We start from the raw sequence: 72,089 nt of genomic DNA, 5'->3' as shown, positions 1-72,089 counted from the left end.
TCAACTAAGATACTAAATATTATATCTAAACTAGTAGCATCACAAAAAAAAAAGCTAAATCAACAAACATAGTTTTGAACTATCACAAAAAGTAAAATACATCATAATATTGGATCAGTCCATTTTTTCATACTCTTGGAGGTGTTTTAGCCATGAACTTGAGCTAGGACATGGTCACAGTCTTGACTGGACTTGGAAGCACCCTTGGCATAATTTCTATTAGTGTAGAAGTAGTATTGACCCCTTTTTAAAGCAGATTGTGATTGCTGGACATTGACAACTAGTTTTCTCTTTGGCTGTTAGGTTGTTCTTTTGTTACTACCCATTTGCTTGCTCATATCTTGTTGAGAGCATCTACCAAAAATAGCTTTGGTAGATAATTTTGAGTTTGTTCTGTCATCTCTCCGTGATATGTCTTTTGAAGTTAATCCAGCACTATTTTTTTCTGTGCATCATTGAAATAGTATTGAGTATAAAATGTAATGAGATAGTAAAAAAAGCTAATGATGTAAATAATAATTCACTATAGATGTTTACAATAGAGATTGGAGTGACATTGCACTTTTTTTACGCAAGTTCTTTTGTTATGATCGGTATCAAAATAATACAAATACTTTTGTTATTATTTTTCACGAGACAGACCAGATCTAGTAGGTGGGTCATCAACAGCTTATGTCGTATTCTTCTTATCCTCTCTATGAGTTTTTTTTATAAATTAGTAGCAATACATCATCACATTGAATTCTTTATTAAAAATTGGGTCTATTAATAGGAAAGACATGTTAGTAGTGTTGATACCTAAATTTTTTTGAATAGTTATATTTTTCTTTGTTTTTAGAAAAAAAATAAAAATAAAATCACAAAAAATACAAAAATAATTTTATATCCTTTCACATCAGTACTAAAAAAATAAAAAATAAATAAAAAAGTATAAAAAGTCACAAATAGCAGGCTAGTAGTAAGGCAAAGTTAGAGAGATATGATTCCTCAAAAAAAAAAAATTAGCAGCACCAAAATTTTGAAAAGTAAAGCTGCCATCAATTTCTCTATAAGTTGTCATTGAAAATATTGGACAAAATATGTGCGGGTGATAAAATTTTTTTCTTCAATTTGTATTGATGGAGAATTATATTTCTTATAAATATCACAAACAAATCAGTGCAAAAATGAGGATAAAAAAAAAAGAAAGAAGAGGAGATTAGAAAAAAAAAGGTAAAAAAAAATCTAGAAAAAGAGATTTGAACACTAAAGAGGGACAAAGAGAAAAAGAATTTGGGAAGAATGGATTTCAAAAAATAGAATAAAAGACAATAGAAAAGTGCAAAAAAGAGAATTGAAAGATTATCAACACAAAAATAATTTGCAGAAGAGATGTGAAAATTTTAGCACAAAAAAATTTTGTATATTACATATCTTATCCTTTCTAGTAAAACATTATTCTGTATTTCATGTATTTTAAGCAAAATATATGTAACTACTATTGCAATTATACATATATTTTTCATCTATATGGATATAATTTATGTTAATCCAGTTTTCTAAAAACACAATTAAAATTACAATAAACAAGCAGAAACTTATTTTTATTGTTGTCTTTCACAAGGCAAACTAGATCTAATAGGTTGGTGGTCATCAGCAACTTGTGTCTTATTCTTTTTTTTTTTTACCAAAGATATGAGACTCGAACCCGCAACCTCTTAATTGAGTATGGGGAGACTATGCCATTTGAGCTATTACTCATTGGCAACTTGTGTCTTATTCTTCTTAAGCCTTCCTATAAGTTTTTTATAAATTGATGGCAATACATTATTATATTGAATTCTTTTTTAAAGATCAGATTCATTATCAGGGAAGACAACATGTTAATAGTGTTGATATCTAAATTTGTTCAAATAATTATTTTTTTGTTTTAAAAAAAATAAAAAAATTACAAAAAAAAACACAAATAATTTTATATTCTTTCACATCAGTACAAAAAAATACAAAAATATAAAAAGTCACAAATAATAGACTAACAGCAAGGCAAAGTCAGAAATATAATCCTTCAGAAAAATTAACAGCACCAAAATTTTGAAAAGTAAAATTATTATCAACTTATCTACAATCTATCATTGAAAATACTGATATGTATTAATAATAATTTTTTTTCCTTCAATTTACATTGATGGAGAAACATATTTCTTATATATATATATATATATCACAAATAAATCAATGCAAGAGAGATGATAAAAAAAAAGAGGAGATTAAAAAAAGAGAAAGTAAAAAAAAATCTAAAAAAAGAGATTTGAGGATAAGAAATGGACAAAAAAAAAAGAATTTGAGAAAAATAGATTTCAAAAAGGAAGTAAAAAAAATAAAGAAGTGTAAAAACGATAATTAAAAGATTATCACCACCAAAGTTATGAATTTTTTAAATAAATATTTTAATTAATTTATTTACCGAAATAGGTAATTTATAATGTATTTACTAATTTATATCACATTAATTTATCTTATTTACAGTGTAAAATAGATATGTGTATTATTATAAAAAAAATAAATATTAAAATAATGTTATTTTTTTTTAAAATAAACTCATTGAATTAATATTCAAAAGAATACATAAAAAATATAGATCAAATTGAATTGATTTAAATTTAAAAGAAAATTAAGGTTTTACGAAAAAATTATGTGTAAAAATTGAAACATTAAGCAAGTGACAGAATACTAGGATTGAGAAGTTACATGTTCAGGTTACATGAGAGAATACCAGGATGAAAAGTTAAGTCTTCGGGTTTCATGATGAGAAGAAGTGCGATTATCTCTTCCACTTTTTTCTGTTTTGTCTGTCCCCAATCAACTTTACGCTTGTTTTAATTTCTTTTAATATAATAGCTGTTATTCTGATTTAATTACTGCGTTTCTTCTAATCATGGAATCTGAACAGGTACAACTTTATTTTTTTTTTTAAATTTAAATCAATCTAATTGGATCTAATTTTTTTATATTTTTTTTTACGTACTAATTCAAATGAGCTGGTTTTTAAGAAAATAATGTATTAATTTCAAATGGACAGTTTCAAATTATTAATTTTAAATACGTAGAGTAACAGTTTTAAGATATAATTTTTAAAAATTAGATTAATTTAAAAATAAAAATTAAATTGATATTATTTTAATCGTAATTCTTTTAATAATAATACACATATCTCGTTTACAATGTAAACGGGATAATTATGAATATATCTCGTTTACATCGAGATATATAAAATTTTAGAAAATATACATATGTCGTGTATAGTGTAAACGAGATCCGTTCATAATTATTTCGTCTATACTATAAACAAGATAAATCAATGTGATGTAAATTAGTAAATACGCTATAAATTATATATTTTAATAAATAAAATAATTAAATTATTTATTAAAAGAAATCCCCCAAAGTTATTTGTAGAGAGATCACAAAATTTTAGCAAAAAAATTTTTTATACTTAAAAGCATCTCAAAAATTAGTATATTTAATTCAACAACAACAACAACAAAGCCTTGTCCCACTAAGTGGGGTCGGCTACATGAATCAAACGACGCCATTGTGCTCTATCATGTATCATGTCTATAGAGAGACCGTTTACATGTAGATCTCGTTTGACCACCTCATGGATGGTCTTCTTAGATCTTCCTCTGCCTTTCGCCCTTTGTCCATCTCATCCATCTCAACATCTTCATCTTTGCCACACTCAACTTATGTTCGTGCTCCCCTTTAGCCACCCAACACTCCGTACCATACAGCATAGCCGGTCTTATAGCGGTGCGATAGAATTTACCATTAAGTTTTAAAGGCACTTTTTTGTCGCATATAAAACCAGATGCACTCCGCCATTTTGACCAACCTGCTTGGATCCTATGATTTACATCCTGTTCAATCTCTCCATTATCCTGTATGATGCACCCAAGATACTTAAAACTTTTAACTTTTCGTAGGATGTTTTCTCCAATCTTCACCTCTATATTGGGGTTTTCCCTTCTCAGACTGAACTTACATTCCATATATTCCGTCTTGCTACGGCTTATGCGCAGACCATACACTTCTAGAGCTTCTCTCCATAACTCCAACTTCTTATTTAGGTCTTCCCTTGACTCTCCCATAAGGACGATATCATCGGCAAAAAGCATGCACCATGGCACAGGCTCTTGGATGTGCTATATGAGTACTTCCAAGACTAATGTGAAAAGGTATGGACTTAAGGATGATCCCTGGTGTAATCATATATCAATAGGGAATTCCTCTGTCACACCACCTTGAGTCTTCACACTATTTGTGGCCCCATCATACATGTCTTTAATTGCCCGAATATATGCGATCCTTACTCTCCTCTTTTCTAAAACCTTCCATAAGACCTTCCTTGGTACCCTATTATACGCTTTTTCCAAATCAATAAACACCATATGTAGATCCCTTTTATTACTACGATATCTTTCTATCACCCTTTCTCATAACTTCATAGTATGACTCATAAGCTTAATCCCTCTATAGTTTCCGCAACTTTGTATATCCCCTTTATTCTTGTAGATAGGTACCAAGGTGCTCTTTCTCCACTCATCAGGCATCTTCTTTAACCTTAAAATCTCATTAAAAAGCATGGTTAACCAGTTGATGCCTTTAGTATATTTAATTCATTCCAATAAATTACTATTCTTTATCTTATTTATTTTATGTAAAGTATATGTAAATACTATTGTAATTATACATATATTTTTCATCTATATGAATATAATTTATGTTAATTCAATTTACTATAAACAAAATAAAAATTACAATAAACAAGCACAAACTTACTCTTATCATGTAAAGCTAGTATGTATTTGTAATTTATGAATATATGTCATATTTTAAAAGAGCTAGAGCATATCTGAATATATTTGTTGAAATTTTTGCGAAATACGGGAGAGTGAATATGATGAACGTTAGAGGTAGAGTAACATATTATCTTATTTTAATCATTCAACTAACCCATGACTTTTTTTTTCTTTTTTTTTTTTTCGTATTTTCCTCCTCCCTAAAGTAGTCTTCTTTTATTTTGTATTCTTTCTTTTTGAAAAATCTTTTACTTGTTTATTTTTGTAACATCAACATAATTTAAAATTCAAAAATATTATTTATTCTTTAAATTTTAGTTTTTAAATTTAATAATATATTATTTTAATATTTTTTATTTTCTCACTTTTCTAAAGATTGAATAAACCATTATTAAATAGTAAAAAAATCTAAGTCTAAGGTTTGAACTTCTGGTCCTTAAAAGAAGTGCTATGAACTGGCTATCACTAGGCTACTAAGCTCTTAAATATAAAGATGCAATTTGATATATATATATATATATATTCTTCATTAAGCGTTTCTTATTTCATCACTGCTAAACAAATGTAATATCCCATAATTTTTTTTATTTTTTAATTATTTAATTAATATTCTTATGAATAATATATTATCATAATTTAATATATTTTATAACTTTTCAAATAATCGATAATGGAAATTAAAAAAAGAGTGGAGTACCAATAAATTATTTCTTTCTAATACTTTTAAGGTTATATTCTAAGCTTAATTATGAGCATTGATTAAATTTAATTTTCATAACAAATAAAATGACAATAATATAAAATAAATAATTTTTTATAAAATTATTAAAATATAATGTATTACTTCTCGTCAATTGTGTGGATGAGATTTAGTTATCAAAAATAATAAAATAAATAAAACATGCATATCTATTCTATCTATTCTATTATATAAAAATTGGATGTCTGCACTTAATGATAAAATTGACGTGGCATACTTCGAAGAGTGTTTTTTAATTTAATTATTTTAACTCATTCAATACAATTTATTGCACTGACTTAATTTTATCAACTAATTTATTTGATTATATATTTAAATATTAATATAATTAATATAATTTATTATAATTTATATTACTTAATTAATTATACTACATTAATTATAATTCGTCATATTAGTCAATCAGTCTTTTCATTTATAAAGTCTAAAATAAAATAAATAAATTGTTATTTATTCTAATTAAATTTATTTATATACTACATATGAATTAACATTAATTTATAATACATTAATTTATAATAATACATTAATTTATAATCCAACTAATTGTGCCATTTTGACTTAAAAAAAAATGAAAACCCAACGGCTTAAGCCCGTAACCCGTAACCCAGTCCCACTCTCACACTTCGCGCTTCTCCTCTCTGGAACTGACTTGAAATTCTAATATTGAAAGAGGAACCCTAGCTCCCCAAATCGTGAGTCTGCAGCCACCCCAGTGTAGACTGAAAGAAAGCGTGCTGAGATAGAATTATCTACTATTGTAGTTAAAGCTATAGCAGAGGCTGAAGGTTAAGCGTATGAAGCAATTGATTGAGGATTATAAAAGGAGAATGCTTATAGTAATAGATGCAGGGTGAAAAAGATAAATGGCTTGTTACAATCAACACAATCTTTGGTCATATTGAAGGTACTGTTAACAAATTTTTTGGGAATTATATCAGGTTAAGAAACAAAAAATTGGTGCTATATATCAAATTTAATTCTCATACCCCTTTTATTCTGTACCTCTTGAAATGTCAGTATCTATGATATAGAATGATTTGACAACATACAAAAATAAAATAATTTCATACCTTTTCGAAACTTCTTGTGATTTACAGTATCTAATTAGTGTATGTAAATATGGTGATTTCCTCTTCAGCATATATTGTTTCTTATTTCGATTTTTCAAAATTAAACTCCAGTTTGCGATGTAAATGGAACACAATAAATGTTGGCCATTAATTTCTATCCTAATTTTGATATTTATTTTATTGATATGATTCAGATTCTTTAATCCTAAATAGTCCAAAAACTTTTCTTTTTTTTAGTTGGATTTTGATAGAAACGTAAAGATTCTTGCAATCCTTATCAATACTGGGGCTGAACAGTACTGTGACTGAACAGTACTGTGACTTTCTATAAGTATAGCATAAGTGATCACCATACTTACTCTTTATCTATACTGAAATTCATAATATTTGAATAATTTTGTAGTGGCAGGTAGCAATGGCAGCTAGGTGAGTTCATGTGCCATGTGGATTGTTTCACAATAATTTTTTTTTTATCTTTCACTAAATGTGAGGTCCTTGATTTTTAGGTATGATCTCATCAAGTGTATCAATGCTGGTCCAGCGCATAAGGTGTGAAAGCTCAAAGTACATGTCATTAGACTTTGGACCGTTTCTCACTTTACAAAATATGGGATGAAGGCACCTATTGAGATGGTTGTCCTTGATGAAGAGGTAAAATTTTCTCTTTGTATTTGAGATTTATTTTAGTACTGACTGAGCAATAAACCTTATTTATCTATGACTTTATAAATTTAATGCATTCAGGGAGATACAATTCAATGCACTGTAAAAGACATATTTGTTCCTATCTTCGAGGGCTTACTCGCTGAGGGCAATGTGTACGTGGTCACTAATTTTGGAGTTGTTTTGAATACCATCAAATTCAAGCCTACTAGACACGAATTTAGAATCAACTTCAAGAGGGACACGATTGTACGTCCAGTACAAGATTCTTCAGTTCCATTGAACGAATTCAATTTTGTTCCTTCAAAATAATTAATGCAGAGTCTAAAAAAGATGGTTATTTAGTTGGTAAGTACTTTGTTAGATTAATCTATAATGCATGTGTTGTTTAATTCTTTGAGGTCTAATTTTTTAATCCTATATATTGTTTTGCACCATTTGCTGTCTTTTTTATTATGAGCATATAGTGGACAGATATGGATTCAATTAATGGTTGTTGCTATTCTTCTCAAGTCTCAAGTATTATAGATTCATATAATTTTTGTGAAATTTATTTAAGTAAAATTTGCTTCTCTTTTTATCTTCTAACCAAATATACACCTCAAGAGCTTATAGAGTCTAACCCATGAGAAATTAATTATTACCCATAAAAAAGAGTTAGGCTTTATTTTGGGCTTTTGCCGTGAATATTAACTTTGTATCCTTTGAATTGATTGAAATTTTTTACATAATATAATATAATATATTGTGACAGAGCATGTCTTATTTTTAAAATTTGTTTCATTAAGAAATTATATCAAGGAAGAATTTTTTTATTATTCCCTTCCTGTAACAATTATTCCCTTGCTATAATTTTATATTAAGAAATAATATAATTTCTAACTCAGTTAAATATTGTTTCATTTAAATTTTGTTTAACAAAATTTTTTATATAATTTTATATATTATTCTTATAATGTCCTATAACAATTAAATAATACTTTAACAATTAATATGTCTTATTTTTATTTAAATTCTGTATTAAAAAATTTTATTAAGGAAATATAATTTTTTTAGGCAAAATAATTTATCTGATTGTATTACATAATATGTCTATATTTAAGGTATGTCATTTGATTAAAAATTAAAAATTGTTGTGCATGAGTGTATATTTTCAATTGATTATTTAATAATATATAATATAAAAATTAGTTTGCTTAAGACAACTATATTTAAATTATATATATATATATATATATATATATATATATATATATATATATATATATATATATATATATATATATATATATATATATCCCCTGTTAATTAGATTATTAATTTGTGAATTAAAAGTCACTGTTAATATATTTTTACTTACTTAAAAATTAAGTTTTTTTCTTTTTAAGTAAAAAATGATACCTCATAAATTAATTAATAAATAATTAGTATTGTAAGTTAATAGATATTTAAAATTTAACTTCAATATAAGTATTAAAATTTGAAAATTTGTATTCATAGGTCATTGTTGCGGGAGAAGTACATTGTAGATAAGTGACTTAACAACGATAATGTATCTTACTCCAATCACACAATCCAAGGTTGGAAGGTTAAGACGAATGATAATTTTGGCAAGAAAATGAAAAAGATTTGATGATAATGAGTCTGCTTTTTTTGTGCTTCTGGTAAGTATTCTTGTGAAACTTTTTTAATTTCTATTTTTTTTTGAGAAATACAGTTTAAACTATCATCATTGTTGAGAATATTAACGAAGTAGTTTATACTATATATAATTTTTTAAATATTTTAGTTTAGTGATTGAAAAACTGAAAATAATTATTCATCTTTATATTTTTTTAAATTCATATTTAATAAGCTATGAATTACATAAAAACTATGCAATTTTCAAATCTTCATGTACTATTTAGTTTAATTAATTATTTAATATTATTTAAGATATACTCTGTCATAATTTAAAATAATATACTATTTAATCTAAATTAATACATAAAACTCTATACTAATTGAAAAAATATAAAATTTGATATTTTTGTGCAGATCTATTTAACTCGATTTAAATAAATTGAAATTTTAAAATTATATGTAAATTTAGAATTTTATTTATTATTTAAATTGAATTATATTTATTTTTAAGTTATAACTGGGTATATTTTAAATAATATGATATAGATACTCATTAATTTAGTTTAATAATTTAAAAAATAATTCAATAAAACTAAACCAATACAAAAAAATTTTTTAACTACGAAAGTATACTACTAAAATTGTATAAAATCAAATACGAGATTAGTTACATGAATAATTATTATTTGTGTTTCATTTATTTTTCTTGACTTAACAGTGTCGAAGAACAACAATAATACAAATTTTGACGTACATAAAAAATGTGCATCATATTACTACAAGTCAAAGAACAGTGTGTCAAGAAACTGGTACCTCATCTAATATTCTCAGTTTACAATCCAGTGAAGATAAATGTGACATTTTTCTCACTGTAACTGACTCATATTTATCTAAATTTAATTTATATCAGTTTAATGACGAAAATTTTCTATATATTTCTCATTACTCATTCATAGGGAAGCAACTATCTATGTATGGTGTACACTGTGCCTCGCATGGAATTGGACAAGAAAAATACTCCTCCTAATTATGTAAGACCTTCTTCATCAGAGATAAGATCTAAATCTTTAACTCTACGGACGGATCCCTTATTGACAAGAACTCCACTGTCCGTGTTAACAAATAGTACGTATAATTAGTGATTGCCAAATGATTCATACACCAATATTTAACAAAAAGTATACTTCATCGGAAATTATTTATATAACATAGATTTATTACAATTCTAGCATACTCCGGTGTACAAGGACCTGCCAATAATCTAACGGAAGTCGTTCCACAAAATCAGCTTCCATCACACTGCGGTTCCCACAGATCGTGCCTAACAGAAAGGTAATTTAGAAAAGATGATCATTATTATTATATTCTTTTCTTTCTTATAGTGTCTAACGTTTAATTGAATAAAATTGAACTTTTTGTAAAGAAGTTCTACTATAATTGGGGTGCAAAAAAGACAATCTTCCTCTGTTGTTGCTTCGGTGACTATTAATTTGCCACAACTTTATGAAGATGTAAATTTATCGACTGTTAAGATGCACCCACCAAGCGGTGACACACAAAGTGGCCAAAATGTTGACCCTTTTGTTGATGATGAAGGTAATTTCTCATTATATCAAGAATTTAAGTTTGTAGTTTTCAAGAGATATGAATTATTAGTAATACATCAACATATATGTTGCATTTTATATGATTTCTATTTATTGTAGTTTTGAATGGTTATGATGATTCAATGTTGGATGTGGATATTGAAGATAATTTTATACCATCCTCAGAAACCTTAGACGGTATGCAAAAATTTTATCTGTATGTTTATTTGCATCTTTGTGTACATCATGGACTAAATTGCATCGGTATGACAACTGAGTATATAAAGAGAGTTCATTTGGCAGATGTCTGGGATATAGGAAATCCTATTTATCAATGTCAACACTGTAAGGCATAGATGTGGTCTGGAGAAAGGCTTGCTAAATCCAAACAGTCGCCCCAACCAAAGTTTTCATTATGTTGTATGGAAGAAAAGATCGAGATTCCTCTACTTTCTGTGTCTCCTGATGAGCTCATTTAGCTTCATAATGGAGGAGATCAAAGAAGTATTCATTTTCTAAAAAATATAAGGACATTTAATTCAATGTTTTGTTTTACATCAATGGCCGAAAAAATTGACCGTGGGGTGAACAATGGGACTGCTCCTCTAATTTTTAAGCTTGGGGGTCAAAACTACCATAGCATTGGTAGCTTACTTTCTCCTGATAGTTTGCGACTAACATTTGCCCAGCTATATATCTATGACACAGAAAATGAGATTGATAATCGAATAGGCACACTTCGGTAATTTTCATGTAACCAGTCAAACTTTTTAATTATTTCTTATCTGTGAGAGAAAATAACATAAATTTTATTTTTTTTCGCAGTTCCAATGAAGCTATAAATGAGTGGGATAGGGAAATTGTGGCAATATTAAGAAATATGCTAGACAAATATAATAGTTTGGCAAAGAGTTTTCGCTATGCAAGAGATAGGTACAAACAGAAAAATTGCACAAACATAAAGTTTAAGTTGATTAGTAAAAGGACTACAGATGGCAGGACATACAACTTACCATCTGCATCCGAGGTGGCTGCATTGATTGTTGGTGATGTCGAACAACTTAGCAAAGATAGAGATATTATTATAGAGAGTCAATCTAGAAAGCTCCAGCGGATTGATGTTTTTCATCCATCTTATTTAGCCTTGCAATATCCATTGTTGTTTCTGTATGGGGAGGATGGATTTCGTTTGGGTATTGCAACATCAGATTCTATCTCCGCTAGGCCTACAAAGAAAAACAAAACAATCACTTTGCGACAATTCTTTGCTTTTCGACTACAGAAAAGGACGAGTGAATCTCCATTAATTCTGAGATCAAAGAGATTATTCCAACAGTTTCTAGTAGATGCCTACACAATAGTGGAATCAGAGAGGTTAAAATTCTTTAGGTGTAAACAACCACAGTTGAGGGTTGATAAATACAAATGTTTGCATGAAAGTCTTATAAATGGGGATGTAGATGCTGCAAGGCTTGGCAAAAGAATCATTCTTCCCAGTACTTTTACCGGTGGACCTAGGTATACGATGAATAATTGTAAAGATGCATTTGTAATTTGCAGATATGCAGGATATCCTAGCTATTTTATTACCATAACCTGTAACCCTGAATGGGATGAGATAAGAAGAGAAGTGACTCCCATTGGATTGAAGGCAGAAGACCGTCTTGATATATTATGTCAAGTTTTCAAGATCAAGCTTGATGGTTTGATTGATGACCTAAAAGAGGGAAAAATATTTGGCAAAATTTTGGGATGTAAGTCTGTGTTTATGCAACGCTTTATTAAAATCTTATGTTGTAATGCTTTGCTCATTTGTCTTTTTCAATTTTCAGATGTTTGCACTGTAGAGTTTCAAAAGAGAGGGCTTCCGCATGCACATATCCTTTTATTCATGAGTAATGAGTTCAAGCCACAAACACCAGATGACATAGACAAATATATAACAACTGAGATTCCTAATGAAAATGAAAGGCCAAATCTATATGGAGCTGTTCAAAATTACATGGTACATGGTCCATGTGGTCCGTACAACAAGAATTTACCTTGCATGAAGAATGGATCTTGTTCAAAGTTCTATTCTAAAGAGTTTAGACAACGAACACTCATTGATGAGGCCAGATTTTCCAAATATAGGCGTACTGATAACGGTCAAACAATGAAGAAAAGGGAATGTGTACTAGACAATAAGTTCATTGTTTCGTATAATCCAGAATTGTTGCTCAAGTTCGGGTGCCACATAAATGTGGAATACACATGCCAAAAAAGTTCTATTAAGTATCTGTTTAAGTATGTACACAAGGATAATGACTGCGTAACAGCTACTCTATACAATGCTGGTGATCCATCAGAAGCCACACAAGTTGTTGACAAAATTAGGAATTACTATGATTGTAGGTACATTTTGACATGTGAGGCAGTCTGGCGTCTATTTGGATACGAAATCTAAGAGAAAGAACCATTTGTGATTAGACTTCCATTCCATTTAGAGGATGAGCAATCTGTGGTTTATGGTGAAACTTCTAATGTGAATGATATCGTCGAAAGAGCAATATCTCATAAGTCCATTTTTTGGGATGGATGGCGGTGAACATGTCATATCCCTATGCTCGAAGTTTGATTTATGCTGAGTTTCCAACCAAGTTTGTTTGGAAGGACGATTCTTCAAAGTGGTTTCCTCGAAAGAAAGGCTTCGCAATTGGAAGGTTGACTCATGTACCTGCAGGTAATGATGAGTTTATATTCATTTTTTTTATCTTACTTATTTAATGATTTAAATTTAAAATCTTAACAGCTTGTACCCCACGTCCATTTTATTTGATTTATCTACACTAGAAAATAAATGTTCAAATAACTTTCAACAGTTATAATCTGTAGATTACACAATTTTTTATTTTTCTATATTTTTTCAGAAAATTATTCTTATGCGGATGTGTAGCTACATAAAAATTAAAATAGCGTAGCTTAATCCATTTAACAACTTAAAACTCGGATTTTAACCAAGTTTTTTGCAGCAAATACCGAAGAATATTACCAACGACTTCTCTTGAATACTCAAAGAGGATGTATGAGTTTTCGAGATATAAGAACAGTAGGAGGAACAATTTATGCTACGTATAGAGATGCATGCTTCGCCCTTGGACTCTTGCAAGATGACAAAGAATTCATTGATGCAATTAAGGAAGCAAGCTCATGGGCCTCAGGATCATATGTTAGGAGGTTATTTGTCATTCTATTAACATCCAACAATATCTCAAGACTAGAACATGTCTGGGATAGATGTTGGCATGAAGTCTCAGATGATATTTTGTATCGACAGAGAGCTGTGATGAACATGAGGGGTGACTTTTTATTAATTACAATGATAAAAGTTCTTCCTTATTGATCATTTTTAGTTTGATTAAATTTTTACAGTATCGTATAATATGCAGAGTTAACAATGTCAGATGATGAGATTAAGCAGTTGTGCTTAATGGATATAGACAAGATCTTATATTCCTATGGTAAAACCTTGAAAGACTATCCTCCTATGCCTTTAGCAACTGAAGTTGATAGTTCTTTGTTAACCGAAAGGGATATTATAGAAGAGCTAAACTTTAACAGGGATGATTTAAAGAAAAATTCCTCAGACATGTTAGCCATCGCAACACCTGAGCAGAGATATGCATTCGATAAAATTGTTACAGCTGTGTATTGTGATGAAGGGGGTTTTTTCTTTGTGTATGGTCATGGGGGTACTGGAAAAATATTTCTCTGGAACCTTATGTCTGCTGAGATTCGCTCAAGGGGTGATATAGTGTTAAACGTTACTTCGAGTGGTATTGCATCTTTACTTCTTCCCAATGGAAGAACGGCACACTCAAGGTTCAAAATACCGCTGAATATAACTGAGGATTCTGTATGTAACATCAAACCTGGTTCCCCTCAAGCAATGCTGCTGTTGAAGACAAACTTATAATTTGGGATGAGGCTCCAATGGTTAGTAGGTACTGCTATGAAGTGCTTGATAAATGCTTGGGTGATATCATGAGGTGTTCTCCAACATATAGCAAAGATTTTCCCTTTGGAGGAAAAGTGGTTGTACTAGGTAGAGACTTTAAACAAATTTTTCCTGTCATTCCACGAGGATCGAGACAAGATATTGTTCATTCAACCGTGAATTCGTCTTACCTTTGGAAGTTTTGTCAGGTGCTTAAACTAACAAAAAACATGAGACTCTCTGTAGGGACGACTACTTCAGATCAAGATGAGACAGAGTAATTTGGTGAGTAGTTATTGAAAGTTGGTGATGGTCTAATAGGTGACAATATTGATGGTGAATCTGAGATATGTCTTCCAGGAGATATTGTTATTCCTTCTTTGGACCAGGCATTTGATGAGTTGGTTCATTTTTCTTATCCAAATATTTTGGAAAACATGTCCTCAAAGGATTTTTTCAAAGCAAGAAACTATACTGGCACCCACACTAGACATTGTTGAAGAGGTCAACAACCATCTAATGGCTATCATTCCTAGAGGGGAGAAATTATATCTTAATTCGGATTCCATTTGTATGGATGAAGAGAATATGGAGAGTCAACTAGATCTCTATGGTCCTGAATTATTGAATAGCATAAATTGCTCTGGTTTGCCTCCACATAAATTAATACTCAAGGTTGGTGTTCTGGTGATGTTACTGAGGAATATTGACCAATCCAGTGGTCTTTGTAATGGTACAAGGCTACAAGTTAGGAAGCTTGGAAATCATGTCATAGAATGTGAAGTCTTAACAGGTAACAATGTTGGTCATATTGCTTTGATTCCAAGAATGAATATGGTACCAACAAATGAAACCGTCCCAGTTAGATTCCAACGAAGACAGTTTTCCATAATAGTATCATTTGCCATGACAATTAATAAGTCTCTGGGACAAACTTTATCTCATGTTGGATTGTACTTGCCCAAACCAGTTTTTACACATGGCCAACTGATGAATCCATATTTGATGATGATTTTTGGTTAGAATTGGATGTATTTTCATCATATAAACTTGCACTTATTCCCTTGAATAACATGCTTTTGAACTTTCCTTCCAAATTGTGCTTGATTATAGAAATGTTCTCTTTTGTGCTTAATTTAATCTATTTTATTCCATCAGCCTTCCATTCGATGCCTTAATGTTGTTTGTGAGTGTTTTCAGGTGTATAAGGTAGGAATGGGTTGGAGAAAATAGAAGAAGAGCTTGCAAAGTGGAGGAAACTTGAAGAATCAAAGGAGGTGAGCTTAGAGACGCGTGCGTGCGCACAACTACCTGTGCGTGCGCACAGTCGCCCAATCAGAGCGCGTGGAGTGTTTCAAGCGCGTCGTGCGTCCAGCCAAGCATCGCCTATTGTGCGTGCGCATGGCCACTTGTGCGTACGCACAGGACTGGATTTCTTGCGAGGGGTGCGGACGCACGCATCTGTGCGTCCGCACAGGTGTCCGCACATGACTTCATTAAAATAGCACGTGCCTTGCGATTTGGGGGCTTTGGAGGCCTATTTCTGAAGTCTTCTAGCTCATATTGGAGGGGAAATGATCAATATAGGATAGCATATCATTTTAGTATAGTTTTAGGGGTAGCAGTAGGGAGCTTTAGTTAGTTTTTTTCCTCTAAGTTTTTCATCATCTCTATTAGGGTTTATATTACGGTTTTACATTCAAGTGCCATTTCCATTTTTGATCTTGGTTTTTGCTAGCTTTCATTGTAAGTATTCTCTTGTTATTACTCTTTATAGTTACATTGTCATTACTCTTTCTTTTAATTCAAGTCATATTTCAATTTTGCTTCTCTCTTGCAATTTTAATTTCTTGTTGATGAATTTGATGTTTGATGTTTGTTTCATGCTTCCTTGTGTTATTCTTGTTGATTGAGATCAATTGTTGCTTTTAGTTTCAAGCATTTTCTCATTTTCTCCATGTTTAAGGTTTTTGCCCACCAAGTGTTTGACAAAATGTCAAACATGGTTTTAGGCTAAATTTTTGGTTCTTAGCTTGGGTAAAGTGAGCAATTGGGTTTCTAGAGTTGGAATGTCCAACATTTAGTTTTAATTCTTGGATTGTTAATTGTTCTTGTTCCCACTAACACTAATTTGTTACTAAGCCAATTAGCAAGAAATTTAGGATTTGTGGGTTGGAAACACTTATTTAACTTACCTTCCGATGTGAGGGTTGATCAAGTGAGATTAATTCATCATAATTATCATAGTTGTGGTTCCAACAAGAAAAGGACCCTTAGCTCACTCCAAGCCAAGACTCTTTTTGATGCTTTTAATATTTCATACATTTTTATGTTGATCTCTTTTATACTTTACTTGCTTATATTATATAGTCGGTTCTTTAATTTCTTCATTAGTTCAATCATTATAATTTTGCATGTTCTTTTATTGCTTTATATTTTCATTTCTTCATTGACAACCCCTTGATCACTACAACCGGATTTGCACACTCGTTGTTCTAGAAGTACTCCTTGGGAGACGACTCGGGAGTTTGAATACTCTTGGTTATTTGATTTAAACTGTGACATCTTTGATTTAAACTTTGATTGTGAGAACTCATTGTTGGTTTGGGCTATGCTACTAACGAAGTGATTCTTATTTTGATTGATTCTAAACCGGTAATAATTCTCATCGTCACCAACTATATGTGGCACTTTCAAAAGTTAAGAGTAAGAGAAGTTTAAAAGTTTTACTTATGAATCACGTAGGAATGATTGCAAATTCAACCATCAATATTGTTTATAGAGAAGTTTTTGAAAAAATAGTATTCTAATGTAAATATTTTAATTTTATTTTAAATTCTGTATCAGTGTATAATTATTTGACTTTAAGAAGTATAAAATAATTATTACTCACTTTTTTTAAGTTAAACTTTGATTTTTATAATAATTTTATAAATTTTTTAAAATAATAATTATTTTAGATTTTTGTTTTAAATATTGAAGCATATAAATTTTTTTTTTTACTTTTATAAATTTTTCCAACACGGATTCATACACTAGTTTTTTTAAAAAGAGGACCAATAAAATTAAATTCACAAATAATAATAAATAAAAGGTAACTATTTAATAATACACGATATAGGGTGCTAATCCCTTTCCTATTCGTAATCGACCCCAGAACTTGAACTCTAGTATCCAGACTTTTTTCGCTTTTGGCATTCAATCAACCATTCTATTTTTATGGAAAAATTGATTGGTAGTGTGACTCTGAATCTCATGGTATACTTTTCTTCAAAAATGACAAATACCCTTTTTTTGTGCTAAGTCTTATATTAATCTTTTATTTTTTGTTGTTTAATTATGTTGGTCTTTTTTTTATTTTTTATTTTTTCCTTGAATATCTTGTATGTAATTTGTGTCTATATTATTTGTACATAAATTATTTTTCTTTTTATCATACTTACTCATAAGCTCTAAATCCGAACTCAACACCCATAGATTAGATGGAGGAATAAGTAGTGATGCTTTGTAAAACCTTCGATTTCGTATAAGCACATAAAAATCCTTTGCTCGAATTTAACATTTTTTCTCCGTATGGGTAAAGTTTGTTTACTATTAGCAAAATATTAACGTCAGTAGAAAAATTCGAGGATTTAATAAGGAGTCTAGAGCCAACACTTTCACATTGTATATACAATCTTAGAACCTTTTTTTAGGAGTCAAATATTTAAGTTTTTTTGAATAATTTTTGTTGTTATTTTCTTTAATACTAATTTTGTTTTCCCATTTATTACATATGCATTGTCCAACTTAGCAAAGATATTATTAAATTTTTAACATGGATAAGGATAATATTTATGGGTCAACTAATATAGTCAAGAAAAGAGAGTAGTCATAGAATTATCAGAGCGCACACAAAAAGAAAAAAAAAGAGACAACCTACCTCTTGGGATAGAAATTGTATTGCCGCTTATTGGAAAATGTGAGTTCGAGTGGCATGATTTGACAATTCTTAAGCAAACATGGTCTCAAATAAAAAGGCAAGAAGATTTTGTTGAAAAAATTAGAGATATCCCTTATCTCCTCTTTATTCCTATTGGTACTTAACTGCTAAGGGCTACGCTCCAGTTTTGGGACCCTTCATATCGGTGCTTTACATTCAATCAGTTCGATTTGACGTCAGCTCTTGAAGAATACTCCAAGCTGTTGAATAAAGAAAATGTGCCTAAAGACAAAATTTATTGTTATGGTAAAAAAAGAAACATACGCGAGCTCTATCACAACTTATGGGGATTCATGCCAAAAAGCTTGAAAATCATATGACGATCAGACGATGGATGGACAAAATTTGGATGCAAAGTTTTTTTTTCTAGAATATATAGAGCCACATTGATGATGACAAGGGATTGATAATGTATGCATTAACTATCTATGGTCTCGTGTTATTTTTCAGAGTTAGAGGTCAAGTAGATGGACATGTGTTAAAGCTATTCAAACAAATAACCATGGCGTATGTAATATCCTAATTAGTCTAAGCCTTACCTCACGTCGTAAAGCAAAGGTTAATCAAAGGTTATGACAGTTCTAAAGCTCATACATAATATATATAGAAGAATTAACATAATCTAAAAGTCCGATGAAGGTTATAATTCAAAACAGGATTTGAAAAGTGCAAAACGTACTAACAGAGCTACTAACTTAAAACACAAGATATAGATATAATATAATAAAAGATAGGAGTATAATATCATAAGAATATAGCCACGGCTCGCGGAGTTTAGGCCGGCTAACCATATGTACAGACAAAACAGAATCTGAAGTTTAAAAATAGCTTATATAAGTTTTTTTTCTCTCAATAAAAGCCTCTAGGCAAAAGCAAGATACAAAAGTAAGAGATAAGTAAACAAAATAATCAAAAAGATCCTAAAAAGTATCATGATCCTCCGCTTCTGTCACCATCCAAACAACTCACCGAGGTGGGTTGCGACCTGCATCTGAAAAACAACAACATAATGTGGTATGAGAACCGGGGGTTCTCAGTATGGTAATAGTGCCCAGTGATGTAAGATATAAGACCCCGGGACGCCAAAGGCAATCCTAGACTTCATATCCATCACAAGATTCAATCTTAAGGCATAACTAAAACAGTAAAACATATATAAAACCTTAATATAACTTAACAGCTTAACATAACTTAAGGGGCAATCTAACTTAAGGGATTTTCTAGTCTAACAATCCTCCGCTGTCCCACAGCCTTCACCAACCTATCCTCCATGCGATCCCATCGCCACCGCCTTCCGAACCTCCTCAATCCCAGTAGAAAGCACAAGTAATATCAATGCAAGTAAAACACAAGTAGAAGCATATACGACAAGTAATTCAAGTAAGCAAGTAGACATGTTATACAATTTAGGCATTGATTTAAAGGAAATTGATTTATTTGGAATAGAATTTCTCAATGAAATATCGTTGCAAGTGTAGTTTCTAAACCAACAAACAATCCTCAATCAAAATTTTGTTTGTCACAAGTACAAACCCCAATAAAAATAACCGAAGTATTTAAACCTCGGGTCGTCTCACAAGGAATTGCAATGAAGTGATCAATTATTGGCTATGAAGATGCAAGGGGTTTAATTTGAAAATTGACAAGAAAATATAATAACAAGAAATTAAATGACAAGAACTAATAAAATAAAGGAAAGAACTCTTGGCTAAACTTAGGTAATTGAGATCACCATCATTGTCTACAAACCAAATATTGACAATTATGAGGTACCAACCTATTAAGTTTACCTCTATGCTTGAAGTAAGTACAATATGTACCTCAAAGCATTAAGTACGTCAAATAGGCTTGATTAACATCAATCCATAAGTCCTAACCTAGCTACTAATTAACTTAGTAGTAGGCTAGAGTCAATGGTTATCAAATTGACCACTAAGGGTTCTCAAATCACCAATTCATTGAGACCCAATGACTCAAGGTCAATCAATCCCCTTAACCTAGGCCAACAGTAAAGAAAACTACACAAAAACTAGAGGAAACATTCTAACAAACACCTAGAGTGCAAGAAAAGTAAACATCACAACATGAAAGAATTAATGGAAACAAATACTATCACAAGCAAGAAATCAACAATAGCAATTAAGACAAACATAAAAAGGACATGGAAATATAAAATTGCATTAAAAGAAAAGTAAACCCAACAAGAGCTCATGAAAGTAAAAATGGCAAGATAAGGAAATTAACAAGGAGAACTAAAAGAATTGAGACAATAGAACAACAAAAGATAAAGAGAATTGAAATTAAAACAAGAATTAAGAGTTGGATCTAAAAGAATTAAACCTAAACTACCCTAAATTCTAGAGAGAAAGGAGAGATTCTCTCTCTAGAATTCTACCTACAACATGATGGAAACTACACTATGACTACTTCCCCCAATCCTTTGCCATCCTTGGGTTCAAAAGCATCAGAAATGAGTTGGATTTGGGCTTCCTTGAGCTCAGAAATCGCCCCCAGCATTTTGCCTTTAAGTGAGTCACGTGACCAACATCACGCGTGCGCGTGGATGACGCGTGCGCATTGCTTGATGATTCTCTGGTCACGCATACGTGTGGGTGACGCGTACGCGTTGCTTGTGAATTTCCATCTTATGCGTACGCGTGGGTGACGCGTGTGTGTGGCCTTCAATTCAGAAAATCCTCATTTCTTCATGAATTCTCTATTTTTGTATACTTTTTCTTCATTCCTTCAACCCAATCTTTGCCTTCTAATCCTGAAATCACTTAACAAACATATCAAGGCATCGAATAGAATTAAAGTGAATTAAAATTAGCTATTTTAAAGCCCTAAAAAGCATGTTTTTACTCTTAAGCACAAATTAGGAGCAATTAACAAAACCATGCTATTTCATTGAATAAATGTGAGAAAAAGTGATAAAATTCCCCAAATTAAGCACAAGATAAACCACAAAATTGGGGTTTATCAGGAATACAATTACAAGTCGGCAAAGCAAACAAGCAATTAGAAGATGCACATGATGAATGCCTGTCCTATTGGCTGTGATATCACATTGTCGGTTCAACTACCAACCTGACACATCTCCATGGAGATGTCACCCTTCAGAATCATCATTGGAAACCCCCGAGATATGGTGCTCGGATCACCGTCCAGGATTTTGTGCCTGCACACTCTATTGATCCGAAGGGATGCGAGCATGATACTCTTGCCACAGACCTCACATCTCAACGTAAGTGGGATTAACCACCGTCCTTACGCCGCCACCGCTACCTCGATAGGCGGGCTTAACCACCGTCCCTGCCGGGCGCATAGCGTCTCAACAATCACAGTATAAAATGATACATCAGTGGTTTTTTCAGAAAACAATTTCAGTATATCATGGATCCATCATCTCTTTTCGAGTCCTCGACTCATCTCAACCACTGTCAAATTCAATATTTTCATTCCGAACTCATTAGTTCGTCACTTTCTCAATTCATACATCTTTCGCCCTTCTCGATCCCCAAATCCATCCTTAGTACAACAGAAACCTAGCCTCCGTTCTCTAACTTTTCAAATAAATACCAAATAAATTCTCCTAAGACCTTTCCCATGTTTTAATGCCCGATATTAAACCCAAGAGTCTTAATTAGGTGTCATAGAAGTATACAAACTTGTTGGAAAAGTGAAATAGTTTAAAAACAAAGTTTAAGTTACAAAACAGGGCGTGTGCGTACGCATAAGGGTGTGCGTGCGCATAGAGCTGTGCGTGCGCATAGGTTGTAAATCTTCATTGGTTGTGTGCGCGCACAGGCTGTGCTAGTGCTGCTAACAGCGAGCCTTCCCCCGTGTGTGTGTATGCACAAGGCTGTGCGTGCACACAGATTTAAATTTTCACAGGGTTGTGCATGCGCACATACCAGAAATCACAAAATTCTGTAACTTTGTAGAATTTCATATTTTTGACACCAAACTTCCCACAATCATATCTTCCTCTACCAAAATTGGATTTCCACAAAACTTAAACCATTTTAAAGATTGTTCAATCATCTTTCATTTGGTATAAAAAGCATTGAATTTCAAGCAAGTTAGCGCAAGATATGATTCATGGAAGTTCACCAAAATTTCCATTTAACCAAAAGCTTCACAAAGTTCAAATTTTCCCCAAACCTCAACCAAAATCAAACCAAAACCCTTCCAATTTCCAATTTACATTATAACTCACCCCTTTAGGTCACATTTTACCATTTTTACCAAATTTTTCCTTCTCATTGCATTATTCTCAACCTCAACATCACATATATCATATCAAACCACTTTTCAATCCACACAACCAGTCATCATCATCACATCATTATCAATCATCATAGTTAAACTCAAAAATAATCAACCCATCATAAATTATCATACATCATCATTCAACAACTCAACAACCATTCTAATTCAAACCTAACCTAGTCACTAGCCTAAGTGTCCATGAATATTATATACTACATAGAGGAAACCGAAACCATACCTTGGCTGGTTTCCAATATGCCAAAAACCCAAAATTGAGCACAAGCTAGCTTCCAACCACAATCCGCGCTACCAATATAAATCCACAAGCACCAACAAGCTCAAATAATCGCCAATAATCACAACCCCAAGCTATAATACACATAAATCATAACTAATCAACCTAGAGCTCAATTTAATCATAATCTCACAAGGGTTCAAGAGCAACTCACCTTACCCAACAGTTTTGGATGCCAAATCCGAAGGTAATCAAAGGCTAGAGTATGCCTAAATACCCAAAATCACAAAATTCCACTTAATCAAAAGCCCTAAATTTTTGAAATTTTGGAGAGAAAAACTGAGAGGATTTCGTGGTTACCTTACCAATTTCTTGGTTGAATTTTGTAGAGCTCTTCACAAGGAGCGCGTGGCCGCAAACGGTGTGGTGATCGGAGCTCTATAGCTCAAGATATGAGCTTGGAAAGCTCTGTGTGAATAGTGCTCTATCTCTTCTCCTCTCCCTCTTTCCTTTTCAGCTGAGTGGGGATGTTTGTGAGTGTGTTGTTGCTGAAATGGGTCCATTAATGAACTTTTATATATGTTGGGCTTGGGCTTAACTTGGGCCCGATCCAACCCGTTAGCGTTTTTAGCTCGTTTGGCCCAACTTTGGGCCAAACCTTTAAAATTAACGCCCGATTTTCCATTTCTAATATTTTTCTAAGGTTTTTGATTGTTTTCACTTTTTCTCGCGCAGCTGGTGCGCAGAAATCGTGACGGTTCCATTCTTTGGTAACGGCGCTGAAAGCTTTATACGCACGTTCATAATCTTAATTCTTTGTCACAACTTCGCACAACTGACTAGCAAGTGCACTGGGTCGTCCAAGTAATAAACCTTACGTGAGTAAGGGTCGATCCCACAGAGATTGTCGGCTTGAAGCAAGCTATGGTCACCTTGTAAATCTCAGTCAGGCGGATTCAAATGGATATAGAGTTTTAATAATTAAAAGAAAAATAAAACATAAACTAGGATAGAGATACTTATGTAATTCATTAGTGAGAATTTCAGATAAGCATATAGAGATACTTTCGTTCCTCTGAACCTCTGCTTTCCTGTTGTCTTCATCCAACCATTCCTACTCCTTTCCATGGCAAGCTTTATGTAGGGCATCACCGTTGTCAATGGCTACATCCCATCCTCTCTGTGAAAATGGTCCAATGCGCTGTCACTGCATGGCTAATCATCTGTCGGTTCTCGATCATACTGAAATAGGATTTACTATCCTTTTGCGTCTGTCACTACGCCCAGCACTCGCGAGTTTGAAGCTCGTCACAGCCATCCCTTCCCAGATCTTACTCAGAATACCACAGACAAGGTTTAGACTTTCTGGATCTCAAGAATGGCCATCCATGGGTTCTAACTTATACCACGAAGATTCTAATATCTCGGACTCGGTCCCCTGTATTAGATATTTAAGAGATATTCATTCTAGCTTGTTTGCATATAGAACGGAAGTGTTTGTCAGGCACGCGTTCATAAGTGAGAATGATGATGAGCGTCACATAATCATCACATTCATCATGTTCTTGGGTGCGAATGGATATCTTAGAATAGGAATAAGTTTGAATTGAATAGAAAAACAGTAGTACTTTGTATTAATTCATGAGGAACAGCAGAGCTCCACACCTTAATCTATGGTGTGTAGAAACTCTACCATTTGAAAATACATAAGTGATAATGGTCCAGGCATGGCCAAATGGCCAGCCCCCATGAAAGTCTAAGATAGCCTAAAAACTAATCAAAGATCCTTACAAAGATAGTAAAAAGTCCTATTTATACTAAACTAGTTACTAGGGTTTACGGAAATGAGTAAATGATGCAGAAATCCACTTTCGGGGCCTACTTGGTGTGTGCTTGGGCTGAGCATTGAGCTTTTCACGTGTAGAGGCTTCTCTTGGAGTTGAACACCACTTTGTAACATGTTTCTGGCGTTTAACTCCACTTTGCAACCTGTTTCTGGCGTTTAACTCCATAATGCAGCATTGAACTGGCGTTCAACGCCAGTTTGCGTCGTCTAAACTCGGATAAAGTATGGACTATTATATATTGCTGGAAAGCCCTGGATGTCTACTTTCCAACTCAATTGAGAGCGCGCCATTTGGAGTTCTGTAGCTCTATAAAATCCACTTTGAGTGCAGGGAGGTCAGAATCCAACAGCATCTGCAGTCCTTCTTCAACCTCTGAATCTGATTTTTGCTCAAGTCCCTCAATTTCAGCCAGAAATTACCTGAAATCATAGAAAAATACACAAAATCATAGTAAAGTCTAGAATGTGATTTTTATTTAAAAACTAATAAAAGTATACTAAAAACTAATCAATTCATACTAAAAACTATGTAAAAACAATGCCAAAAAGCGTATAAATTATCCGCTCATCACAACACCAAACTTAAATTGTTGCTTGTCCCCAAGAAACTGAAAATCAAATAGGATAAAAAGAAGAGAATATACTATAAATTCCAAAATATCAATGAAACTTAGCTCCAATCAGATGAGCGGGACTTGTAGCTTTTTGCCTCTTGAATAGTTTTGGCATATCACTTTATCCATTGAAGTTCAGAATGATTGGCATCTATAGGAACTTAGAATTCAGATAGTGTTATTGATTCTCTTAGTTCAGTATGTTGATTCTTGAACACAGCTACTTTATGAGTCTTGGCCGTGGCCTTAAGCACTTTATTTTCCAGTATTACCACCGGATACATAAATGCCACAGACACATAACTGGGTGAACCTTTTCAGATTGTGACTCAGCTTTGCTAAAGTCCCCAATTAGAGGTGTCCAGGGTTCTTAAGCACACTCTGTTTTTGCTTTGGACCTCGACTTTAACCGCTCAGTCTCAAGTTTTCACTTGACACCTTCACGCCACAAGCACATGGTTAGGGACAGCTTGGTTTAGCCGCTCAGGCCAGGATTTTATTCCTTTAGGCCCTCTTATCCACTGATGCTCAAAGCCTTGGATCCTTTTTGTTACCCTTGCCTTTTGGTTTTAAGGGCTATTGGCTTTTTGCTCTTGCCTTTTGGTTTTAAGAGCTTTTGGCTTTTTCTGCTTGCTTTTTCTTTTTCTTCTTTTTTTTCGCTATTTTTCTTTTTCTTTTTTTTCGCAAGCTTTTATATTCACTGCTTTTTCTTGCTTCAAGAATCATTTTTATGATTTTTCAGATTATCAAATAACATTTCTCTTTTTTCATCATTCTTTCAAGAGCCAATATATTTAACATTCATAAACAACAACTTCAAAAGACATATGCACTGTTCAAGCATTCATTCAGAAAACAAAAAGTATTGTCACCACATCAAAATAATTAAACTAGTTTCAAGGATGAATTCGAAACCATGTACTTCTTGTTCTTTTGTAATTAAAACATTTTTCATTCAAGAGAGGTGATGGATTCATATTCATAACTTTAAGGCATAGACACTTAGACACTAATGATCATGTAATAAGACACAAATATAAATAAACATAAAGCTCAGAAATCGAAAAACAAGAAAATAAATAAACAAGGAGATTAAGGAATGAGTCCACCTTAGTGAGGGTGGCGTCTTCCTCTTATTGAAGAACCAATGGTGCTCTTGAGCTCCTCTATGTCTCTTCCTTGTCTTTCTTGCTCCTCCCTCATAGCTCTTTGATCTTCTCTAATTTCATGGAGGATGATGGAGTGCTCTTGATGCTCCACCCTTAGTTGTCCCATGTTGGAACTTAATTCTCCTAGGGAAGTGTTGATTTGTTCCCAATAATTCTGTGGAGGAAGAGGAATTTCCTCATGCTCATGTTGAGGTCCATGATCTCTTATTTGCTCCATCCTTTTCTTAGTGATGGGCTTATCCTCTTCAATGAGGATATCTCCCTCTATGTCAATTCCAACCGAATTGCAGAGGTGGCAAATGAGGTGAGGAAAGGCTAACCTTGCCCAAGTGGAGGACTTGTCAGCCACCTTGTAGAGTTCTTGAGGTATAATCTCATGAACTTCCACCTCTTCTCCAATCATGATGGCCCGGTCTATAGTAACTTCAGACCGGTTACTAGTAGGAATGATTGAGCGTTGAATGAACTCTAGCCATCCCCTAGCCACTGGTTTGAGGTCATGCCTTCTTAATTGAACCGGCTTGCCTCTTGAGTCAATTTTCCATTGAGCTCCTTCCTCACATATGTCTATGAGGACTTGGTCCAACCTTTGATCAAAGTTGACCCTTCTTGTGTAGGGGCATGCGTTTTCTTCCATCATTGGCAAGTTGAACGCCAGCCTTACATTTTCCAGACTGAAATCTAAGTATTTCCCCCGAACCATGGTAAGCCAATGCTTTGGATTTGGGTTCACACTTTGATCATGGTTCCTTGTGATCCATGCGTTTGCATAGAACTCTTGAACCATTAGGATCCCGACTTGTTGAATGGGGTTGGTGAGAACTTCCCAACCTCTTCTTTGAATCTCAAGTCGGATCTCCAGATACTCATTCCTTTTGAGCTTGAAAGGAACCTCAGGGATCACTTTCTTCTTGGCCACTACTTCATAGAAGTGGTCTTGATGGACCTTTGAGATGAATCTCTCCATATTCCATGACTCAGAGGTGGAAGCAATTGCCTTCCCTTTCCTCTTTCTAGAGGTTTTTCTGGCCTTAGGTGCCATAAATGGTTATGAAAAAACAAAAAGCTATGCTTTTACCACACCAAACTTAAAATGTTTGCTCGTCCCTGAGCAAAAGAAGAAAGAAAGAAGTAGAAGAAGAAGAGAAATAGAGGAGAGGGAGAGAGAGTAGGTTTCGGCCAAGTGGAAGAAGAGAGGGTTGTGTTGTGTGAAATAGAAGAAGGAATTAGGGGTTTATATAGAAGTGGGGAGGGGTTTAGGGTTCGGCCATTTAGGGTTGGGTTTGGGAGGGAAAATATTTTGAATTTGAAGGTAGGTGGGGTTTATGGGGAAGAGAAGATGGATGTGAGTGGTGAGGGGGTGATGGGAAAGAGTGATTGAAGTGATTGGTGAAGGGCATTTGGGGAAGAGAGTTATGAAAAGGTGTGAAGAGGAGAGAATAGGGTTAGGTGGGGATCCTGTAGGGTCCACAGATCCTGAGGGGATCTTGTGGAGTCCACAGATCCTGAGGTGTTAAGGATTTTTGATCACTGTACCCTTTAGACGTGTAAAACGCCCTATACATGCAATCCTAGCGTTTAACACCAGACTGCTGCCTATTTCTGGCGTTAAACGCCACTTCCATGCTCTGTTCTGGCATTTAACGCCAGATATATGCTTGTTTCTGGCGTTAAACGCCAGCTTGGTGCCTGTTTCTGGCGTTAAACGCCAGACAGATGCTTGTTTCTGGCGTTTAAACGCCAGACTGTTCTCCTCCAGGGTGTGCTGTTTTTCATTTTATTTTTCACTCTATTTTTTATTTTTTTCAGTAGTTTTTGTGACTTCACATGATCATCAACCTAAAAAAAACATAGAATAACAATGGAAAATAAATAAATATAATTAGATAACATTGGGTTGCCTCCCAACAAGCGCTTCTTTAATGTCAATAGCTTGACAGTGAGCTCTCATGGAGCCTCACAGATGTTTAGAGCAAGGTTGGAACCTCCCAACACCAAACTTAGAGTTTGGTTGTGGCCTCCCGACACCAAACTTAGAGTTTGATTGTGGGGGCTCTGGTTGACTCTGCAGTGAGAGAAGCTTTTTATGCTTCCTCTCTATGGTTACAGAAGGAGATCCTTGAGTTTTAAACACAAGGTTGTCCTCATTCAGTTGAAGAATCAATCTCCTCTGTCCACATCAATCACAGCTCTTGCTGTGGCTAGGAAGGGTCTTCCAAGGATGATGGATTCATCCTCATCCTTCCCAGTATCCAGGATTATGAAATCAGCAGGAATGTAAAGGCCTTCAACCTTTACTAGCACGTCCTCTACTTGTCCATAAGCCTGTTTTCTTGAGTTGTCTGCCATCTCTAATGAGATTCTGGCAGTTTGTACCTCAAAGATTCCCAGTTTCTCCATTACAGAGAGTGGCATGAGGTTTATCCCTGACCCAAGGTCACATAGAGCCTTCTCAAAGGTCATGGTGCCTATGGTACAAGGTATTAAGAACTTTCCAGGATCCTGTTTCTTCTGAGGCAATGTCAGTTGATCCAGATCACTCAGTTCATTGATGAGCAAGGGAGGTTCATCTTCCCAAGTCTCATTACCAAATAATTTGGCATTCAGCTTCATGATTGCACCAAGGTACTTGGCAACTTGCTCTTCAGTGACATCTTCATTCTCTTCAGAAGAAGAATACTCATCAGAGCTCATGAATGGCATAAGGAGGTTCAATGGAATCTCTATGGTCTCTAGATGAGCCTCAGATTCCTTTGGTTCCTCAGAGGAAAACTCCTTGTTGATCACTGGACGTCCTAGGAGGTCTTCCTCACTGGGATTCACGTCCTCTCCCTCCCTTGTAGGTTCGGCCATGATGGTTAAATCAATGGCCTTGCACTTTCTTTTTGGATTCTCTTCTGTATTGCTTGGGAGAGTACTAGGAGGGATTTCAGTGACTCTTTTACTCAGCTGGCCCACTTGTGCCTCCAAATTCCTAATGGAGGACCTTGTTTCATTCATGAAACTTAAAGTGGCCTTAGATAGATCAGAGACTATATTTGCTAAGCTAGATGGATCCTGCTCAGGACTCTCTATCTTTTGCTGAGTGGATGATGGAAAAGGCTTGCTATTGCTAAACCTGTTTCTTCCACCATTGTTAAAGCCTTGTTAAGGCTTTTGTTGATCCTTTCATGAGAAATTTGAATGATTTCTCCATGAGGGATTATAGGTGTTTCCATAGGGTTCACCCATGTAATTCACTTATGCTATTGCAGGGTTCTCAGGATCATAAGCTTCTTCTTCAGAAGATGCCTCTTTAGTACTGTTGGATATTTCCTTCAATCCATTTAGACTCTGAGAGATCATATTGACTTGCTGAGTCAATATTTTATTCTGAGCCAGTATGGCATTCAGAGTATCAATTTCAAGAACTCCCTTCTACATAGGCGTCCCATTACTCACAGGATTCCTTTCAGAAGTATACATGAACTGGTTATTTGCAACCATGTCAATGAGTTCTTGAGCTTCTGCAGGCATTTTCTTTAGGTGAATGGATCTACCTGCAGAATGGTCCAATGACATTTTAGATAATTTAGAAAGACCATCATAGAATATATCCAGGATGGTCCATTCTGAAAGCATGTCAGAAGGATACTTTTTGGTCAGTTCCTTGTATCTCTCCCAAACTTCATAGAGGAATTCTCCTTCTTTCTATCTGAAGGTTTGAACATCCACTCTAAGCTTACTAAGCTTTTGAGGAGGAAAAAACTTGGCTAAGAAAGCCGTGACTAGCTTATCCCAAGAGTTCAGGCTATCTTTAGGTTGAGAGTCCAACCATACTCTAGCTCTGTCTCTTACAGCAAACAGGAAAAGCATAAGCCTGTAGACCTCGGGATCAACCCCATTGGTCTTAACAGTATCACAGATCTGCAAGAATTCAGTTAAGAACTGAAAAGGATCTTCTGATGGAAGTCCGTAAAACTTGCAATTCTGTTGCATAAGAGAAACTAATTGAGGCTTAAGCTCAAAATTGATTGCTCCAATGGCAGGGATTGAGATGCTTCTTCCATGTAAATTGGAATTTGGTGCAGTAAAGTCACCAAGCATCTTCCTTGCATTGTTATTATTTTCGCCCATGTCTCCTTCTTTTTCGAAAATTTCTGTCAGATTTTCTCCAGAGAGTTGTGCTTTAGCTTCCCTTAGCTTCCTCTTCAGAGTCCTTTCAGGTTCAGGATCAGCCTCAACAAGAATGTTCTTATCCTTGTTCCTGCTCATATGAAAAAGAAGAAAACCGAAAAGAAAATGTGGAATCCTCTATGTCACAGTATAGAGATTCCTTTATGTGAGTAGAAGAAGATAAGAATAAAAGAAGAGAAATTCGAACACCAAGAGGAAGAGAGGGTTCGAATTTTGAGATGAAGGGAATTGTTAGTAAATAAATAAATAATTAGAAGGAGGTGAGAGAGAAGAATCTTCGAAAATTAAATAAATTAAAATTAAAATATTTTTGTTTTTAATTTGAAATTAAAATAAAATTCAAAAATTAGAAAAGAAATAAAATTAAAAATTAAAATAATTAGTTAATTAAAAAGGAATTTTGAAAAAGAGGAAGGTGATTTTCGAAAATTATCGATAGAGAGAATTAGTTAGGAATTTTTGAAAAATATATAATTGAAACAAAAAGATAGGATTGATTGAAAAAAGATTTGAAAATCAATTTAAAAAGATAAAAAGTTAAAAAAAATTTTGAAATTGATTTTGAAAAAGATATGATTGAAAGATATGATTGAAAAATTTAATTTGAAAAAGATTTGATTTTGAAAATTAAAGTTGATTACTTGACTAACAAGAAACAAAAATATTTGATTTTAAAATTTAAAGATTGAACTTTTCTTAAGAGGAAAGTAACAAACTTAAAATTTTTGAATCAATCACATTAATTGTTAGCATTAATTTTGAAAATACGATTTAGAAATAAGAAAAAGATTTTGAAAATCAATCATAAAGTTTTCGAAAATATGAAGGAAAAATTGAAAAATATTTGATTTTTGAAAAAGATTTGAAAAAGATAGAATTTTTAAATTGAAAATTTGATTTGACTCATACGAAACAACTAAATTTTAAAAAGTTTTGAAAAAGTCAACTCAAATCTTCGAAAATTTATGAGAGAAAAAGGGAAAGATATTTTTTGATTTTTGAATTTTTAATGTAGAAAGAGAAAAACATCAAAAAGACTCAATGCATGAAAATTTTGAATCAAAACACATGATGGATGCAAGAACACTATGAATGTCAAGATGAACACCAAGAACACTTTGAATGTCAAGATGAATACCAAGGACTTATTTTTAAAAATTTTGAAGAAAAGAAAACATGCAAGACACTAAAATTAAATATTTTTAATTTTTAGACACTAAGAATTCAAGAATGCATATGAAAAACAAGAAAAGACACAAAACAAGAAAATATGAAGATCAAACAAGAAGACTGGCCAAGAACGACATGAAGATCATGAAGAATGCAATGCATGAAATTTTTGAAAATAATTTTTAGAAAATTAAAAAGATGCAATTGACACCAAACTTAGAACTTGACTCTAGACTCAAACAAGAAACACAAAAATATTTTTGATTTTATGATTTTATAAATTTTTTTGATTTTTCGAAAATTAATTGGGAAAAATGAAAAAGAAGAATTTTTTTTTTCAAAAATAAGAAATAAAAAACTTAAAATTAAAATAAAATTACCTAATCTGAGCAACAAGATGAACCGTCAGTTGTCCAAACTCGAACAATCCCCGGCAACGGCGCCAAAAACTTGGTGCGCAGAAATCGTGACGGTTCCATTCCTTGGTAACGGCGCTGAAAACTTTATACGCACGTTCATAATCTTAATTCTTTGTCACAACTTCGCACAACTGACTAGCAAGTGCACTGGGTCGTCCAAGTAATAAACCTTACGTGAGTAAGGGTCGATCCCGCGGAGATTGTCGGCTTGAAGCAAGCTATGGTCACCTTGTAAATCTCAGTCAGGCGGATTCAAATGGATATAGAGTTTTAATAATTAAAAGATAAATAAAACATAAACTAGGATAGAGATACTTATGTAATTCATTAGTGAGAATTTCAGATAAGCGTATAGAGATGCTTTTGTTCCTCTGAACCTCTGCTTTCCTGTTGTCTTCATCCAACCATTCCTACTCCTTTCCATGGCAAGCTTTATGTAGGGCATCACCGTTGTCAATGGCTACATCCCATCCTCTCTGTGAAAATGGTCCAATGCGCTGTCACTGCATGGCTAATCATCTGTCGGTTCTCGATCATACTGGAATAGGATTTACTATCCTTTTGCGTCTGTCACTATGCCCAACACTCGCGAGTTTGAAGCTCGTCACAGCCATCCCTTCCCAGATCCTACTCGGAATACCACAGACAAGGTTTAGACTTTCCGGATCTCAAGAATGACCATCCATGGGTTCTAACTTATACCACGAAGATTCTAATATCTCGGACTCGGTCTCCTGTATTAGATATTTAAGAGATATTCATTCTAGCTTGTTTGCATATAGAACGGAAGTGTTTGTCAGGCACGCATTCATAAGTGAGAATGATGATGAGCGTCACATAATCATCACATTCATCATGTTCTTGGGTGCGAATAGATATCTTAGAATAGGAATAAGCTTGAATTGAATAGAAAAACAGTAGTACTTTGTATTAATTCATGAGGAACAACAGAGCTCCACACCTTAATCTTTGGTGTGTAGAAACTCTACCGTTTGAAAATACATAAGTGATAATGGTCCAGGCATGGCCGAATGGCCAGCCCCCATGAAAGTCTAAGATAGCCTAAAAACTAATCAAAGATCCTTACAAAGATAGTAAAAAGTCCTATTTATACTAAACTAGTTACTAGGGTTTACGGAAATGAGTAAATGATGTAGAAATCCACTTCCGAGGCCTACTTGGTGTGTGCTTGGGCTGAGCATTGAGCTTTTCACGTGTAGAGGCTTCTCTTGGAGTTGAACGCCACTTTGTAACATGTTTCTGGCATTTAACTCCACTTTGCAACCTGTTTCTGGCATTTAACTCCAGAATGCAGCATGGAACTGGCGTTCAACGCCAGTTTGCATCATTTAAACTCGGGCAAAGTATGGATTATTATATATTGCTGGATAGCCCTAGATGTCTACTTTCCAACGCAATTGAGAGCGCGCCATTTGGAGTTCTGTAGCTCCAGAAAATCCACTTTGAGTGTAGGGAGGTCAGAATCCAACAGCATCTACAGTCCTTCTTCAACCTCTGAATCTGATTTTTGTTCAAGTCCCTCAATTTCAGCCAGAAATTACCTGAAATCACAGAAAAACATACAAACTCATAGTAAAGTCCAAAAATATGATTTTTATTTAAAAAATAATAAAAGTATACTAAAAACTAATCAATTCATACTAAAAACTATGTAAAAACAATGCCAAAAAGCGTATAAATTATCCGCTCATTAGCAGCACCGGGCAGACTTGAACCGGTTTGACCGGTTCGGCTGCCAGTTCACGGTTTTTCTCGGTTTCTCGCAGAAAATACATTTTCTAACTCTGAAAAACTTACTGAGTCCAAAAATCATATTTAACTCCTCAAATTCCCACTATAATTTTTCGGAACCTAATTTCGGAAATATTAATTAACTAATCAAACGATTAATTAAGCTCGGTTCTTACATTCTCCCCACCAAATAAGAAATTTTACCCTCAAAATTTAGTGATTACCTGAGAATAGCTTGGGATAATCCTTTCGCATCTCGGACTCCAATTCCCTAGTATGCTCTTCGACTCTTGCTCTCTTCCAAGCAACCTTAACCAATGAAACTTCCTTTCCTCGCATCTTCTTCACACTAGTGTCGTCAATACGGACCGGTGTTACTTGAAATGTCAAGTTCTCCCTCAACTCGACCGACTCAGGCTCCAACACATGAGTCACATCCGGCGTGTACTTACGGAGTTGTGACACGTGGAATACGTCATGAAAGTTAGACAAGTGAGGTGGCAAAGTTACTTGATACGCCACCGGCCCGAATCGTCTCAGAATCTCAAACGGTCCAATGAACCTCGGATTCAACTTCTTGGTTTTTATCGCTCTTCCAATCCTAGTTGTCGGTGTAACTCTCATAAATACATGCTCTCCCGCTTCAAATTCCAGCAGTTTCCTCCTCTGATCCGCATAACTCTTCTGGCGACTCTGAGCAGTTAGAATTCTCTCTCGAATCTTCTTAATCTTCTCAGTAGTCTCTGCTACCAAATCAGGACCCAAAACACTTACTTCACTAGACTCATACCAACAAAGTGGAAATTGGCACTTCCGTCCATACAAGGCTTCATACGGAGCCATCCCAATGCTTGCATGAAAGCTATTGTTGTACGCAAACTCCTCCAATGGTATGTAACGGTCCCAACTTCCAGGTTGATCCAATACACACGCCCTTACCATATCTTCTAATGTCTGAATAGTCCTTTCTGACTGTCCATCCGTCTGTGGATGATATGCGGTACTGAGACATAGCCTCGTACCGAAAGCTTTTTGAAAATCTCCCCAAAATCTTAATGTGAATCGGGGATCACGGTCCGACACTATGCTCGATGACACTCCGTGCAACCTTACTATCTCATTGATGTACAATTTTGCCAACTCCTCCATAGAACAGTTCACTCAAATAGGCAGAAAATGAGTGGATTTGGTTAAGCGATCCACGATCACCCAAACCGCATCAAATCCAGACCTAGTCCTCAGTAAACCAGTCATAAAGTCCATGGCAATTCCTTCCCACTTCCACTGAGGAATCTCAAGTGGCTGTAGCATTCCCGACGGTTTCTGATGCTCTATCTTTACCTTCTAACATGTCAGGCACTTGGATACCACCGTAGCTACATCACCTTTCATCCCAGGCCACCAGAACATCTTCTTTAAGTCATAATACATCTTCGTACTTCCGGGATGAATAGAAAGCTCACTGTTGTGAGCTTCTGACAACAAATCTTACCTCAAACTCCCAACATCCGGTATACAAATTCTCCCTTTATATATCCACAACCCTTCATCATCCTTAGTAAACTCTCCATGCCTCTTCTCACCAACTGGTTGAAATAACTGCTGAAGCTTTTGCTCATCTTGCTGAGCCTTCTGAATCTCTATTTTAAATGTACTCGAGATCTGCAACTAATTCAAGCAAGCTCTTCCGGCAACTTCACCAATATCTAGCTTAAAATCTACAAAATTATCCACTAGCTCCTCTTCCTTGATTCTCATCCAAGTAATTGTCAAGGACTTTCGACTTAATGCATCTGCTACCACATTCGCCTTTCCAGGGTGATAACTTAGTTCAAAATCATAATCCTTTAAAAGTTCCATCCACCTCCTCTGACGCATATTGAGCTCTTTCTGATGAAAGATGTATTTGAGACTCTTATGATTAGAAAAGACACAAAACCTCACTCCGTACAAGTGGTGTCTCCAAAGCTTCAATGCAAACACAATCGCTGCTAATTCCAAGTCATGAGTTGGGTAATTTACCTCATGCGGTCTCAGCTGACGCGATGCGTAAGCCACCACATTCCGGTGTTGCATCAGCACGAAACCCAAACACTTCAAAGAAGCATCACAATATACTTCAAACGGTTCATGCGGTTCCGGTAAAATCAAAACAGGCGTCGAAGTTAATTTCTGCTTCAAAGTTTGAAAACTTTCTTCACACTCCGACGTCCACACAAAAGGCACTTCCTTCCTTGTCAACTTAGTCATCGGCAGTGCTATCCGGGAAAATCTTTCAATAAATCTCCGGTAATATCCGACTAATCCCAAGAAGCTCCTAACTTCTGTCACTGTCGTTGGTCTTTCCCATTCCATCACCGCTTCTACCTTAGAAGGATCCACCGCTATTCCTCCTTTACTTACCACATGACCTAAGAATTTTACTTCCTCCTTCCAAAACTCACACCTCGACAACTTTGCATACAATTTCCGCTCCTTTAAGATTTGCAACACAATCCTCAAGTATTCCTCATGCTCCTCTGCCATCTTAGAATAGACTAAGATGTCGTCCATGAAAACCACCACGAATTTGTCCAGAAAGGGACGAAAGACTCTATTCATGTAATCCATGAAAACAGCAGGTGCATTCGTTAACCCAAAGGACATCACCGCAAACTCGTAGTGTCCATAGTGCGTCCTAAACGCAGTCTTAGGGATATCATCCTCCTTCACCCTTATCTGATGGTAACCGGATCTCAAATCGATCTTGGAAAACACTCCAACTCCTTGCAATTGATCCACAAGTCATCTATCCTTGGCAGCGGGTACTTGTTCTTCAGAGTCACTTTGTTCAACTGTCGGTAATCCACACACAGTCGCATTCCTCCATCTTTCTTCTTCACCAATAAATCTGGCACTCCCCACGGAGATACACTCGGTCGAATGAACCTCTTGTTCAGAAGCTCTTCCAACTGAGTCTTCAATTTTGCCAGCTCTATCAGAGCCATTCGATATGGCACAATCGGCACTGGTCCGGCTCCCGGCACCAATTCAATCACAAATTCAATCTCCCTTTGTGGTTGAAACTCAGGAATATCTTCCAGAAACACCTCCAAAAAGTCTCTAACTACTGGAATTTGATCTAGTTCCTGATTATCACCTAACGTATTCGCAGCCAAAAGAATATAACCCTGACACTCTTTCCCACTATAGTACACCATTACTGAGTTCAGGTAGTAACCCTCAGCTATCACTGCTCCCTTTTCTCCTTCCGGCATAAATTGAATTGACCGCCTAAAGAAATCCAACAAAACTCGGTTCTTCGACAACCAATCAAACCCCAAAATCATCTCCAACCCAACCATTGGTAAACAGATCAAATCATGCATAAAGTCTCTACCCTCAAGCTTGAAACCTACTTGCCTACAACCTGACCTTGTCATAACTGTCTGATGAGGAGTATGTACATGCAGATCAAATGCTAACTCTGACACTTTCAAGCCTAGTTCCTCAACCTTAGCAAACGAAATAAACAAATACGAAGCTCCAGTATCATACAATGCAATCAAGACTTTATCACCAATTAAACAGTTACCTCTCATCAATGGATCCGCCTTAGAAGCATCCTTGGCGTTCACAGCAAATACTCGCCCTTGGTGTTGACTCTGACCCGCATTCGGGTTCTTCCCACGAGTGCAATCCCTCGCAAGGTGACCAGGCAAGCCACAGTTGAAGCAACCACCTAAACCAATCTTGCAAGAGTCATATGGATGAAAACGCCCACAACGCACACAAGTCAAATCCGGAAAAATCTTACTCTGATTTCCTCTCCCCTTAGCATGCTGAAACTGATTCTGAGTATTTTTTCTAAAGTCTCCTTGTCCTTGAGGCGCATATCCTCCTCTCTTGAAATGCTGACCCCTTGGAAGAAAATACTTGCCACATCCCTGACTAGTGTTTCCTCCGTGAGTTTCCTTGGACGAAGCTACCGTTTTAGCATATTCCTCAACCACCCTCGCTTTGTTCACCAACTCGGAGAAGGTACGAATATCCATAGGAGCAACAACAATCATGATACTATCCTTCAACCCCCTCTGATACTTGATACATTTCCAGCTTTTGTAGGTCTTCGGGGAACCCTGACACACCTTAGAAAACCTACAAAGCTCCTCGAATTTGCTAGTATAATCTGCCACAGACAAGGAACCTTGCTTCAGCTGCATAAGTTCCATCTCCTTTGCTTCCCTTGCAGACTCAGGAAATACTTTCTATAGAAAGCCGTTTGGAATACATCCCAAGGGATATCAGCATTCTGAAGCTGGAGCAAGCGGCATTCTGCTTGCCACTAAGCAGCAAACTCCACGTATTAGTTGTTCGGGACATGCTGCGCTTGCAGCGTGGCGCTCCATGGCTTGGAACCAGTTGTCCGCCTCTGTAGGGTGGGTTGATCCTCTGAAACTTGGCGGATGAACTTTGAAAAAAGTCGCCAAGGTCATCAGAGCACCTCCCATGTTATCGTCGTTTCCCTCAGCATTGTCATTTGCATTTTCTTCACCATATCCGTTTCCATTCCCAGCCGGTTGGCCTAACCTCTGCATAGCTTGCAGAGTCGCAGCAGCATTAGCTTCCATGGTGTTCGCTAAATTCGCCATTGCCGCCATGAATTCTACATGGTTATCCACTGGTTGCGCATTCCTACTCTCAGCTCGTGAACGGGTATGACCTCGTCCGTGAGTGGCCATTAGGGTTCCTGTCTGCACCAAACAATCGATATCAAGGTGATCAGTCTCAATATCAAAAGCCTAGTACTTCAATTATCCCAAACAGGCACTCACAAACAAGCATGCTATGCAATATCAAGTAGATAACCTAATAACATCAAGGAAAAGACACACAGAGCATGCAATGAAGCACAAACGGTCCATCCCTCAGGCTCACAAGGACGAACCACTCTGAAACCACTAAATGTAACACCCTAATTAGCCTAAGCCTTACCTCGCATTGTAAAGCAAAGGTTAATCAAAGGTTACGACAGTTCTACAGCTCATACATAATATATATAGAAGAATAAATACAATTTAGAAGCCCGATGAAGGTTATAGCTCAAAACAAGATTTGAAAAGTGAAAAACGTACTAACGGAGCTACTAACTTAAAGCACAAGATATAGATATAATATAACAAAAGATAGAGTATAATATCATAAGAATCTAGCCACGACTCGCAGAGTTTAGGCCGGCTAGCCATATGTACAAACAAAATAGAATCTAAAGTTTAAAAATAGCTTATACAAGTTTTTCTCTTTCAATACAAGCCTTTAGGAAAAAGCAAGATACAAAAGTGAGAGATAAGTAAACAAAATAATAAAAAAGATCCGAAAAAGTATCATGATCCTCTGCTTCTGTCACCATCTAAACAACTCACCGAGGTGGGTTGCGACCTGCATCTAAAAAATAACAACAGAATATGGTATGAGAACCGGGGGTTCTCAGTATGGTAACACTGCCCAGTGATGTAAGATATAAGAGCCCGGGACCCCAAAGGCAATCCTAGACTTCATATCCATCACAAGATTCAACCTTAAGGCATAACTAAAACAGTAAAACATATATAAAACCTTAACATAACTTAACAGCTTAACATAACTTAAGGGGCAATCTAACTTAAGGGATTTTCTAGTCTAACAATCTTCCGCTGTCCCACAGCCTTCACCAACCTATCCTCCATGCGATTCCATCGGCACCGCCTTCCGAACCTCCTCAATCCCAGTAGAAAGCATAAGTAATATCAATGCAAGTAAAACACACGTAGAAGCATATACGGCAAGTAATTCAAGTAAGCAAGTAGACATGTTATACAATTTAGGCATACAATTACAAGTCGACAAAGCAAACAAGCAATTAGAAGATGCACATGATGAATGCCTGTCCTATTGGCTGTGATATCACATTGTCGGTTCAACTGCCAACCCGACACATCTCCATGAAGATGTCACCCTTCGGAATCATCATTGGGAACCTCGAGATATGGTGCTCGGATCATCGTCTGGGATTTTGTGCCTGCGTGCTATTGATCCGAAGGGATGCGAGCGGGATACTCTTGACACATACCTCACATCTCAATGCAAGCGGGATTAACCACCGTCCTTACGCTGCCGCTGCAACCTCGACAGGCGGGATTAACCACCGTCTCTGCCAGGCGCATAGCGTCTCAACAATCTCAATATAAAATGATACATCAGTGGTTTTTTCAGAAAACAATTTTAGTATATCATGGATCCATCATCTCTTTCCGAGTCCTCGACTCATCTCAACCATTGTCAAATTCAATATTTCCATTCCAAACTCATTAGTTCGCCACTTTCTCAATTCATACATCTTTCGCCCTTCTCGGTCCCCAAATCCATCCTCAGTACAACAGAAACCTAGCCTCCGTTCTTTGACTTTTCATAGAAATACCAAATAAATTATCCTAAGACCTTTCCCATGTTTTAATGCCCGATATTAAACCCAAGAGTCTTAATTAGGTGTCATAGAAGTATACAAACTTGTTGGAAAAGTGAAATAGTTTAAAAACAAAGTTTAAGTTATAAAACAGGGTCTGTGCGTATACACAAGGGTGTGCGTGCGCACGCCCAAGAGGATTTTTAAAACGTGTGCGTACGCATATGTGCGTGCGTACGCACAAGTGCAATTTTTCACAATTCTGTTCGCTTGCACAAGCTGTGCTAGCGCCCCCAACAGACTGCCTTTCCCAACGTGTGCATGCGCACAGAGCTGTACGTGTGCACAGGTTGTAAATCTTCATTGGTTGTGTGTGCACATAGGCTGTGCTAGCACTGCTAACAGTGAACCTTCCCCTGTGTGTGCGTACGCACAAGGCTGTACGTGTGCACAGAATTAAATTTTCACAGGGGTGTGCGTGCGCACATACCAGAAATCACAAAATTCTGTAACTTTACAGAATTTCAGATTTTTGACACCAAACTTTCCACAATCATATCTTCCTCTACCAAAATTGGATTTCCACAAAACTTAAACCATTTTAAAGCTTGTTCAATCATCTTTCATTTGGTATAAAAAGCATTGAATTTCAAGCAAGGTAGCTCAAGATATGATTCATGGAAGTTCACCAAAATTTCCATTTTACCAAAAGCTTCACAAAGTTCAATTTTTCCCCAAACCTCAACCAAAATCAAACCAAAACCCTTCCAATTTTCAATTTACATTATAACTCACCCCTTTAGGTCACATTTTACCATTCTTACCAAATTTTTCTTTCTCATTGCATTATTCTCAACCTCAACATCACATATATCATATCAAACCACTTTTCAATCCACACAACCATTCATCATCATCATATCATTATCAATCATCATAATTAAACTCAAAAATCATCAACCCATCATAAATCATCATACATCATCATTCAACAACTCAACAACCATTCTAATTCAAACCTATCCAATAGGTCACTAGCCTAAGTGTGCATGAATATTACATACTACATAGAGGAAACCGAAACCATACCTTGGCCGATTCCCAATATGCCAAAAACCCAAAATTGAGCACAAGCTAGTTTCCAACCACATTCTGCGCTACCAATATAAATCCACAAGCACCAACAAGCTCAAATAATCGCCAATAATCACAACCCCAAGCTATAATACACATAAATGATAACTAATCAACCTAGAGCTCAATTTAATCATAATCTCACAAGGGTTCAAGAGAAACTCACCTTACCCAACAGTTTTGGATGCCAAATCCAAAGGTAATCAAAGGTTAGAGTGTACCTAAACACCCAAAATCACAAACTTTTACTTAATCAAAAGCCCTAAATTTTCGAAATTTTGAAGAAAAGAACTGAGAGGATTTTGTGGTTATCTTACCAATTTCTTGGATGGAGTTTGTAGAGCTCTTCGCAATGAGCGCGTGGCCACAAATAGTGTGACGATCGGAGCTCTATAGCTCAAGATATGAGCTTGGAAAGCTCTATGTGAATAGTGCTCTATCTCTTCTCCTCTCCCTCTTTCCTTTTCAGCCGAGTTGGGGTGTTTGTGAGTGTGTTGTTGTTGAAATGGGTTCATTAATGAACTTTTATATATGTTGGGCTTGGGCCCAACTTGGGCCCGGTCTAACCCGTTAGCGTTTTTAGCCCGTTTGGCCCAACTTTGGGCCAAACCTTTAAAATTAACGTCCGGTTTTCTATTTCTAATATTTTTCTAAGGTTTTTGACTGTTTTAACTTTTTCTCGCGCAGCACCGGGCATACTTGAACCGGTTCGGCTGCCGGTTCGCAGTTTTTCTCGGTTTCTCGTAGAAAATACATTTTCTGAGTCAGAAAAACCTACTGAGTCTAAAAATTATATTTAAATCTCAAATTCTCACTCTAATTTTTTGGAACCTAATTTGCGCAATATTAATTAACTAATGAAATGAATAATTAAGCTCGGTTCTTACACACCATAAGGGGGGTGTTTTTTTGGCGTTTGTGCGTACACAACAACATGATGTGCGTACGCATTCATGGGTAAAGGGCTATTGGGTGTACGCACATACTGTGCGAGCGCCGTGGATAGATGCCTTGAATTGAAGTGTGCGTGTGCACGCATATGTGCATACGCACAGTTGAATTTTTTTTGTTTTTTTCTAAAACAGAATTTAACCCAACATTTTAATATGCATATAAACAAGAAAGTAACAAAAATATGCAACTATTTACATTAACTTTGAAATTAATCCAAAATTTTATTTTTCAAATCAAAATCATGGACTATTCAAAGCACTTTTAATATGCACAAGCAAGAATCTACCAAAACTATTTTAACCATCCAAAAACCATTTAAAAAATTTTAAACATGCAACTCAAGTAAAAAAAACAATTTAAATAAGATTACTAACTATTCACATATGCACTTTAAAACAAAAATCTATTAAGGCAAGCAAATAACCAAGAGACATATTTACAACTTACAAGAATGAAATAAAAGAGGGAAGTTGGAAAGTTTTACTATGGTGGGGTGTCTCCCACCAAGCACTTCTCTTTAGAGTCCTTAAGTTGGACTTTTGAGAAGCTTTCATTATGGAGGCTTGTGCTTCCATTGTTCCTCGAATTTCCACCTATGTTTGCAATTTCCATGGCTTTTGAGATTTCAAAGCTTGTACACCCAATCTTCTTGTGAATTCTCTTCATTCCATCTAGGTGACAAATACTTGAAATTCTCAATCCCTATAACACGATAGCAACCAAACTCATGATGCAATGGGAGAGAATTCATAGGAGAAAAAGGAAATTAAAATAAAAGATAATAAGAACAAGTAAGATAAACTCCTAAAACTGGCAAAAACAAGCAACCAATCAAAAATAAACTATTCACATATTCACATATTAACAATAGCCAACAATATAGCACCATTGCAACTCCCTGGCAACGGCACCAAAAATTTGATGATAGGCCTAGAGCGGGTTAGGAATTTTTCTTTTCTCAAAATAAGAATTGGCATTGCAAGTATAGTTCCCAACCCAACAATTGGCCAACAATCAAATTTAAACTCAAAAGATGTCACAATCAATACAAATATTATAAACCGGGAGTTTTAAGTCCGAGGTTGTCTTCCCTAGGAGTTTCAATGAAATGTTCTATTATTGGCTATGATTGATTGCAAGAGAGACAAGAAATGTAAATAGCAAGAAAGTAACTTAACATGCAAGAAATTCAATGAAAACAATTAAAACCAAAGGTAAATAAAGCAAGGAAAGGAAAATTCAAATGCTAAAAACCTCTTGATATGGATTAGGAGCTAAGGTTACCTATCCTAGCCATTGACCACAAAAACATGATGATTATGAAGAGTTAATCCTACTTAGTTAACCCTACATCGAGGATAAGTCAAATAGGCATAGTTGATTTCAATCCATAAGTCCTAGTCAACTCTATTAATGGAAGACTTAGAGTCAATGGAAACCAAATCAACTAACTACTCTAATATATCAAACACGAATGGACATCAATGACTCAATGGTCACCAAAGTCTTCAATTCCAAGCCAAGAGTGAAGAAAAACTAAGCAAAAACTAAGCCAAGCATTTTATCAAACACTTAGTGTACATGAAAATAAAATAATATTAAATTATATTAAAAATAAAATCTAACTATCAAAAGCAAGAAAATAACAACAATAACTCAATTAAGCATTAAATGAACATGAAACATAAATTGCATTAAATGAAAATTAAGAATTACAAGAGAGTTCATAAAATGAAAAGTGACATAAAAGAGAAATTAAGAAGAAGAACTAAGAGACGTAAGACAATAAAGCATGAAAACATAAATGAAACTACATTAAGACAAGAATTAAAGATAGAAATTAAAGAGAAATTAACTAAAACTAATCTAATTCTAGAGAGAGGGGGGAGCTTCTCTCTCTAGAAAACTAAGAGAAAAACATAGAAAAGCTAAACCTAATTGTCCCCCTTCATTCTTCTTCACTTTGGCTTGAAATAGTTTCAGAAATGAGTTGGACTGAGTTTTGGAGGCCCAGAATTCGCCCCCAGCGACTTGCAATTAATGAGCTCACGTGCCAGGACTTGTGCATATGCAGACTTGCTAAATCCCGACTTGTGCGTATGCAAAAATTGTGTACGTATGCACACTTAAGCTTATGTCCACTATAGCAAATTGTATATCATTTTGAAGCACCGGACGTTAGCTTTCCAATGCTGCTGAAACCGCCTCATTTGGATCTTTGTAGCTCAAGTTATGATCAATTTAGTGCGAAGAGGTCAGGATTGACAACTTTGCAAATCCTTCATTTCTTGAATTCTTCCACTTTGCATGCTTTCCTTCCACTTTCTTAAGCCATTCTTGCCTTCAAAACCTTAAATCACTCAAACAAATATATCAAGGCATCGAATGGGAGAAAAGTAAATTAAAATTGGCAATTTTAAGCATAAAAGCATGGTTTTCACAATTAAGCACAATTAGGAAAGAATTCACAAAAGCATGCTATTTCAATGAATAAATGCAAGAAAAGTCAATGAAATCCACCTAATTAAAGCAAATAAATACCATGAAATGTGAATTCATCATATTACGACCTCTAAAAATAAAATTTTAGTATATATAGTAGTGTGAAAAATGTTTATAACTAGGAGCCTTTGAAGAAAAGGGGTAAATGAAAACCGTTAAATCAAAAAGCGTAACACTCCGATTGATAACGTAAACGAAATAGATAAAGGATAAGTTATCATGAGAAGATATATGAGAGAGTACCAAAAATACAGATATCAAGACTCAAGACTCGATTTGCGAAGATAACCGGTCCAAGCATAGAAGTATGCATACATATATAGAGTAGGAAATCCCAAAATAAACCCAAAAGACAAGTTACAACACCTGTTTCTCTAAAAAACCTCTAAGAGGAATATATATATATAGTGGAGAGCTAAGGATCTCTGCTAAAATAGAAGTCTCCAGCATGCCTCAGCGAAGAGGCTCACGTCCTGCATCTAAAAACCACAAAATCCATATGGGTGAGAACCGGAGGTTCTCAGCATGGTAACAGTGCCCAAATATCTAACATATAATGTCCTGAGAAAGCCGAAGGCAATCTTAGAACTCCCAATTTATAATCAAAGCATATAAACATACTAAACCATGAAAATGAAATTAGGCGACTAACTAAGGTTCTTTAGTCTAACTAAATATCCCCTTTCCAAATCCTTTGAACCTCCCAACTGCCACCAGTAATTTGGTATGCAAACACAATTATATCAAACAAAGAAATGCACAAGTAGGAAGCAGATACGACAGTTAGACAATTAGCAAGTAAGTATACAGTCAATTAGGCATTCCAAACAAATCACATATAATGCATATGATGCATGCCTGTCCTAGTGGCTGATGAGTCTCATCTGTCGGTTATAAAGCCAACCCGACAAATCCTGGTAGCTAACCATTGGATTGTCCCTCTGTCGCACATCTCTAACTCGAGTTATTTGCAACATAATCGTAATTCACATCCAACACCCTCACTGGTGTATATTCACAGGGCCGAGCTCATTCGGAACTTTCACAGTGTCCAGCCACACTTGCAACATAGGGTCAGCAGAGTATCGAGTCTTCACCTGGAGCACGTGGTGGCTAGTCACTGCTTTCACCCAGGGAAACTCGTATCTCAAATAGGTGGAGTGCAACAATCACAATGTCAATAATTCAGCATATATGCATTTATTCTTAGCCATACATTATCATTCATCTCAGCCATCTGGCTTAAAATCATAATTCATAATCAGCCACAAACCATCATCTCACACACAGCCATTCAGCTCATCTCATATGCAGCCATTCGTATCATATCATACACAGCATTCCACCATCTCGTTTCTTCATCCACAAGTTACCCCCTTCCCTAGCTTCCTCTCAATCACTAGGCATTTTATATTGATTTAAGACTTAAAGGATGAAAACGGGGTTTTATAAGCCTGAAACAATGTCTTGAAAGGTGACAAGCTTGTTGGGAAGGTGAAAGACTTGAAAATAAGGGTTTCATAAGAAAACAGGGTCGTGTGCATACGCACAGGGGTGTGCGTACGCACGCCTAGATGTATTTTCAAAAAGTGTGCGTGCGCGCACAGGGTTGTGCGTACGCACAGAAAGAAAAATTTCCATTGTTGAGTGCACGCACAAGACGTGCAAACGCCATCAACAGAATACACCTCCCAACGTGTGCGTGTGCACAAGGCAGTGCGTACGCACAGCTTGCAAAACTTCGTTAGTTGTGTGTGCGCACAGAGCATGCTACCGCTCCCATCCGTAACCATATCCCTGTATGTGCGTACGCACAATGCTTTACATGTGCACATGATTAAAAATCCACAAGGTGTGCGTGCACACAGGGCTGTGTGTGCGTACACAAACCAGAAATCTCAAATTCTGCAGAATTCACAGAATTCAGATTTCAGACCCCAACTTTCAACAATTATATCTCCTTCCACAAAATTCAGATTTCCACCAAATTTAAACCATTTTAAAGCTTATCAAATTATCTTTCATTTGGTATAAAAAGCATTAAATTTCAAAAACAATAGCTCAAGATATGATCTGTTGAAGTTCATCAAAATTTCCTTTTTTACAAAAGTGTACCAAATTCTAAATTTCCAATTTCTCCAAACATACACCTCCAAACTTATTTAAAAAACCAACCAAACTCAGTCATTCAACATCAAGCACTTCCGACCTCTCATTCCATCCTCAACCCATCAATCAACCACTTTTAACCAAATCTCAATTCAATAAATTCAATTTATAATCACATTTCCATAGCTCAATTTTCCAAACATTTATTCAATTTCATCAATCACCATGAGTATACACATCACTATCACACACCAAATCATGCTTACCAACAAGAGCCTCAATCTTACCAACACTTAAGCATATCAATCCATATTACTCATAACCTTACATGCTCATTAACAATTAGCAACCTTCACAACTAATCAATCATTATGCACATATTTTCAACTTAATCCATATCACCCAACAACCACATCAACATTTCACAATCCACTAAATACATACATAACAATATAATTCATCTCAACCAATCAACAACATCAATAGTTCAAATCCTATTTTAGGGTTGCTAGCCTAAGTTTTCACATTACATTACATTTTAGATATAGGAAATCGAAACCATACCTTGGCTGATTTCCGTTCAACTCGGAACACTTCCAAATTCAACCTTCAAGGTCCCAAAACTTTACCAACAGATTTTCAAGCTTATTGCTCCACTCCAAAGCTAAGTGAGGCTTGGCTGGGCCTTGGGCCCAACATGGGTCCGGTAGGTCCGGTTTGGACTATTTGGCCCAATCTTGGGACGATTTCTTTAAAATTGGTGTCAAAATTCTCGTTTTAATTTTCTCTATCATATTAAACCATAAAAATTTTCATTTCTAATTTTCTAGAATTACTTTTAATTTATGGGTTAATTAGTCATTAATTAACCGGGTTTTACAAACTTGCCAATCTAGATTGACTCAAATCCGAATTTGTGATGGTCTTTGCATAATAAGCATCTGGAGTTTATCTGATTCAGGATATTTTAAACTTGTTAGTCACCACATTAAAAGATATCGATCTGTACCATGATATTAAAATGCAAAGCATAAGAAAAAAAGTTACATTTAGCATTACCCGTGGTCAGACAATTCGCTTGTTTTATTACTTTGTTCGTTGACCTCCATTGATGAATTACTTGTACCACACAAATCTATGGGATTTTAAGGATCATCCCCTTCCAGTGTCTCATCTTTATAATCATTTTTATCACCATCTGATGAGAACTTATCATCAGATGGTTCAGACCTAGACAGAACCATCAAATCAGGTGATGAGGGCTTACCATTCCTGTTATACTTTATGTGGAACACTCTGTATATGTTATCAAGTGTTTTTGGGTCCATTAGGTCAGCCACATATGAGTCAGAATCAAGGTGAATCTGGATGGGCTAGTTCATGTGATTCCACAGTGAAATAAAAAAATTTCCGAAAATAACATATCTAAATTGAACACATGCCCCTCTATTGACAAAATAGAAAGATCTAATTTGTTCAAATGAGGTGTTAGTTATAAGCAGCTGATCATTGTTTCTTTTCAGCTCTAGCACCAAGCAATTATTGAGCTAATCAATGACATAGAACATTGACCCTAATTTTTCTCCATGAGTTGAAACAAAACTTGGGAGAAGAGCTCTCTCACCCTATATTCGATTTTATTCCTAAAGTTAATTCATGTCTAACAAAGCATGGTAAAAATGCATCACATAATATTACATAATCATTTAGCAAAGAGGGGTATGTATACATTTAAATCTACCATTATTACCTATAGAGCAAGACCAAAGAACAATAATCAGCTAAATGAAATGACATTATAATCAACATCACAAAAATAGGTAATTAATTAAGAAACACATATTAGGTGTTATTGAATGTCCATAAAAAAATACTGAAGTTTTGAAAGAAACACTGAAAGAGAAATTACTGTTATCTTGATGCATTGTGAAAGCAAAACATTCTACGTAAACATCAAATTATATTTTCCCATATCAATAAATGTTAGATTTTCAAGGTCACTATCATTATATGTATGATTAGTAAACATTGTATTTATTTATTTTGAATGTACATTCATAACTTATCAAAATTAATCTTTTATAAGAGTCTCGCAAGTCTATTAGAGTTATTGTAGTCTACACACATTTCAGATTAAAAAGATCAGGAACTCAGAGTTAGCTAATCAAAGTTATCTAACACACAAAAGAAAGTATCAAGAGGAGGAAAGTAGAAAAGACCACTAACTGAATATAAACTAAAAACAAGGCATTCGAAGTTAAAGATTTAACCCACCTCTTTAATTGGTTAACATGCATGATATAATATTGCATAATATATTTGGTTACCTGCCCATTGAAAAGGAAAAATCTGAAAATCCATTCTTTTCCGTTGGGCCAATATTCTTGGGTTGCTACAAACCTCCTATTAGCATATAATGGTATCATTAGAGGTTAAGACTGAGACTTTTAAGCAACAAACCAAGTAACTAAGTATACCTAAAAAAAACTAACAAATTAATGAACATTATAAATTGTTACAAAAAGCTTCATCCTTCACTAATGACTGATTTTTAACAGTAGCAAATATGACTAAAAAGGACCACCACTCTTTAATTAGTTACTTCTGAAATCCAAACAAACATGAAGCTATCAACAGGACTAAATATAATAGGGAATGCAACTTATTACCGTATTCTTTCTATAATAATGCTCGATTCCTCAAACTAAAGTCTAAGAAACCACTTTACAAAACTACTATACAACATATTTTAAAGATTATGGAAAGTTATGAAATGTGGCCTAGATATAAATGAAAAGCCAATAAAATTGAATTACAACATGAAAAATATCTGAGAAATGTAACACCGTAATTACCCTAAGCCTTACCTCTAGTCGTAAGGCAAAGATTAATTAAAGGTTATGACAATCCTAAAGCTTGTGCATATTTATATTGACAGAAATAATATATTCTAGAAGCCCGATGAAGGATTAAGCTCAAAAATAGAATTACAAAAGCGCGAAACGTTCACATGAAACTAACGCATAAGATACAGGGTATAGATGCAAAAGAATAGAACACATATAGATATAAGAGTATAATAATAATAGGAAACTAGCTGCAGCTTGCGGAGTTTAAGCCGACTAGTTACGACCAGAGAAATACAGAGTTTTAGAATTTAAAACAGCTTATACAACTTATCTTTCAAGTCAGCCTCTAATGCCATAAAAATAAATATACAAAGAGATGTGAGAGTAGCTATAATAAAGTAAAATAGAAATAAACCAAGGAGGAACCATACTCCGCTCTGTCACCATATCTGCAATCCCGCCGAAGTGGATTTGTAACCTGCATCTGAAAAACAACAACAAAGTTCTCAGTATGGTAACCGGAGGTTCTCAGTATGGTAACAGTGCCCAATATATAAGATATAAGGTTCTAGGATGCCGAAGGCAATCCTAGAACTTCACATCGCATACGGATATTCAAGCTTAGAGTAAAATAAATAAATAAAAAAACTTAAACCATAAACCGGGTCATCTAAACTTAGGGGAGTTCTAACTAAAACTAGTCATCGCTGTCCCATAGCCTTCACCAACCTACCCTCCGTGCGATCCCATCGCCACCGCCTACCTAACCTCCTCAGCACCAGACAAACACAAATAATGCAAGCAAGAAAAACATAGATAGTATTCATATATATCACAAATAATTCAAGAAGGAAATAGGCAATATTATACAATTAGGAAAACTCAAGTAATCAAAGCAAGCAAGCATATAGAAGATGCACATGATGAATGTCTGTCCTATTGGCTGTGATATCACATGTCAGTTATTATGCCAAACCCAACAAAAAATCTGGATGGCAACTCCCGGATTAGTCTCTCTGTTGCGCATACTCAGGAGGAACAATTCCGAGGGATAAGTGCCCTACCACCTTCTCTTTTCAGAGGTAAACATTCCGAGAGAGAGTGCCCTACCACCTTCCTCTGGATGCCGCATGATTCCATGGGTTAGTGCCCTACCACCTTGCAACCAGAGAGAAACCCATGCTCAGGAGGAAAATTTCGAGGGATAAGTGCCCTACCACCCTCTCCTTTCAATGGGAAACGTTTCGAGGAAGAGTGCCCTACCACCGTCCTCTTTAGCAACAAATATGAGTGAGAAGCCCAGCTTCAAGCCTCACATCCGAACGTAGGCGGGAGACTGCCACAACTCCTACAACGGAGAACAATGCATATCATAATCACAATCTCACTCTCAGAGATCACTTTCAATTACCAATTCTCAACATTCTAAGGATATAGTGCCTGGCACACTTTCTACATCCATCGACCTCAAAGCATAACCAGTCATCACCATTTCTCATATTAAATCACTTTCAATTATCAATTCTCAACATTCCAATGATATAGTGCCGGCACACTTTCCACATTCAACAAAATCATCATTCCTCTTTGAGTCCTCAACTCATCATAACCATTATCATTTCCATTAACACCCTTAAACATTCATATTTCTCAAGTTCATCAGTTCTTCAATTCGTTTTCAATAATTGCCAAGTTCACTACTCTTCCTTCTCTCTCAACCAAACTCATCCTCAATACACCGAATACCTAACCTTCCGTTTGCTAACTTTTTAAGGTAAAACCCAAATTAAATCTCCTAGGACCTTTCCCATGTTCTGATACCCGAAAGTAAGCCAAAGAGTCTTAAAAAGGTGTCACAGAAGTTTACAAGCTTATTGGAAAAGAGAAATAGTTTAAAAACAAAGTTTAAGTTATAAAACAGAGCGTGTGCGTACGCACAGGGGTGTGCGTGCACACGCCCAGGGAGAGTTTTAAAACGTGTGCGTACGCATAGGAGGGTGTGCGTACGCACAAGTGCAATTTTTCACAATTCTGTTCGCACGCACAAGCTGTGCTAGCACCCCCAACAGACTACCTTTCCCAACGTGTGTGTGCGCACAGGTTGTAAATCTTCATTGGTTGTGTGTGCGCACAAGCTGTGCTAGCGCTCTAAACAGGAAGCCTTCCCCTGTGTGTGTGTACGCGCAGGGCTGTGCGTGAGCACAGGTTTAAATTTTTGTAGAGGTGTGCGTATGCACAAGGCTGTGCGTATGCACAAGGCTGTGCGTGCACACATACCAGAGATCACAAAATTCTGTACCTTAGCAGAATTTCAGAATTTGACACTAAACTTTGAACGATCATAACTTCCTCTACAAAAATCCAAATTTTACAAACTTTATATCATCAATTTGAAGACTTTTCAATGAACTTTAATTCTAAACAAGTTTCAACAAATTTTGAAAACCGAGGCTCAAGTTATGATCCGTCAATGTTCACCAAAAATCTGTTTTTACCAAAAACCTTAAAAACTTACTTTTACCAAAACTCTCATTTCAAAACCAAACAACTCACAATCCAATTACTACCAAAGCAACACAACAGTCCCTACCACTCATTCCTCAACTCAACCGTCAATAATATTCCAATTACACCCTTCATCCCCATCAAAATCCTTAATCATTAACATCCAAAACCATCATAAACATTCATAATCATCATCAATCAACAATAAAATCAACAACCACTACAAATCATCATCCATTTCAATAATCATCACCAAACAACATCTAACATTACCCAAATTTATCAAAATCTCTATTCCTCCAATTATCCTCATAAAACTCACATCCTTCACCAATTGTCATCAACATCAATATCCATACTCCTCATCAATAGTCTCAATATTATCAATCATTATCAATATTCATATTACCACAATTAATATACACACTCATCAACATCAACCTTCATAATCATTAAAATACCAACAGTCATCATCAAATCATATAATCATTATCATTATCATTCCAACTCCTTCCACACAACACCAGTACAACATCAATCAATACACATCAACAACACCAATCATCAATTTTCTCATCAACATCAAAAATCAAACTCTAAGAGACACAACTCATAAAATCTTCATCACAAATTCACATGCCACATACATAATTCTATCTACTATTAATTTAATTCAATCCTATCTTAAGGTCAACTAGCCTAAGTGTCCAGAAACATTATATATTACATAAAAAAAACCGAAACCATACCTTGGCCGATTCCCAAATGCACCAAACACCAAAACGAAGCCACCAAGCTTGATCCAAAGCCTCAACCAACTCTAACAAACACCCAAAACTCAATCTAACATCATATATATATATATATATATATATATATATATATATATATATATATATATATATATATATATAAATCAAAACCTAAGATACACAAAACAACTAAACACAAAGGTTTAGTGAAATCTTATCTTACCCAACAAGATTAGGGATAAAATCCAATAATTACCCGCTACAAGAGATCACCTAAACAAGCAAAACTACAAAATCTACTCAAAAACCAAACCCCAAAAAATGCAGAAGTTAGGGCAGGAAACTGGGGAGTGAATTTCGAGATCTTACCAAATTTTCTTAGATATAAAGGAAGAGCTCATCGAGAGCTTCGCACGACCGTAAACGGCTCGTCAATCAGAGTTTTGTATCTCAAGTTATGATCAAAACAAGGTTTGGGTGAATAGTAAAAACCCCAAACCCCTTCTCTTCTCTCTTCTCACCGTCCCTATCTCTTTCATTTTTGAAAAATGAGGCTAAATGGCTCTTAATTAGGGCATTTATATATTAGACTTGGGCCCACTTGGGCCTGATCCAACCCGCTAAGTGTTTTTGGTCCGTTTGGCCAACTTTGGGCCAAAACCTTTAAAATTAGCCCCCAATTTTTTATTCTAAATTATTTTTGTCCTTTCAAAATAATAAATTAATTTTTAAAATCTTATTTTTCTTGGTTTTTTGCAGAAAATATATTTTTTGACTCAGAAAGATTCATTGAAACCAAATAGAAGATCTTGTCTCTTATTGTAAAATAGAGTTTTCAAGAAAAAATAGAAGATCTTGTCTCTTATTGTAAAACAGAGTATTATAATAAGATAAACCCTAATAGAATATTTCAACAGATTCAAGAAAAACAAGTAATGAAATTCAATCTAGAAACAAAAAGAAACAATTTGGATTTTAGCAAAACAAAACCTGGAATAAGAACAGCAAGCGTTGATGAACACTGGCCAGCGATTGAAAGACAAATGCACGGATCACTGTGAGAGAGGGAAAAAGGAAGAAAAAGGCTCCGAATCTGGAGGTTATGATCCGCAGTGGCGACAAGATGGTAAAGGAGTTAAAAGAGGAAGATGGTTGAAGTAACCAGATGCTAAGAAAGAATCAAGATCCGAATCTGTTGATACGTTTCATTTCAAGTAGGGTTTGGAATGTATGTTTGCAATTTGGGCCCAAATACTTATCTTCTTTATCTCCCATTTAGTCATTAAAATTATTATTTCTCATTCATTTTTTGCAAATTAGAGAAATGTTACACCACTAACAATATTTATTATTTTTAAATAATATTTGATTAACTGTAAATGCAAAAAAGTAAATTCCAAATATTAAACTCTAAATCTTAAATCTTAATAGTATAAAAATAAATTGTCAAATAATCTTGATAAAAAATATTAATTTTCTAATATTTTTCTTTTAAGTTGTCAGATGTAAATTAAAAATTAGTTACTAAATTAATTAAATATATTTTATAAATAGTAAATAGTAAATAATAAACATAAAAAAATAGATATTTTATATCTCCCCTTTGATAAAAAACTAATTTGTAAATAAACAAAACCAAATTATTCAAAGATAAATTTATCACATATATAAAATAGCTTCATAAAATAATAATAATAATAATAATAATAATAATAATAATAATAATAATAATAATAATAATAATGAACAATTCATGTTATGTGAAAAATAATCTCAAAAATTTTTTGATCACGATTTTAAAAAAAGAAATACATGAACAAAAATATTTTTATTTATTCTAGTAAATTTAATTTTTACTAATCCTAATTATAATCTTCAGAAGTTTCAGAAATCTAACCACTACTACTAATAATTATTTAAACAAACAATCATGAATTATGAATTTATTAATAAGAATATGCATAATAAACAATATGAAAAAAATAAAATATACAAAAATTAAATCAATAATAAAATACAAAAAACCAAAATGAATATTCAACAAATATAAATATGATAACAGTGATTTAAAAAAAAATCCTTTTTATATTTTAAAATAATTGATAAAATAATATAAATAATAACTATATTTTTGAAGTTAAGGAAGAGATTACAAAACTTGAAAGAATAAAGTTATACATGATAATATGGAATTGGCATTAATAGTTGGAGTATGTTGTAAAATAATTGATCCTTGTAAAGAAGAAGAAAAAAAGTTTAAATGTAAAATTAAAATCATGGGAAGATAAAAAAAATTAAACAGGTAGATTAACAAATCCCACATACCAATATATTCGAACTCAAAATGAAGAGAAACATTAGAAATAGGAAAAACATCAAACAATAAAAAGAACTTAGCTTTGTGTTATTATCTTTTGAACTTCTCTCATGTTATTATGTTACATTTTAGTATGTTAACTTAAATTTAGCTTGCTAATCAAGATGATTACCAAAATTGGCTCTTATCCACATCTCACAACTTGGTAACAAAAAGCATAAACAAAAAGAACTTAATAAGAATGAGATTTTGCACTCAACCAAGTATGAGACATGCCTTGTTTTGGAAATCAAATGTTTCTTTCTTTCGGTTTAAATTGGGAGCTAAGGTTTCATTGAATGATACATGCATGTCCAAATATATGACGATATCTTATATTGGTTCACAATAAGATTCAACACCATGTTAGGCCAACAGAAATACTACTTTTTGGAAGAAAATAATCAGAAAGCATATTTGAACTTAGCACATTCACATAAGTTTATTAACTCAATATTTTCAGAACCCAAAACTTCACTTGATAAAATTAATGAAACAAAAGCTACCAAAAGTGAAAGGAAAAAAGAGTGAACAAAAGATTGTGTTGGGAGTGCAACGATTAGGGCAAAAGCTAAACTTGTTCTTCGGTTTTCAGACGATTTACCTCATCGTCATGTCCCTTGTTAGTTGGACGAAGTATATAGTCTCAATCTGTCAAGAGCCCAAGGAAAAGGACTATCCACCAAGAAATTGCCGGAGATTTGTCAGTTAGGCGAATCGGAGGCATTGGGAGCCACTGTAGATGATGACTATAACAGTCCAGACCACCCGCTAGCACGATATTGTCCGCTTTGGCACACAAGGCCTCACGGTTTTGCCATTGACGATAGGGATAATAGCCGAAGCCCCCACACTCACTCGTCAAAACGCGTCATGCTAGGAAGAGGTATCTACACCCTTATAAGGCATGCTTCGTTTCCCTTCCCAACAGATGTGGGACTTTACAATCCACCTCCCTAAGGGAGCCCAGCGCCCTCACTGGCACATCAATCCGGGCTCTGGCTCTGATACCATCTGTAACAGCCCAGACCACCCACTAGCACGATATTGTCTGCTTTGGCATACAAGGCCTCACGGTTTTGCCTTTGACGATAGGGATGATAGCCGAAGCCCCCCACACTCACTCGTCAAAACTCATCATGCTAGGGAGAGGTATCCACACCCTTATAAGGCATGCTTCTTTCCCCTCCCTAACCGATGTGGGACCTTATGACAACAGATTTGTATGTTGTAGGAGGATATGGGGTTTAACCCTGGAAAAGTTAGGTGGTGGGGTTTCTTGGTTGAGTGAGGTGAGACGTCAGAGAGAGATGACAGAGGGTCACTAGGTTAGCTTTTGTGACGTTTTTTTTTTTTTTTGTGGGGGGAGAGGAGGGGGAAGTGGGTGACCTTTGGTTTTTATATTTTGTTGGTGATTGCTTCTTATGTTGTTAAAGATGGGAAAACATTAATAGAAGATAAAAATAAAAATTATTCGGATATTTGTTTTTAAGAAAAATTACACTAAAGGACCGTTATGAAAAATTAATTATTAAAAAGACTTTTAATATCAAATTATTAAGAAGGACAAATTATTTTTTAATATTTATGATAGTTAAGAAGAAGAACTAAATCTTGAGAAAAATATATCCTTAATTATTTTTTTATTTATTTCTCCGAATTTTATATTAATAAATTTTGTTTCTCCTAAAGTTTAAGTAATTTTCATTATTTTTTTCATTTTTTTCTATTGTTAATGAGAGAAAAAATTGATGAAAAATCACAAATAAATAAATAAATAAATAATAAAAATTTTAGGAGATATAAAAATTATTAACATACAAATTATGAAAAATAAATGAAAAAATAATTAAGAATATATTTATTTTTTTTATAAAAATATTTGATCCTTTTTCTTAAATATGATACATGTTAAAAGAAAAATTAATTGTTATTAATAATTTTGGTATTAAAGGTCCTTTTTAATAATTAAATCTTTCTAACAGTCCTTTAAAGTAATTTTTCCTTTTTTCTTATATGTGCCGGATGAATAATTTTTATAACATAAAAAAAGAAAGGTAAACTTGATTTAGATAATAATTGTTTATATGTACTCTTCAATAAAGTTTCTAATTAACCTACAAACCAAAATAAGAATTAAATATCCCTTTTTCTAAAAATTATTTTATAAATAAATTAAATTTTATGAGAATAAAAATTATAATTTAGTCTAAGAAAAATATATAGTTATAATAATGGTATAAGAATTGGAAATTAAAAAAAGCAAATTGCATCAAAATTGTCATTAGTAAATTAAATTTTATAAGAATAAAAATTATAAGTTACTATGAACCATATCAAGAATATTAAAGTACTGAAGTATTGAATTTTGCCACTTTATATTACTTAAGTCATATATTTTTATGTTCTTGGACAACTGATACAAATTGTATGTACCTACTTGTAAGAACCGCGATTAATCAAACAGGTTAATTAAATAATTAATATTGCCCAAATTACGTTCCAAAAAGTTAGAGTGAGAATTTGAGGATTTAAAGGTGATTTTTGGACTCAGTGGCTTTTTCTGAGTCAGAAAATGTATTTTCTGCGAAAAATTGTGAAAACCGCAAATCGGTAGTTGAACCGGTTCAAATCTGCCTGGTACCGTACGAGAAAAAGTGAAAATAGTCAAAAACCTTAGAAAAATACTAGAAATGGAAATCCGAGTATTAATTTTAAAGGTTTGGCCCGAAGTTGGGCCAAACGGGTTAAAAACGCTAACGGGTTGGACCGAGCCCAAGTTGAGCCCAAGCCCAACATATATAAGGGTTCATTAATGAACCCAATCACTCATAACACACTCAAACACACCCACACATTGCTGAATAGAAGAAGAAGAGAAACCCTAAGAGCACTATTCATCCTCTTCTTCTCTAGCTAATATCTTGAGCTACGGTGCTCTGATTTGCGTGCCGTCAGCAGCTACGTGTTCCTTGTGACGAGCTCTACAGAACTCACCTAAGAAACTGGTAAGAAAAACTCGAATCTCTCTCAGTTCTTCTCAAAATTTCGGGTATCTAGGGCTTGGAATTAAGTGAGTTTTTGTAATTTTTGGTGTTTAGGTTCATTCTAATCCTTGCTTAGCTTGGGGTTTTGACATCCAAATTTGTTGGAAAAGGTAAGAGACTTTGAACTCTTGTGAACTTTTGATTTATGTTGAGCCCTAAGTTGATTTTGTGGTTATTTATATGTATATAGCTTGATTATTGTGGGTTTGAAAGCCTTTGGAGTTGAGTTGATGCTTGTTGGAGTTGATTGCTGGCTCAGATTGTGTTAGAAATCTTAATTTGTGCTCAATTGGAGTTTTGGTTCATATTGGAAATCGGTCAAGGTATGGTTTCGATTTTCTCTATGTAGTATATAATATTCATGAACACTTAGGCTAGTGACCCATAGGATAGGATTGGATTTGAATGGTTGATGAATTGTTGGATGTTATTGCATGATGATGTTTGATGAAATGATGATTTTTGAGTTGTTATTGATGATTGATAGTGATATGATGAGTATGAATGATTTGTGGGGTGGAGGAGTGAATTGTGTTGATAAATGTGATATTGATGTTGATTGATTGGTAATGAAGTTGGAAAAATGCTAATGAGGTTTGATTATATGTAATATATTAATGTTGCAATTGAGGATGAGGTAAAGTGAAGAAATATGTGGTAAGCTTGGTGTAATATGTCATAGGGTGTTGATTTTGATGAGAATTGGAGTTTGGAATGGTTTGGTTTGGTCTTGGTTGTGTTTTATAAAGGAATTGTGGAAATTGTGATTTTGGGTAAAAGTTGGTTTTTGGTGAATTTTGTCTGATCATAACTTTTGTCTCAGTTTTCAAAATTGGGTGAAATTTGTTTAGAATTAAAGATCTTTGAAAACCCTTTAAATCGATATAAAATTTGTGAAATTTGGAATTTTGTAGAGGAAGTTATGATTATTCAAAGTTGGTGTTAAAAATCTGAAATTCTGCAAGGTTGCAGAATTTCATGATTTCTGATATGTGCGAGCGCACACCCTACGAAAATTTTAACCTGTGCGCACGCACAGGTAGGGAAATGCGTTCTGTTTGCAGCGTTAGCACAGTTTGTGCGCGCACATATCTAAGGAAGAATTTCAACCTGTGCGGATGCACACGTCGGGAAGGCCAGTCTGTTAAGGGCGCTGGCACAGGTTGTGCGAGTGAACAGATTCTGTAAGTTTTGCCACCTGTGCGTACGCACACCCTTGTGCGTACTCACACATTTTAAAATCTCCTGGGGCATGCGCACGCACACACCCCTGTGCGGCCGCACACGCCCTGTTTCTCAAATTTTACTTGTTTTTCAACTAGTCTACCTTCCTAACAAGGTTGTAAGCTTGATAAACCACTATTTTATGGTTTATCTTGTGCCTAATTGAGTGGTTTTATCAAGTCTTTGCACACTCATTCATCCAATTTGCATGATTTTACAATTCCTTCCTAGTCTTGTTCTATAATTGAGAACTAGCTTCCTAAGCCTTTAAATTGTGTATTTTAATTCCCCTTTATCCCATTCGATGTCGTGATCTGTGCGTTAAGTGTTTTCAGGCTTTATAGGGCAGGAATGACTTAGAGGATGGAGTGAAAGCTTACATAAATGGAAGGAGCACAAGAAATAAAGGAGATAACTAGCGAGGAGCGACGCGCACGCATGGCTCACGCGTGCACGTGAATCAGAGTTTGTACGGCAACGTGTGCGCGTGACTGACGCGTACGCGTGACATGCGCTACCTGCAAAAATCGCAGAAAATGCTGGGGGTGATTTTGGGCCGAGTTTGGACCCAGTTTTCGGCCCAGAAACACAGACTAGATCCAGGGAACAAGTAGAGACTCAACACACATTCTTATTCGCATAGTTTTAGTTTTAGATTGGAATCTTAGAGAGAAATCACTCTTCGTCTAGGTTTTCTTCACATTCATAGTTTTAGATTTGGATATTGAGAAGAGTCACTACCTCTGTTGAAGTTTCCATTATTCTAGTTTGTTTCCTTATTCCTTTACTCTTTTATTGCCTATTAACCCTGTTCAGATACGTATATTTATAATTTTGGAATTTATTAATGCAAAGAATTACTTTTACCTTTAATTAGTTTTCAATTCCTATTTTATTTAATTTATCATGTCTTCTTTCTTTTCTCTTTATATATCTGTGAAAGTATTATCCATGTCAATGGAGTAGACTCCCAACTTGACTTGGGGGTTGATTAAAAGGAGACCCTTGAGTTGGAATACTCAAGTGTCAATTTCAATTGGAAGTTGTTGGCTAACTCTCTAGTCACTAACGCTAATCCTTCCATAGGAGAGGATTAGGAGTTGTGAATAAGAGTTAGCTCAATCACTTTACTTTCCTTTATTTAGTAAGGGTTAACTAAGTAAAAACAACAACCTCTTGCCATTACACTTGGGAGAATCCAACAAGGATAGAACTTCCCATTAATCTTCCCCTGGTCAAGGCTTTTTATTTTGATTATATAAATTCTCTTGCAAATTTTTCCATTACTTTAATTTACAATTATTAATTTTCTGTTCTCTAACTCTCAAAATTTCTCGGAAAACTCCTGACTAAATAAAATAGCATTCTTTTGTCAACTCGTTGGGAGACGACCTGGAATCTCTACCCCCGGTATTTTTATTCTAAATTTGTGACAACCCTTTTAAATTGATAAGCGGATTTTTCATTGGTTAGGAACTGTACTAGCAACGTTATTTCTATATTAAATTCTTAATCGACTAATTTTTGCTCACATCAATTTTTGGCGCCGTTGCCAGGGAGTTGCAATTGTGTGCTAATTTATTGGTGGGTGTACATATTTTTAATTTTTGCATATTTTATTTTATTTTATTACCATGAGCTGTATGTTTCTTTCATTGAATGATGTGTTCACTGCCTGATCCGAGTTTAGCCACGTTTGATCCTGAAATCAAAAGAACTATTTCACGTATTAGGAAAGCTCGATGTCGGTTAGCCTCTGAGGGTGGTGAAGTGGTTCTTACCAATTCACCAATATCATCTGAGGGCGAATCTGAAGCGCCATCCGATGAAGAAACAAGCTCCTCTTCTACTGATTCTGTTGATTTACGTGCAGGTAATATCGTGGAGCCCAGAAGGATTACTCTCCAGGAAGCAGGAGCTCCGGACTTTACCCTGCAACCATATCAAGCGCGTCACCCAAATCTGGCTACAGATTTTGAACTGAAGACTGTGCTAATCAACTTACTGCCCAAGTTTCATGGCTTACCTGCTCAAGAGCCTATCAAGCACCTCAGGGATTTTCAGACAGGCTGCTCAACTACTAGGCGTCCTGGTGCATATGAGACTACTATTTGGCTATATACTTTTCCGTTCTCTCTTGAGGGAAAGGCAAGGGAGTGGTTCTACACTCAACCTGAAGTAGTCGTTACCAATTGGGATCTGCTCAGAAGGGAATTCCTGGAAAAATATTTTCCACCTGAAGTTACAGATAGACTGAGGAAAGAAATTTCCTGCATCATCCAAGGCGAGTCAGAGACCCTTTATGAATATTGGGAACGCTTCAAGAACCTCCTAGACTCATGTTCCCACCACAAGATTGACCAGTTGGTGTTGATCAGCTACTTCACACAAGGCATGAAGCCTCAGGATAAGACTAAATTAGATGCTACAAGTAATGGTTCTCTGAAGAAGTACAAAACGGCGATAAAAGCTTGGCAGCTGATCACCGATCTAGCTGAATCTACCCGGAATGTCAGGCACAGGAATAACCATCCCAAGGCTATTGCGGAGGTTTTCTCTAGAAGTGAGATTACTACTCTCACACAGACTCTGGGAGAGATGACCAACATACTGAAGCAGCTACAGCTGCATCAACAACAACTTCAGCCTTCCCCACAACAACAGAGTCAACAGTTAGTTCCTCAGAGAGTGTGCGAAATATATGCCTGTTATACTCATTACACTGATGAATGCCCGCAGCTCCAACAAGAAGATAACACCTTGGCAGCTACTCATAATTTCTATGACCACCCAAATCAAGGATACTATCAACAAGGCGGCAATTATAACCAAGGTGGAAGCTACAATCAAGGTTGGCAAGATAACTCCAACCAGAGGTGGAGAGATAATTACAACCAAGGATGGAGGGACAACTACAATAGAGGAGGCAGAGACAGCAGTGGGAATCAACGGTGGAACAACAACAACAACAGACAGCAGAACCCTCCTTACTAGCAGCAGAACCAAAACCAGCCTTATAGAGCACCTCACCAAAGGCAGTCCCAAGCGCCTCAGAACAACCAACAGCAGGCCCCTCAACTTAGTTATCCCCCTTCTTCTACCAATGATGAGATGCTTCACTCTATTGCACAAGGACAGAAAGACCTTCATAATACATTTACCTCTAGCATCAATGGTTTTACCTCCACTTTACAAGCTCTCATCTCTCAGCTGGAACCACCTTTTACCCCCAACAATCAACCTTCAAGCTCCAGTGCACTGCCTTCTCAACCTTTACCTAACCCCAAAGGTGGAATTAATTCCATCACTTTGAGGTCCGGAACCATACTGCCAGAGAGAAATCATGAGGAGCCAAGCTCAAGGGAAGATATCCAAATTGAAGACATTGTTGATGTGGAGGATGCTGAAGAGGAGGATGAAGTACATGACAGGGTTGACGCAGAAGAAGCTCAACCAGAGAATAGCGCACTAATAGAAGCTGAAGCTACAAAGGACGCCATCCCCATCCCCTTTCTACACCTTTCTAGGAAGTCCAGAAAGCAGATGGAGCTAGATCCCAAGATGGTGGAGATCTTCAAAAAGGTTGAGGCAACTATTCCCCTTTTTGATGCCATTCACCAAGTACCTATATATGCGAAGTTTCTAAAAGATTTATGCATGAATAAAGATAAAATATAGGATTTAGAAACTATTCCTCTAGGTAGCTCTATTTCTGCTTTAATGGGTGATATTCCAGAAAAATGTAGTGACCCAGGTCCATGCATGGTTACTATTACTATAGAGGGTGTGAAATTTTCTGACTGCATGTGTGATTTACGCACGTGTGTTGGTATAATGCCATTATCTGTATATGATGCTTTGAGGCTCCCTCCCTTAAAAAGGTCGGCAGTACGTTTTGTTTTGGCAGATAAAAGTATTATCTCTGTAGTTGGAATTGCTGAGGACATGCTGGTGAGCATTAAGGGGCTCACATTTCCTATTGACTTCTATATTTTGGAGATACCCCCTAATAACTCAGGAAGACCATCATCCATCCTGCTTGGAAGACCATTTATGAAGACTTCAAAGTTCAAGTTGGATGCATTCTCAGGAACCTACTCCTTTGAGATAGATGGCAGAGCTGTGAGCTTCAACTTGGATGAAGCTATGAAGCATCCTCTGGAAGATCATTCCATCTTCTAGTGTGACATCATAGATGAAACTGTAGCTGCAGTTCACCAGGAAGAAGTAGAAGAGATGCACATGGAGCAAGGTACAAGTGTGGGGATGCCCCCTGAACAAGATGAAGACACATTGACACCATCACTAGCTCCAGAAGATCAAGTGCCTAGCCATGAGCAGAAATTGGAGTTAAAGCCCCTTCCATCCCATCTCAAGTATGCTTACCTTGAGGATCATCAGAAGCTCCCAGTTATCATTGCAAGGGAACTCACTTCCCAACAGGAGGAGCAGCTGCTTAGTGTGTTAAGAAGACACAAAAAGGCAATTGAGTGGAGCTTCGGATATAGTAGGCATCAACCATCAAGTTTGTGAGCACAGAATATTTTTAGAAGATGGAGCAAGGCCTGTCCATCAGCCTCAGAGGCGGCTGAACCCCACCATCTTAGAAGTTGTCAAGAAGGAAGTGACCAGGTAGCTTGAAGCTGATATCATCTATCCCATCTCAGATAGCGAATGGGTAAGCCCAGTACAAGTGGTGTCCAAGAAGTCTGGAGTCACAACAGTAAAGAATGAGCATGGATAGCTCCTGACAACTAGAGTGCAGAACTCCTGGAGGGTATGCATTGATTACAGGTGCCTCAACCAGGCTACTCGCAAGGATCACTATCCCCTGCCATTTATCGATTAGATGCTTGATCATTTGTCAGGTAAATCACACTACTGCTTTTTAGATGGTTACACAGGATATTTTCAAATCCATATAGCTCCTGAGGATCAGGAGAAGACTACTTTTACATGTTCCTTTAGAACGTATGCATACAAGAGGATGCCTTTTGGCCTATGTAATGCACCGGCTACTTTCCAAAGGTGCATGATGAGTGTTTTCTCAGATCTTATTTAGAACTGTATGGAAGTTTTCATGGATGACTTTAGTATGTATGGTGATTCATTTAGCCTTTGCTTGGATAGTTTAGCTAAAGTGTTAGACAGGTGTGTTAGTTCAAACCTTGTGTTAAATTTTGAAAAATGTCATTTTATGGTAAAACAAGGTATTGTTCTAGGACACGTTGTTTCTAATACTGGTATTTCTGTAGATCCAGCAAAGGTAGATGTGATTTCTACTTTACCTTACCCTTCCTCCGTGAGGGAAGTCCGTTCGTTCCTTGGTCATGCAGGTTTCTACCGGAGATTCTTCAAGAACTTCAGTAAGGTAGCATTGCCTTTATCCAGACTACTGCAGAAGGATGTTGAGTTCGAGTTGAGTGAGGACTGCATGAATGTATTTGATAAGCTGAAGATCGCCATGACTCAAGCTCCGATTGTGAGAGGACCTGACTGGAGCTAACCTTTTGAGATTATTTGTGACGTCTCCAACCATGCAGTAGGAGCGGCGCTGGCTCAGTGCGAAGGTAATGATCCTTTCGTAATTGCATATGCTTCTAAGACCTTAGACGCTGCGCATTCTAATTATACTACCACTGAAAAAGAGCTTCTGGCTATTGTTTTTGCTCTGGATAAATTCCGAGCCTATTTACTTGGTACTAAAGTTGTAGTATACTCAGACCATGCAGCTCTAAAATATTTATTAGCTAAAAAAGAGTCCAAACCAAGGTTAATACGTTGGATACTGTTGCTGCAAGAATTTGATTTAGAAATTAAGTATAGAAGTGGTTCATAGAATTTAGTGGCGGACCACTTGAGTCGCCTAGAGCACATTAAGGATGACTCCACTCCTATCAATGATGCTTTTCCATTAGATAGCTTACACGTAATATCTGAAGTTGTTCCTTGGTATGCACCTGTAGCTAATTATCTAGTTAGTCATACCTTCCCTCCTAATTTTACTAAGCATCAAAGGGACAAGCTGAAAAGCGAGTCCAAATATTATATATGGGATGACCCATATTTATGGAGGTATGGTGCTGACCAGGTAATTAGAAGGTGTGTGCATCAATCAGAATTCCAGTCAATTTTAGAGGCCTACCACTATCTGAGAGTGGTGGATATTTTGGCCCTCAAAGAACAGCTAGAAAAGTTTTAGACTGTAGATTCTGGTGGCCCACTCTTTTTAAGGATGCTACTGCCTTCTGTAAATCTTTTTTCACATGCCAAAAGTTTGGTAATATATCCAAGAGGGATGAGATGCCCCAACAGCTTATGCTGTTCTGTGAAATTTTTGATGTGTGGGGCATTGACTTCATGGGTCCATTCCCAAACTCTAGTGGTTTCTTATATATACTGTTAGTTGTAGATTATGTTTCTAAATAGGTGGAAGTAATTCCTACCTGTACTGATGATGCTAACGATGTTGTCTCCTTTGTTAGAAATCATATTATCTGTCGCTTTGGATCACCACGAGCAATCGTGAGTGATCAAGGCACTTACTTTTGTAACAGGAGATTAGCAGGTCTGCTGAAGAAGCATGGAATTGTTCACAATGTAGCAATATCATACCATCCTCAGACCAATGGGCAAGCCGAGGTGTCTAACAGAGAGATAAAGCGCATGCTAGAGAAGATAGTTAAGCCTCATAGGAAGAACTGGAGCACCAGGCTTGTAGATGCGCTTTGGGCTTATCGGACAGCGTACAAGACACCCATCGGGATGAGTCCCTTCTGCCTAGTCTACGGCAAGGCTTGTCACCTCCCAGTGGAGGTGGAACACAATGCTTTCTGGGCTGTGAGGGAATGCAACATGGGATTTGAGAAAGCTGGTGCTGAAAGGAAGCTGCAACTAGCAGAACTGGAGTCCCTTCGAGTCGAAGCATATGACAACTCCAGGCTATACAAAGAGAAGGTGAAGGCTGTGCATGACAAGCATATCAAGAGAAGAGAGTTCCGACCTGGGGAGTTAGTTCTTCTTTACAACTCAAGACTGAGACTCATGCCAGGAAAGCTGAGATCAAGATGGGAAGGCCCCTACAAGGTAGAAAAGGCGGAGCCATACGGAGTCTTTCACTTGAGCCATCCTTCAAGTTCCAAATTCATCAAGGTCAATGGATATCGCTTAAAGTTGTATCATGGTAAGAAGATAAAGGACAACAAAGAGCTAGAAGTCTTCTTCTTGGAGGACCTACCAACAGAAGTAGACTGAGCTTGTGGACCGTCCAACTTAAGGACGTAAAAGCAAAGTGCTGGGTGGTTGACAACCCACCATGGTATAATCATTCCTTTTTATTCTTAGTATTATTTTATTTTATTCTTATTAGTGTTCATTCATAATTTCTGCATCTTCATCTGCATTCTGCATTTTGCATTCTGCATAAAAAAAATGCAGTCGACGCACGACTGTCTAAGACGCGTACGCGTCATATGTGACCGCGTGAATTAATGGAATTGAACAGAAAGTTGGGCAGGAGTGGTGCTGGACACGTGCCTTGCACACAAGAAAGTACGCGTACGCGTCGCTTGCGATTTCAGCACACCAGGCGTAAGCATCCCTGACGCGTATGCGTGACCCTGAAAAATGGCGTAAATGGGTGTGTGGCCAGAAAGTTATGATGGTGTGGGGCTGGAACTGTGCTGGGAGTGCAACCCCCATCACGCGTACGCGTCCCTGACGCGTGCGCGTCGTTTTCCCAAAATGGCCATCCACGCATGCGCGTCGCTGACTCGCACGCGTCGTATGTGATTTTGGCCCCATGCGCACAACAAATAGAGAGTTGTGCGTTCGCGTTGATGCCTTCGTGCCATTCGCACAACCACTATCACGCGTACGCGTCCCAGACGCTTACGCATCCCCTGAAATTTGCGCGACCTACGCGTATGCGTGATGCACGCGTACGCGTCACATGCGACGCACAATTAAACAGCCTCAGCGCCTGATTTCAAATTATCCCTTCCCCAATCCTAATTCTTTTCAATACTAATTATTTCTTCTTCCTTCTTCCTCCTTTCTTCCTTATTCTTTCTTCATATTTATTCTTTCTTCTTCCCTTTTCCATCTTCTTCATCAGGTTTCTTTTCTTCCTCCCATCTACTCTTTCATTATTACATTAATTTTATGCTTCTTTCTTCTCTATTTTTTTAGTTTAATTTTCTATGGTTTCTTTTTATTTCTTTTTCATGCATTCTTATGTTGGTATTGGAGTGTTTATTTGGGTATTACCTTCTTATTATTGAGCTTGTGGATATTATGAAGAGTGATTTGACAATTGATATTTTAATTTGGCTCTCATATACATTTGAATTATATTATTTTCATTCCTATTTCAACTTGCACACCAAGTGTTTGTGAAAAAGTACTCATGACATTTTGAATCCTATTTTTCTTTTACTCCTTTACTTGAATGCCCCTTTTTCACCACACTTGCACTCCACATGTATTTGGGATTATCATTCACAATTGTCATCATACAAGTACTCTCCAAATTGGCACATTTATTAATTGATGCTTGAGTTATACTTCTCATGCCTATTCCTTGCATGCTTTTACCGCTTGCATCTATTCAATTATGAATTGCCTTCTTGCTCTTAATTGATGTCTTACCTACATGTTGTAGCTACCATGTATTTAAGCTATGATCTTTTCTTTGGCATTCATTATCACTTGGAATTATCTCCCTTCCAGTTTTCGTTATCTATATTTCACATTCTTCCTCTTCTTTCTTCCTTAGGCATGGGTACCAAGAAAGGAAAAGAGAAGGCCACTGACAAGACACCAGCAAGGAGAGGAACCAAGCGAACACCGGCTAAGGCACTTCCATCTACCAGTGTCAAGCCACCAACAAAGCAGGTAAAGAGGATCATTAAGATTGATAACGCAGAAAAAGCCTTTCCCGCACGAGATTCCACATGGTTCACTAACCGTTATTGCGAACAGATGTTCCCCATCCTAGTTGAGAGGAACTACAACAATGAGCATCTCCTCATTGTCCCAACACACTTTGTTGATTTTGTGGAGCCCCGAATAGAGAGGAGACAGTGGGGATTTTTAGGAAGCAGCCGCGAGAGGCCAACTTATCATGGGTAGTTGAATTCTACTCCAATTTCTACTCGCCTACTCTGTAGACTGTGTACATTTGCCAGCATCAAGTCCCTATCTTCGAGAGTGCCATACAGAGAGCACTGGACCTTCCCCCTAGTCCAAATGGATGGGATGCATATCAAGAGGCATCTCGTAAGCGTCAGATGTATCAGTTCGACTGGGATAGTGTCCTTGGAGTTATAGCCCAACCTTGCAGCACCTGAATCTACGGGTAGCATCGTTTAATATCCAAGAGCATCTCAGCCGAGTCACTCACCCTGGAGGCTCGCGTGTGGGCACAGATTATGTCCCACTATGTCTTTCTGAGCACTCACGAGTCGACCTTCATAGCAGACATGGCTGTCCTCATCTGGTGCATCCTGACAGAGCAACCCCTCAACCTGCCCCGACACATTCGGCAAGTAATGGGACATGTACAGATTGCGGGTAACCTGCCTTTCCCCACCTTAGTCTCAGATTTAGTCTCTGCAGCTGGTGTGTCCTCTCGGGCAGGCGACACGAAGTTCATGATCCCTAGGGCCAACCAGTATATTCCAAATGGGAAGTACATCAGGCCACCAGTTCCCTCTACGAGCAGGCCTGCAGGCCTATCTTTGGATACTCCTCCTACTTCTACTCCACCATCATCCACACTACAAGCACCATCCATCCATCAGATGTTCCTTCAAATCCTTGAGAGGTTCGACCGGCAAGACCGGCGGATGGAACGCATAGAGTGCTGTAACAAGCGCCGATACAACTACCTGAAGGACTTCATAGTTGGTACACACCCACCTCCAGAACCGAAGGACACCCCGGACTCCCTTTCATCCAGTAGCACAGAGAGCCATGGCGAACCAGACAGCAGAGGCGATGCTTTTAGCCCTACCTTGCTCCTTACTGATGGCACAGAGGACCGTGCCAAGCCTTAAGTGTGGGGAGGTCAGTCCTTGACTTCCGGAGGTAACTTCTCTCTCTTAACACTAACATTTGACTTTTTCTTTTGTTAGATAGGATAGATTGCATGATAATAATTGTTTGCATGTATGTTTTGCTTGGTTAAAGTAATGAGTTTTTTTCAAGACCCTTTTTATAGTATTTCACTAATTTAAATTAAAAATTTTTGTTAAACTTGTTGAGGATTATAATTTGGAACATGAATTATAGCTAAGAACACACAACCTATGAGATTTGAGCTTAATTACATGGTTACACTATTTAACCATAATATTTTATTCTTGTGTGTTTTCTTCTCTATGATTGCAATCTATATTTTGTTCCACTCTATATGTCCATTGTTTAGTGTATTTGCATGTATACATATGATTGAGGCCATCATTTGTTATTAGCTCACTTATCCCAAATAGCCTACCCTTTCAATCACCTTTGTTAGCCACCTTGAGCCTTTTTATCCCCACTTGTTCTATATTTTATCACATCACTATTCTTAAACAAAAAATAATTAATTACCTGATTTGAATCTTTATTTAGCTTAAGATAGAGATTGTGTATCAATTAAGTGTGGGAAACCGTGGAAACTTGGGTTGATAAGAAAATGTTGAATTTTATTGACAAGATATTGGGAATTTGGGTACCTACTTATGTGAGACCAGAAAAATTAAAAATCCATGTGCATTCATATGCTATGTTTATTTATACCTTCAAAATAAATAAATAAATAAATAAATAAATAAATAAATAAATAAATAAATAAATAAATAAATAAATAAATAAATAAATAAATAAAAAAAATATTACAATATAAATAAATAAATAAATAAGGGGACAAAATTATCCCAGTGTTAAGTTTAATAAAAAGATCAATGCATATGTGGTGAAATTAAAGATAATTTGGTACATAAGTGTGTGATGCAAAAGTGGGAATTTTGGGTAGCTAGGCATTTATTTAGAATTACATAGAGTATGTGTGTGTTAGATGAGAACTTAGACTAGTCAAATATTCATATTATAGCTCACTTGACCATACATATATCCTCACCCTCACCTTAGCCCCATTACAACCTTGAAAAGACCTCATGATGTTTGCATTGGTATACTAAAATTTTGTTGATTGGTTAGATGAAGAACAAAGTCTAGAAAGCATGACTAGAGAAGAGTAGAATGATTAACCCTAAACATTTGAGAGATTAGAGTGCATATACACTACCAGTGAGGGTTCAATGCTTGATTTTATGTTCCCTGCTTTCATGAGCTATCTTCTTACAAGGTTGCAGAATTTCATGATTTCTTATATGTGCAAGGGCACACCCTTGTGCGGACGCACACCTTGCGAAAATTTTAACCTGTGCGCACGCACAGGCAGGGAAATGCGTTCTGTTTGCAGCGCTAGCACAGCTTGTGCGCGCACATATCTAAGGAAGAATTTCAACCTGTGTGGACGCATAGGCCTGTGCAGACGCACACGTCGGGAAGGCCAGTCTGTTAAGGGCGCTGGTACAGGTTGTGCGAGTGGAAAAATTCTGTAAGTTTTGCCACCTGTGCGTACGCACACATTTTAAAATCTCCTGGGCATGCGCACGCACACACCTCTGTGCGGCTGCACACGCCCTGTTTCTCAAATTTTACTTGTTTTTCAACTAGTCTACCTTTCCAACAAGGTTGTAAGCTTGATAAACCACTATTTATGGTTTATCTTGTGCCCAATTGAGTAGTTTTATCAAGTCTTTGCACACTTATTCATACAATTTGCATGATTTTACAATTCCTTCCTAGTCTTGTTCTATAATTGAAAACTAGCTTCCTAAGCCTTTAAATTGTGTATTTTAATTCCCCTTTATCCCATTCGATGCCGTGATCTGTGCGTTAAGTGTTTTCAGGCTTTATAGGGTAGGGATGGCTTAGAGGATGGAGTGGAAGCTTACATAAATGGAAGGAGCACAAGAAATAAAGGAGATAACCAGCGAGGAGCGACGCGCACCCATGGCTCAGCGTGCAC

The 72,089-nt window shown here is 35.8% G+C and overlaps 4 protein-coding genes across 4 annotated transcripts; 2 read left to right on the top strand and 2 right to left on the bottom strand.

Annotated features, from left to right (window-relative positions):
• The first annotated feature begins 11,103 nt into the window (after positions 1-11,103).
• LOC107640563 (uncharacterized) lies at positions 11,104-12,989 on the top strand. The gene is made up of 4 exons (XM_016344075.1): positions 11,104-11,285; positions 11,369-12,061; positions 12,104-12,297; positions 12,376-12,989. Exons 1-4 carry the CDS (start codon positions 11,104-11,106, stop codon positions 12,987-12,989), a joined length of 1,683 nt encoding a protein of 560 aa, XP_016199561.1.
• A 2,049-nt stretch (positions 12,990-15,038) lies between these two features.
• Positions 15,039-15,510, top strand: LOC107640564 (uncharacterized). The gene is made up of 2 exons (XM_016344076.1): positions 15,039-15,380; positions 15,490-15,510. The coding sequence occupies exons 1-2, from the start codon at positions 15,039-15,041 to the stop codon at positions 15,508-15,510; spliced, it is 363 nt and encodes a 120-aa protein (XP_016199562.1).
• Positions 15,511-34,257: 18,747 nt separating this feature from the next.
• On the bottom strand, positions 34,258-35,303 carry LOC148564052 (uncharacterized). Its single transcript, XM_088486996.1, has 4 exons — positions 35,029-35,303; positions 34,785-34,932; positions 34,379-34,601; positions 34,258-34,274 (listed from the first exon to the last, which is right to left on the bottom strand). Exons 1-4 carry the CDS (start codon positions 35,301-35,303, stop codon positions 34,258-34,260), a joined length of 663 nt encoding a protein of 220 aa, XP_088343122.1.
• Positions 35,304-35,448: 145 nt separating this feature from the next.
• LOC148564051 (uncharacterized) lies at positions 35,449-38,356 on the bottom strand. Its single transcript, XM_088486995.1, has 5 exons — positions 37,569-38,356; positions 37,107-37,427; positions 36,177-36,747; positions 35,647-35,816; positions 35,449-35,530 (listed from the first exon to the last, which is right to left on the bottom strand). Exons 1-5 carry the CDS (start codon positions 38,354-38,356, stop codon positions 35,449-35,451), a joined length of 1,932 nt encoding a protein of 643 aa, XP_088343121.1.
• Positions 38,357-72,089: the final 33,733 nt, after the last annotated feature.

Source organism: Arachis ipaensis, chromosome B5, assembly GCF_059453495.1.
Source record: "Arachis ipaensis isolate K30076 ecotype BB chromosome B5, ASM5945349v1, whole genome shotgun sequence".
In the NCBI taxonomy this organism is placed as follows: Eukaryota; Viridiplantae; Streptophyta; class Magnoliopsida; order Fabales; family Fabaceae; genus Arachis; species Arachis ipaensis.
The sequence above is the reverse complement of the archived record's forward strand: the minus strand, read 5'-3'. Positions and strand labels throughout refer to the sequence as shown.

Coding starts and splice junctions, on each gene's coding strand:
- LOC107640563 (XM_016344075.1), top strand. CDS start 11,104: ATGGCCGAAAAAATTGACCGTGGGGTGAACAATGGGACTGCTCCTCTA. Junction 11,286..11,368: donor AATCGAATAGGCACACTTCG/GTAATTTTCATG, acceptor TTTTTTTCGCAG/TTCCAATGAAGCTATAAATG. Junction 12,062..12,103: donor ACTTTTACCGGTGGACCTAG/GTATACGATGAA, acceptor TGTAATTTGCAG/ATATGCAGGATATCCTAGCT.
- LOC107640564 (XM_016344076.1), top strand. CDS start 15,039: ATGGCTATCATTCCTAGAGGGGAGAAATTATATCTTAATTCGGATTCC. Junction 15,381..15,489: donor CAACAAATGAAACCGTCCCA/GTTAGATTCCAA, acceptor TGCCCAAACCAG/TTTTTACACATGGCCAACTG.
- LOC148564052 (XM_088486996.1), bottom strand. CDS start 35,303: ATGGAGGAGTTGGCAAAATTGTACATCAATGAGATAGTAAGGTTGCAC. Junction 34,933..35,028: donor ATACCATTGGAGGAGTTTGC/GTACAACAATAG, acceptor GTATGAGTCTAG/TGAAGTAAGTGTTTTGGGTC. Junction 34,602..34,784: donor AATTTGAAGCGGGAGAGCAT/GTATTTATGAGA, acceptor CAACTCCGTAAG/TACACGCCGGATGTGACTCA.
- LOC148564051 (XM_088486995.1), bottom strand. CDS start 38,356: ATGCAGCTGAAGCAAGGTTCCTTGTCTGTGGCAGATTATACTAGCAAA. Junction 37,428..37,568: donor CATCAGACAGTTATGACAAG/GTCAGGTTGTAG, acceptor GGATTTCTTTAG/GCGGTCAATTCAATTTATGC. Junction 35,817..36,176: donor GTCAGCTGAGACCGCATGAG/GTAAATTACCCA, acceptor AATTAGTTGCAG/ATCTCGAGTACATTTAAAAT.